Source organism: Pithys albifrons, chromosome 18, assembly GCF_047495875.1.
Source record: "Pithys albifrons albifrons isolate INPA30051 chromosome 18, PitAlb_v1, whole genome shotgun sequence".
Taxonomy (NCBI): domain Eukaryota; kingdom Metazoa; phylum Chordata; class Aves; order Passeriformes; family Thamnophilidae; genus Pithys; species Pithys albifrons.
In genome coordinates this window covers 3,157,151-3,208,921 of record NC_092475.1, presented here as the reverse complement: position 1 = coordinate 3,208,921, position 51,771 = coordinate 3,157,151, and the positions used below count along the sequence as shown (strand labels likewise).

The 51,771-nt window shown below is 45.7% G+C and overlaps 1 protein-coding gene across 2 annotated transcripts; it reads right to left on the bottom strand.

The window, feature by feature from the left end:
• Positions 1-399: 399 nt before the first annotated feature.
• Positions 400-50,155, bottom strand: NKAIN4 (sodium/potassium transporting ATPase interacting 4). 2 transcript variants are annotated; one of them, XR_011699354.1, is made up of 8 exons: positions 49,780-50,155; positions 26,467-26,604; positions 25,889-25,969; positions 18,631-18,828; positions 10,739-10,799; positions 7,632-7,716; positions 3,139-3,226; positions 400-2,678 (listed from the first exon to the last, which is right to left on the bottom strand). XR_011699354.1 is itself a non-coding variant. In XM_071573113.1 (7 exons), exons 1-7 carry the CDS (start codon positions 49,831-49,833, stop codon positions 2,669-2,671), a joined length of 627 nt encoding a protein of 208 aa, XP_071429214.1. In that variant the 5' UTR covers positions 49,834-50,154; the 3' UTR covers positions 401-2,668. The 2 variants fall into 2 exon arrangements, 1 of the variants encoding a protein (XP_071429214.1); XM_071573113.1 differs by lacking the exon at positions 3,139-3,226 and having other exon boundaries at positions 401-2,678; positions 49,780-50,154.
• Positions 50,156-51,771: the final 1,616 nt, after the last annotated feature.

Here is a 51,771-nt window from a genome sequence, read left to right as displayed (position 1 = left end):
TGGCTCTGAGAGCTCTCTGGGGGTGGAACCAACTGTCAGTTCCTGCTCTCACCACTGCGGGGACCGTGTGCTACTTAAAATGGGTCCAGCAACGTAGGAGAGGAGGGTTTTCAGAGGATGAAGGATGAATGGCTCTGCTAATAAAAACTGGAGGAGGTAATTAAGTGTGGAATACAGCCCTTGGTAGCTTGACTTAGTTTCTTCACAGACAGTGGTTTGGGTTTTTTTTCCTTTTTATGACTTATTGCAGTCAATAATCCTGCATATTACAGACTTACCTGAATACAGGCTTTGTGTTTATTTTTCCTCTATTAATTGATGCTTTTGCTGCAATGAACACAGGTAATTCAGTGGTAGATATGAAGCTACTCATTCATCACACTTTTATTTAATTAATCTTTACCAGTGTGTATCCAAGCCAAGAGGCAATGCTGTGAAATGCACAGTTTGATGCTTAGTCTCTTTAGAGTACTTGGCAAGTGGTTTTGATCAGTTTGATTAGTAAATATGGCATCAGGGCTTGGAGAACTGTGGTGTTAAAACATGCAGACCTCAAAACAATTCCAGGAGTTCCTTCATACTATCACCTGGAAGATTTTTTCCCTGAAACTATTCAAAGCTGAACGTGTGCTTTCTCCACCATCTGGTTGCTCTCAAACAAGGCCAATAAAGACTGCTGGTATCTGATGGACAACATTTCTCTGAGGAAAAGAAATCATAGTTGACCAAAAAAAGTGTGAAGTTGGTGTTTTCTGATGCAAAAAGGAGAGACTGGTTTGGTTTTTTTAACAAGCCCCAAATAAATGAAATATTTCATGGAATAATCTCATTGACTAGACAATAATATGTATTCTAACATTCCTCTTTTTTTCTGCTCTTCTAGGGAACATCAGGACAGGTAGGAATAAGTGTAATGCACAAATTAATTGGATTAAAGGAGAGATGGAGAAAGTGCCAACAGACAGTGTGTGCACTTTGGTGTGTAGGGTGTTGAAATGGGGATTTATCTGCTGTTCCACTGGGCTGTTTTAACTTGGTGGTCACACCACCTTGACTAATAAAGGGAGTAGTTTTGTTCTGTCAGGCATAGCTGTTTGAACAAGGCTTGAGCTTTTTCTTAAGTCATGACACTAACATCAAACCAGTTGTGTGTTTGGCTCTGTCACAAGCTGTGGCTTTTGGTGGCTAGAAGGGGAGAAATGCTACAGAAAACAGCATTTTTACTTGCAGCTGCACTCAGAACTCAGAATGTTCACTTGGACTGGGTATCTGGAATAGAAGGCTCACAGAAATAAAAAAATGCCCTCTTGGTGCTTATGCATTTGGGTTCATAGAAGAGGACTTTGCTTTCTGGGCTCTGTGAAACAGGACACAAAAGCTGCACTGTTCTGTCTTTGATTTAGCACTTAATGTTCTTATTTCTTTTAATTCTTTCACCCTTCTCCCTAGCATGGCTTCCAGCTTGACTCTTCTGGAAAGCATTTCTCAAACTGCCAAGTAATCCCAAACAGATTAGGTAAGAAAACAACTACTTAGAACAGCATTTGCAAGGTCCCAGCCACAGAAGCCCATGGCTTGCTGGCAAGTGCTCTTTCTCTGCTTGATACTCAATGTGCTGGGAGACACAGCTAACAAAACTGACACTGTTTTTGTAGGTTTTGTTTTTTTAATTAATTGCTGGAGCTCATTAATGCAACTTAATTACACTTACATTCCCCCTTCAGCCCTTTCCCTCCCCTCAAAAAAAAACTGTCACAAAAAAAAATGTTCCATGGGGATGTTGCCCAGTGGAAAAGGCAGGGACAATCCCACCTGTGATCCATGAAGAACTAGACCTTTTTCAGTGTCCTGCAGGGATTCAGCTGTGTATGTGGTTACACCAGTGTTAATTCAACGTAGCTGAGCAAACCCAGAGCAAGCTGCAGCTGCTCTGAGAAGGGCTTGCATGTGGAAAAGGGCAAAGCTCAATGCTGAGTAAAGATCTGGGGCTTGTAGTAGTTTTTAGCTGTTCAGTGTTACAGGAGTTAAGTCACAGGACACTGAAATCCAGGACAAATGCCTATTGCCATGTCTACAGAGAAGGAGAAAGGGAGTCCTGGATGGGCAGGGAGGAAGAAGGGAGGAGTTCTCAACTATAACTTAGAAACCAAAAAAGCCTAAGTAACAGAAATGTAAAGAGCCCCCACCTTGTTCTATACAGGCAGGGAGAAGATGAAGTCGTGTTAGGGGATTTAGGCTCTTTTCAGGACAAGGGAAAGGAACAGATATTAACTACAGAACGTAGGAGGTGTCCCAGGGTGTTATGCAGTGCTTCCTTCTTGATGGATCCAAGGCGCAAGGAAGCAGCTCCCACTTCAACTGCATCTCCTGGGAGAGGCTCTGGGTGAACTTGTTCTGCCAGAGGTCTTCAGCCTGTGTCGTTTCTGGGCTGGTACCAGCAGGCTCTGGTAGGAAAGGTTCATAGGGCACTTGGAGAGTTAAAACCAACTGTGTGGCCATTCTTTGATGTACATTCATTGCATTTGAAAAGAAGACAAGGAACAAAAAATGGAATGGAGTTCACCATCCTGCATTTCCTCTGCCAAAGATCCAGGCCACAGGAGGCTGTTTCCTGCAGCACCTTTGATGGTGGAGTGCAAGGTTTGTCCATCCTCTGGCTCCTCTTCACTTACGCAGGCCTGTAAGGGGGGGGAAAGGGTTAATGTGGGACACCAGAGTGGAGCAACTGCTCCATTGCTTACTTAAGAGAACAGAAATGGTGTGGAAATAATTAGAACATTTTTTTTCCTTTTCTGGGCTTTTAAACATTATTTATCACAGATGAGGAATAGGACTGAGAGCTCAGAGGTAACATGGTTAAGTTGCCTTCAAGCCTGGAAAGGACACTATGCCAATGTCAGACCTGAATATGCTGCAGTTAGGCCAAGGAACAGGTATGAGCCAAAGTGTTAGATCTATGGATCCTCAGCATTTGGAGGTGCATAATGTTTGGTTAGGGATTTAAGAAGCTAAGGGTCATCTCTAGAATAAAGTAGCTGCTTGAAATTGCAGTGATGTGCTTTTTGTGCAGCAGTGTGAGCAGATCTACTTTTGGAGCCAGCAGTAAAGATGAGTGATTGGTTTTGGCTGAAACATCACCTCTTACATATGCAGCTTCAGGCTGATCAAAAGAGTTTGCAAATTCATGTTGATATTCAGCAAACTGTTTGTTTGGTAAAAAGTCTACCTAGAAAGAGAAGCAGAAGCATTTTGTTTTGTGGGTTTTTTTCTCTCCTCAAAACAACGTGGGATTTTTTTTTCCTGTTTAAGTAAAAGTTTCCTTTGTAAAGTATTCTGGTAATCATTAATTAAAGAATGTTATTTATGTACTTGTACCTATCAGTTATCTATTGAAGATCCCACTTTCAGCCAATAAGGGATGACTGTTGTGTGGGGTCTAGTCCTTTAATGCTCATTCTCACAGCTGCTTCATGCCCAGGGCCAGCAGCCACTGCACCACAACAGAATGATCAGAGAGTACTAAAGTGAGAAATTGCCAACTGGAGCCTTAGATCACTCAATTAACCAATACCTCCTGTTGCTGCCCTGTCAATACTGAGGTCTCCATCTGATAAAAGTCACACCCTCTCGTGTCATATGACCCTTTCCACTGGTAGATCTGAGGAAAGGCAAGGCAGTCAAATGTGGCCACACAGCTTAAATTAAAGCTCCTAAACCATTAGTGTGATGTAGTACTTGGGGAGCCAGATCACAGTGAGTGTTATGGGCTGGAGTCTCACAACTGTGCAATTCACTGCTTGGCCTTATAAATACAGTCTTAAAAAGGCAGGAACATCTATTGCTCATCTCTGCACCTTTCAAATAAATAGAGGCTACTCCTGTCACCCAGTAGGTTCTTGATTTAGCACTGAACTGGGTACAAAATCATGCTTTGAGCCTACTCTGCTTTATAACTGAGATTGCACAGTGCTGCTTTCCAAAACACAGTGGGAGAATGATGACAAGAGACCCAATGGCTGGAGTGGGAGGGAAGTGCTGACACAGGATCAGGAGCTCTGGGCCTGCTCCTGCTGTGGCAGGGAATGCTTGGAGATAAAGAGTTTTAGTGGGGAATGTCACAGCTGGCTCAGTTAACCAGTTATAGGTGTAAAAATGCTTCTTTGCCTCAGAGGATAAAAATTCTGTTACTACAAGTGAAGAAGAACAAAAGCACCCTGGAGCTGAGGTCCTGTGCTGTGCACCCAAGGGGTGCCAGCAGGCACAGCCTGAACTTGAGGGTCAGCTAAAGGAGGGGAAAAGGCTCAGCCCTTCCTGAAATCCCTGGAAAGATTCTCTTGGCCTCAGGAGAATAACTTTGGCTTTCAATAAGTGATTTATTTCCTTTGTCTTTGACATGGAAATTAAGGCACTGAAGACTTCAACATGTCTTCTATCAAAAGTCTTGGTATATTAATACAAAATAATTAGTGTAGTGCCTTGATTGGTAATCAGCAGAGAGATTAAGGGTAACTGCTACACAGTAAAACTTTCAGAGCAATTTTTTCTTGATAACTTGAGCCTCTTTTACTTAAGGTTGTGACTTGAAATAGTAACTATCACAACCAAACTCCCCTGGAGTCAATGAAATATAGAGCAGAAACAGCTGAGAAACCTAAATAGAAGTAACTGTATTTTTAGAAACCCAATTTTGCTGTGCAAGTGTTGGAGCTAGGAATTAAGATGAAGCACACTTGACTCTTGCCTTTGTAAGCAACAGTACAAAATAATGGTTGATTTTTTTTGTTGGATTTTTTTTAAAGAGAAAAATAACAAGTGACTGGATAATTTTGAGGTTTTCCACTGACTGGGGACTTGCAGCTGAGGTCAGGGAGAGTAGGAGATCACCATGATAAAGCTGGGGTTGGGTCTGGTCAGAAACAGTTTGGGGAGATGTTTTTTTCCTCCTAGTAGGAGGCAAAGGTATTTAAGAACTTCTTGCAGTGCAGTGGATGGAAGCTGAAGGGCAGAAATGGGGTGCACAGTTTGAATACTGAATTTAGCAGCTGATCTAGGAGGCTGCCAAGGAACTCTGCAGCTTCCCTTTAGTATCTTTGAACTGTGGCAGCACATTTAAAAGTGCTCTAAAACTTGGGCTGTGTGTTCAGTGCAGAGATTGTGAGGGTTAGTCTTGGATATAAACTGTGCTCATCAGTCGAGGTCATGGCATTGTTCTTGAGGGCCTTGGATCTCTGAAAACTCATAAATTTGAAGAGGTGAAGAAAAGAGATTAGGGAAGAATACAAGCCAGGACAAGGGAAAGGGCACACAGAGAGGAAAGAGTGTGATCTCATCAGAAAAGGATAAATAAAACTGCAGTGAACAGGATAATTCCATTAGGGAATGAAGGAAAGTGATCCTGTTAGAGAGTTGTGCCAGCCCAGCAAGAGCATTACCAGGAGTGCAGCTGGCAAGGGGGTGATGCCACCCTGAAATGAAACTTTCTGGTTGCAGTCAGTAGTTGTGCAGAATACATTTGGGTTTGTTCAGCATTTCCATTGAATAAAAGGAGTTAAAAGCAGAAAGCCCATGTTCCTGATCCCCAGCTCTTCTCTAAATTTACACTTCAAAGAAGTTGGATGTATTTGTTGCTTTGCATCTTCCAGAACAGGATATATATATAAAAAAAAAAAAAAAAGAAAATGCCTTAAAGTTATCACTAAATGATTTTCACAGAAGGACAAGGGCATCTGGCCCTCAGTGCCCCAGACTGGAACACTCCATGGCATCATTAGCTGAGAATCAATTATCCCCTCACTCCCATTCATACATGTGGAAGAAGGGCAGTAGTAGGGCTGAAAAAAATAAGCAAAATTTGCTATTTGGTGAAATTTGAAGAGGGTCACTTTATCTACTGCTCAGCAGTTGTTTTCACCTCCCATTAGCCAGAAAGAAACTTTATGTTGTGGTGGCAGCAGCTGCTGATACAGAAGTGATGGGCTGAAGAACAGGAGTGAAGAACAACGAAATTATCCGTGGACTTCAGTAGCAGCTTCCCATCCTCCTGAGGGCCTGGAAGGAAGTCTTACATTTCTAAGTTCTGTCCCTATTACAGTCTCCCCATATAGCAAACTTAATTTATAAGTGATAGGCTCCTTCACAAGCAGAACTGGTCATTTTGAGAAAAAAGCAGCCCAAATCCTGTGCTGTGGAATGTGATGTTCCTTCAGCAACTGCAGCATCAAGGGAGTAAATCAGGGAGCTGCTTAAGCCTCCACAGCTTCTGCAGACTCTGAAAAATTCCACCCCACTGGGACAAAATGAGAGAGAAATCAATATTTAATCTCCTGTAGCATCCCTTGTAATAACAATATAGAACCCCAAAGTTACAGGGAATTCAACAGCTTTGCAAAAATTACTTGTTCTCCTGATCTTGTGCTGCAGTGACAAAATGGGCAGTAAGTCCTTGGGAAATTAGAAGGGCACATCTACCAATCTATTTAGGGGGAGTTTTTCTTCCCTCAGCCCCATTCTCCTGTCCCCTCCTCACATCTTTCTTTTTGGTAGGACTCTCTGGTAACAATGTTCCCCCAAAACAACCTCCCTTAGCATCTGCTTTAAAAATTTTCTACATGTAGAACTGCCTCGTGCAGATCAATTTAAAAAATATTAAAAAATCATATCTCCCTGCTGCTTTATGCAGACAATACTGGCCTTTATGTCTGAGAATCTTATTAAGAACCAGCTTCTAAGTGGGCAGAGTGAAATTGTGATCTTGGGCCTTCAGCAGTGGGATGGGATTATTGGAGGACAGAAATGGGAATTCAGCAATGGATCTCTATTACTGGTATGAAAGAAGCTGCTGTGGAAAACTCCCCTTTCTGCTCCCTGCTCTCAGCTGAACTCTTGGGCTGCCCCATACATGGAATAGAATTTAAAATAAATAAATGAAAAAACCCCAAACTTTAAGAGCAAACCTGTGCCATCCTGCATACAAACCATCTAATGCTCACTTGAATTTAATTCCCTGGAGTGTTACCTTTGTACCCTCCAGGTTCCCCAGAAGTGTCAGAAGGGACAGGCAGATCCTGTTCCCAAGAAAAAGTCAAATTTTGTGGTGCTATTGTGAGAAGATTATTGGAAGAGCACAAAGTCAGTGGTTATAATTACATGGATGTGTGGGTCAGAGCTCAGTTATGACTGTCCACAGAGCTAAATACCACTTAGACCATAATTTAACCTTGAGAGTGAGGACTGTATTCTGCTACTGCTGTGGCTGACACTTCCTTCCTCCCAGCTTCTACCTTTACCTGCTTGGGAACCAACCACGGCTGAAAAAACCTCCTTTTGCTTTCTTCAAGGAAAAAGGCATCCAGTAGTTTGTGTACAGTAACATCCTGTAGCTGATCCCACTGTTTCCTACCAAACAGCACTGCCACAAACCAAGCACAGCAAGAGCAGCTTCACCCTGGCAACCTGGGGCTGAGCAGGGGCTGCTTCACCCCTTCTGGTGTCCATTCATTCATTCCTTCCATGCCTGGAAAGCCTGTTGGAGGAATCAATCTGCAAGGAGGAAAAACCCCAAACCTGGGGTACCCTTGAGCCATCAAACCAAGAGACAGGGGGAGCCTCTTAGCCCAGGAGATGATACTTACAGGTATGTCTGCTTGAACAAAAGGTTGGTGGGTTTTTCATTGACATGGTAGAGAGGGAATGGATCAAATCCACCAATGAAATCAACTGAAAAGAAATCAAAACTCAAATAAACAAACAAACATGGCCAGAAAATTGAAAGGAAATGAAATAAATGGTGCATGTCGTGGCATAACAGAACAGTGACAGAACAGAAAAATGGTTTTACAGGTATGGATTTCTGGGATCTCCTGGGATGGGCAAGCACACCAAAGAGCTAACACAAGACTTAAAGCAGAGCTAACAAAAGACTCCAGAAAAACCTCCTTGGATGTTGCCACTACACTGTGACTCCACATGAGAGTGACTAACAAAGCCTCAGCCCTTCCACACTGTGCCCAGGGGTGGAACTGGGGAATGGCTCCTGAGGGAATGCCAGGGAGAAGTTGGCAGCACAGCAATCCCCCTGAACGTTATACAGTGAAGTGGGGATTCTCTTGCCCCACTTGTCTTTCCTGTAAGACAACAGCAGCTTTGGAAAAGTGCAAACACCTCATTATCTTCAGCTCTGATATTTTTCACGTCCCCCCTGCCAACTCAATTCCTTTTAATTGTGTACAAACAGGAACAATGCTCCCCTTCTGCAGTGCTCACACAAGGGCAGCGCAACTCAGCAGGGACAGTTGGAAGTGACAATTCCCTTAGTAACCAGAGAAGAATTTTCCAAGCCTGTCTCAGTTCCCCTGCCATCAGGCCAAGCCTGTATCACCGAGCTGGCAGCACAGCCAGGGCAGGAGGGCTGTGATGTGCTGTGATTTGTGACTGACCTTGCAAAACCCTTTAAAAGAGATCCAGCTTAGACCACGTTTTGGTGCCAAGTCAGTGCATTTTGTTTGGAAGTGTGAAAGTCATCCTGTCCAAGTGCCATTTCCAAATAACAGGACAGTCTTATTAACTATCTGAATGCCTGTTTACTTTTCTTTCCTGAAGGTGGCACTATTATTTTAAGTTTTAGCTGAACAGTTTTGGTATTTTTTAGTGATCAAACAATAGGAAAAAATATTTACTAATACACTGAATGAGAAAAAAAAACCCTCTTAAAAATATATTAAGAAACCCAAGGGCACTGAATTCTGAGAAATTCCATTCGATGGAAAACTTAATGCCAATAGTGTGATTTTGGAACAACTGTCAGTTAATGGGTGAAATCTCTAAAGGTTCTAAGTTAATTGTGGGGATAATTCCTCAATCTTTTCTCGACCCCTTTTTAAAACATTTGAGTATCTTAAAATCAAAAAAGGCTACAATTTTAAAAAACAGATACTCACTTCATTACCTCAACTGTGGAATGTCTAAATTAGGAAACCTTAAAGAACTGCAATTCCGAGTAACTATCCAGTACATGGAGCAAACACAAGTCCTATCATTGGAGCACCTCTGGGAGAATGGTTGAGTGCATTCCAAATCCAAGCCACTTAAAAAATAAATCTTAAGTGTGTTTCATTGTTGCAATACATTACAGTGCATTAGCACATCTGAAATATTCTTGCCCACAAATCTGCATTAGTAGATCCCTGCTGCTGTGTTTTCTCATGAAAATCACGTTAGCATGAGCTTCCTGATTAATGTGCCTCAGCACTTATAATTACTTCATGCTGCATATCAAAGCAACATTTAAAGGAAACCACAAATGGAAGAGAAAATTAAAACGCAGCTCAAATTTATTCAGGTCACTGGAAGGATCTACCCCTGTGAGTGTGAAATATTGATGGTTTGTCATTGTTAATTATTCAAGCTGGCATTTTAACTCCAAGCTGGGAAACTGGGAGGGAAAGTGAATTTGTTAGTGAAAAAAAAATAAGTATCCTGAAATTAACAGCTCTGTGTTTCTAGATAAAGCTTCTTCCATGTGGTTGCCTTTCCTAAGAGATCCCCCCTATAAAAATGAGCTCTGTCAAGTTACTGCTTTACAATATTCAGCAGGGGCTCAGAACTGGAGCTATTTAGCTAATAGAAGAGCTATAGGGTAATTTAAAAAATATTACTATAATGTAGCACCTTCTCTAAGTGCACTGCCAAGTGCTAAAAAAATGATCAATAAAGCCACTAGAATGAGTTCAGGCACACAGGAAGGAAGGAAAAAATCATGAGGACAAGTCAGATAAGTAATGCATCTTCTCTCACTCCTATGAAAACATATTCTTCACATACTTTCAGATACTCAGTTCAAAGCTGTTGTTTTTCAGCTCTCATCCATGCCAGCTGCTCTTTCAAACAACAAAGCTCCTTGTACAAAACTAATCAATGTCTTAAAGAATCAGTACTTGGGTATGTAAAACCTTTGGATCAGGTTCTTTGCTGGAGGACACTGGCCGAGACCAAACACATTGCCAAAGAAATCAAACTTCATGTTTCTTTTAACTTTATGCATGCATTCTTCTGTTTGTAAAATTATTGGTCTCAAAGTGAGTTTTAGAAGGGCAAAGCAACCCAGGATGAGGTTATGGATACCTGCATGGATCCCACAGTCCCAGATGATGCCTCTGAGCCTTCACTCTGACACACCCCACAGTGACTGCACGGCACAGCAGAGATTTGTATACCAGACACGGGGGAGCTGGCTGCTTTCTCCTCCTTGTAATTCAAATACAGTGCTTCCTCTGCTCTTAAATTAAGTGGTCAGATTGGTCCTTGGCAAGAAATCTCATGTTCTGTTTCATCCTCAGCCTGTGGCACATGAGACTCAGCAGGTCCCCTACTGGAGCCCCGGGCTGAACACTTTGTTGTAGGTGCTCTTAATCACAGCAGTAATATCTCAGTGGCATTACTCTTAGACTATACAAGCTTGAGAACAGAAACAGCTGCCCAGTTCCTCTAAAGCTCAGCCTAGCTGAGAAGCCAGAACTAAGCTCTTCTATGGTGCAAGTGTAGCAGAATTACAGCATCTAACACGTAGTGAAAAGCCCTCACAGTAAGAAGAGCTGATCCTTGAGAGGTGGGTAGTGCCACATCCCATAGAGGCAGAGATGGAAAGAAGTCTGATGGCAACTCAGGCCTGACAGAAAAACATCTGAGAGAGAAATAGAATTTACTATAACCTTTGCCAAGGGATCTGTTGATAAATACTTACAGCTGTCTTCTTCTTCTGTAAAAACACTAACAACGTAACAGGCGTAGACAAAGCCCACCAGCTGGAAAACAGAGAGAATAAATCATTTTAGAATCAGTCACATGAGCTTGCTCAGAACCAGCTCAGCACCACTTCAACAGCCAGGATTTACACTCCTCTTGGCATTACTGTGATGGTGGAGCCAAGTCATATTTGCTGCAGGCAAGGGGTGCAGATACAGGAGTCAGAGAAGACACTCAAAGCTGGAAAATACAAACTTGTAAGACCCATCCTCACCTTCAGAGTAGCAGCATGTAATTGCTTGAATGATTGGCAAGAACACAGGTTGGCTTTGCTGAGTCTCTGTAAGAAGGGATGGGGATGCAGGAGAGGGCCTTGTGTAACATTTTAGAGAGATGGCTACATACAGAGACATCAGGGGTAGGTTTTATTAACAGAAGTCCAGGGACAAGAATTCAGCAGCTCTGCATTCCTGTCACCTGAGGTATGCAAGGGAAGAGAAATGACTTTGGTGCAGGAGCCACCAACAAGGTGTGAGTAGATTTTAGGCAGATGAGAAGGTAGTTAACCATAAAATGGTGATGTACTGGCAGAAAAGCTCAGAGACACTGAAATCTTTAGTAATTCAGTTGGTAGCCTGCAGAAGCTCTAACACATCAGAACTGCCTCGTTCAGCCTCATTAGCAAGTTGTAATTCAGCCTGAACAGAGAAACAAACTTCTGGTACTATGGGAGTTAAGCATTCTACATCCAAAAGGGTCTTATTTTGCTTTGCCTTCTCCCTGTTAATCAAATATCCTCTCCATCCTTCATTTTACATCTTTACATAACACCCCACTTAGAGAGATCTTGGTTGACAGTAACTGTGTTAGTAAAGTTATTGTGAGGCATAATTGTTTTCCACTGTGAACTCAATTCTTTCAAGCAAGAGTCAGCCTGTAACACACAGTGACTCACTCCAAGGGGAGACAGAATGATGCATGGTAGGGCTTGAAAAGTAGAGTCCATTCATTTTTAATATGACAGAAAAATACATCACACTAGAAAACAAAAGGCAAGATAATGAGATTTCTGCTGGGGAGTTATACAACATTTGTGGTTTCTCCAGCTCTCCCAGACAAAACACGCCTTGTTGGAAGGAACTGGAATGTTTTTGTAGCATCACTAAACCCTGTTTTCCCTTTACATTTTTCTACAATCATCTGAAAGACAAGCCAGCTCCCTCCCTTCCTTCTGGGGGAGCCTTATGGAAGCACACCCCAGTACCTTGGTGTAAGAGGGGGAGCTCTGGGGACTCCCTCATTCCCCTGCTGTGCATTTCTGCTTCAGGCTAAGGTTCTATGAGTGACAGGAAAAAATAAATCCTCTGGGTGTGATGCTAACCACAAAACCACGTGCAGTGGCCAATCTAATTGTACCTGCTGACTTTTAGAATTGCCTCTGAGTAGAATTGCTTTCTAAAGGCAGACAAAACTAAACAAAACAATCAGAATATCAGAGATTTCTCCTCTCTATTATTGCTTGTACTGTGCTAATGTAAATTAAAAACAAACAATAACTTCAGGTTTTAAGGTTTGTGGTAGTTTAGGGGAAGGTCTGAGCAACCATGCTGGGGAAGGATCTGGAGCACAGGTCTGATGAGGAGCAGTGAGGGATCTGGGGGGACTCATCTTGGAGAAAAGGAGGCTCAGGGGGAACATTCTTGCTCTCATGACAGGAGGGTAGAGCTGGGAGGGAGTCAGGCTTTTCTCCCAGGTAACAAGCTGACAATAGGAAGTGGCCTCAAGTTATGCCATGGGAAGTTCAGACTGGATATTCGGGGCTATTCCTTGGCTCAAAGGGTTGTCCATCCCTGGCACAGACTGCCCAGGGCAGTGGTGGAGTCACCATCGCTGGAGAGATTTCAAACACACGTAGATGTGCCACCTGGGGACATGGCTTAGTGTCTGGGCTTGGCAGTGCTGGGCTAACAGGTGAACTTGGTGATCCTGGAGGGCTTTCCCAACCCAAGGGATCGCAGGGCTCCGGTCCCGGCGGCCCCGGCTCTGGCCGTGGTGCTGAAGCCCCGAGGGCGCTCCCGGAGCCCTGAGAGGCGCAGCGAGCGCTCAGCTCCCCCCTGGGCTGCGGGACCTGACCCCGCTAACACTTGAGCGATGCTCCTGGAAAACACAGTGCTTTCCGCACTCCACAAGATGTGCAGCCACCCCTCTGCACACTCTGGGCTCCAGCATAAAGGCATTTACACAAGCAACACATCAGCAGTGTGGTCACACCACCTCTGTACTCACTCTGGCATTTTTAGAGTTTGAAGATTCAGCCTTTTACATAAGGTCAAACCACACAATTTACATACACATAAATGCAGGAACGATGCATCTGGAATGTGTACCCTGAGTCCAAGGGAACTCCGGGACAGCCTTCTCCCTCCCCCCCTTTCCCATCACACCTCAGAGCAGGAACTTTGGGTTAATAGCCATGCAAAGTGCATCCCTAAATCCATTCACTATTACACTCCATACCATGTAGACACAAATCTTACATGATAGCTGTGTCAGGAAACTCCTGATAGAATTAACAATGAAAATGATTTACCTGCCCAGTTTCTGGGCAGAGTGGGTGAGCGATTATCAGCTGCACTGTCACAGCAAACCTGATAAACCTCTGAACATTTTTCATGGTTCAGAAGCACCAAGAAATAGGAGTGACTTGGGAAGTTTGTTTTGCACAGAAATTGATGCCTCATAACCCTCAACCATCATTCCACTCACCCCATACGTTTTTCCTTTTATGACTAAGGTGACTTTTTGCATTCAGAAAAACAAACCAACCAACCAAAACTAGTAAATTAAGTGAATGTCCCTAAGTCTTTAATTCCAGCTCCATTGGTGTGGAGGGGTTTTTTTCGTTTCTTTCATCTCTTGCCATTGCTTCAAAATTATTTGCTTTGTGCTTAAAATCTACTTTTTATTGACTTTATAATCCATTTCTTCTTTACATGAGCTTCATCAATAAAAAAATCTTTTTATTTAGTGGCAGGTTTTATTCAAAGAAGTTTTGCTAGTCTTGTGATCTGACCAGAACAGGAGAATTTCAGTGGCAAAGAGTGGAAGACACGTACAGAAAAAACATGAATTGCATTTTAACATGGGCTGACCTAAACTGTGATTAGACATACAATCTCAGGGATTAACTGAACTCACAGGAATCCCTAAATCCTTCAGAATGAATTCTGAATGAAATACAGATACAGGGGAGAAATACCACTCAGACTGTGCAGTCCCTTCCACTGGAAGACACTGCTGAAGTCTGGGATGAGCAGCAGTTCTCTTCTGACTTCATCCCTGACAAAGATGTGGCAAGTCCTCAAACAGCACCCAGGTGAGGAGCAATTAACACAGAAGAGAAAGCTTCACAGAGGGCAAGAGTTTGGAAGTAATTTCACCCTTGCTCAAGGTGCCACGTTGGTGATTTCAATGCAGAGGATGGGTTTAATCTCTACTGGCCAGAGAAATGGCAAAAATTCTTAGATTCTTGAAAATTACATAGTGGAGGTGAAAGAGGAGGGAAAACGCCAGCAATGTAAAATGACACTAAGCTACTGCTCTAATTCCCCAAAGAATGTTCTAGGGCTTTAGCCTCTGCTGCTGTTTCTCTGCTGTTTGTGCATGTTCAGTACCAGCTTTCTCCAAGCTGCAGAAGTATCCGATTAAGGTTTTTATTAGGAACACATGTTGGAGGCAGGTGTGCTCCGTCAGCCTGTCACACAGCCTGGGAATGCACTCACTGAGGGACAAAAGGGGATGGAGCTGGGCTGTCCCAAGCATTCTGCAGGCAAATAAACAGAGAGGAAAGACAGGAAGAGACAAGTATACCCAAAGGGAGTGAGGAAAACATATGGCTGAACATCCCTCAGCACTTTGAAGTTAACTTTGTAATAGCGAGTTGAAAAGTGTTCATGAAACAGCAGCGTTGAACTAAGGAAAAGCTGAATTAGAGCAAGAGCTACAGAAAGGGTGCAGCTGGATGCAAGTGTGCAAAACACACGAAGGATGGGAAGGCAAATTTTAGGAGGTGTTACTGTTGCGTGTGTAAGATCTTAACTTTAGCTTACCTCTGTCCTAGAGAACAGTCCAGACTCTCCAACTCTTCTATCAATAGACAAAACTGGCTATTGCTTTTTCCACCACAAAGAGTAGGTGCAGACTCTTCTCCTTTCAGAGGAGATGCATTCTAGGTTTCACTTCTAATCAGAGCTAATAAAGTGTGTGCACTCTCATCAGTGCAAGAGAGGGGAAAATGAAGAGATCTCTGCTATGAGAAAGCAAAAATTCATCTTATGAAAGGACTATTGTGGCCAGATTTCCAAAGAGAGGCAATCAAAATCCTTTGATTCCTTGACCTTCTTTACTCTCTGGATGCAATATGACCACTGAAAATCTATCTTCTGCCAAGAGCAAAGCATCTCTTGTGCCTTGGTTCTCACATAACATCTGCTGTCAAGGCTTGCATTTCTGCTTTCCTGGGAACCTTCCAACCTGTCAGTCTGACTGAAAACAGCAGACAGGCAGGCAGTGAGACATTTCCAACTTCTACTGAATTCAATGAAGCCTCAAGAAAAGCCTAACCCCCTCCCCACTCCCAGAACTGCCATATGGACAGCCCAAAGCTATGCCAGGTATTTCAGAACTGGGAATCACTCCTCTCCCTGCTGGCTGACAGGCTGGGGACAGGCAAGATGAATCCCTGCTAAGACAAAAACAAACCAGATTTCTTTCCTGGACAAAGTAGTTGCTGTTCCATTCCCTAACTGGGTTGGTAGGATAGTTTTACAGAGGTATTTCTAAACCAGCACAGACTTCTAGATGTTGTTACAAGAAGCTTTTTCCTCCAATGTGTTCTGTGCTAAAGCTTTGAGAAAGATTTTCATATTGGGCCCTACAGCTGCTTGTATCATGTGTGGTGATTAATATGCCCAAGTTTGATTGCATTCCAGATTAAAGGAATTGCTTTTGCCTTCGAGGAGTACAGACAAGCTCTGAGCAGAAGCAGACTGAGACCTTATGTATCCTCAAATGTATGCCCAGGAGCAGGATGATAGTCAGCAGGAGTCAAGGCAGCCAACACTGTGCTCACCAGATGGGTTCAGGTTTGCTTTCCCTCTCCTATGCCGTGAATTACTGAACTCAGTGAGCCTTGCCCCAAACACACAACGCTGTGCTGTACAGTTCCTCAATGGTCTCAAGGAATTTGTATTTCCAGAAAACAACCCAAACACCCCCAGCTGGGTTCTGCATAGTTAAAGAGTAAGGATTTACAGTCCTGTATCTGGGATAGGAAACAAGCAAAGCCGAACACACAGCCACAGCTCACAACTTGTGAAAACCATGAGGCAAAGCATAAACAAACCAGAGAAAGCACAGTTTTGTCTGTCCCTTGTCCTTCTGAACAGGGAACTTACTATTCTGGTCTCAGACAAAGAGGGAACTAGGTCATGTCTCTTGCTGCATCCCCTGAGCCATCAAGTTCCTGGTGGTATTTTTGTGCTATCGATCTGGTGTCCCTGCCTGTCTGCAGAACTGTACCTGCCATGCCCTGGGGAGAGCTGCCTGTAATAAAACCTGCCTCAAAGTGAGAGAAAAAGAGCAGAAAAAGATACTGGCAGGGATCAAAGAGTTTGACCCTCAGAGAGTGAAAATAAAGAGAACTGGCTGACTGCTTTCAGGCAAGGTCTGAGGCAGAGAGAGAGATTTGCCTTCTGCCTGACCTCAAAGAAGAGGGGGAAAGCTCTATTTCTCCCACTACATGACAAAATTATAAGAGCTTTTCAAAGCCAGCAGCTCTGAAAGCTGTTGAAAGCTTAGTTACAGGCCAGGGGCTTCAAATACTCTACTTTTATTACAGGACAAGTGGAAATTCAGTTCACTGCATAGCTCAGCCCACATGGGTTTCTTGCCTACAAGTATTTTAGCCTCATTTCCAGGGTTTAGGATTCAAAAATCCATTTCACCTAAAGTCTCTGGGACAAGTAGAGGGAAAATATTTGCCTAAATCCTATTTTATCTTTTATTTCCCTCCTGTCTCCCCATCTGGCCCTTAGTGGTGTTTTGCAGATGCACAGAGAAATATTGTCATGTGCCTTTGGGAAGAAGCAAAGGAAAACCCACTGCCAGAGACAGAGTTCTTTATATCAGTGTGATCACTTAGCCCAGGGCCATGTGCCTAAGTCATTAAGCTGCCAAAACCCAAAGATCTACTCCAAACAGGCCCATTTGTTGGCTCAAGTTGTAGCCCAGGGCACAGGGGCTGTGCCAGCTCAGGGGTTCAGAGAGGATGCAAACAGTGACAAACTTCTGTGCTTTAAAAAGGGATTTTCTGATTTCAAAGTCTATCCATTGTTTCAAAGTCAGGCTCAGCATCAGCTCAGCACCATCAATGCTGCTGCAGCCCTTTCTAAAAGACAGCAGCTCTGTTCTCCTGGAGGCACAGGTTGCCCTTTCTCACACACGTGCATGGAAGCAACTCAGACAGTTTCCTGCAGATCATTTTCCCTGAAGGAGAACCAACGGAATATTAACAGCCAGCACACACCAGGGAGTCCATCCAGCTCAGGAAACAGGAGCTTCTCCATCTGCCTCTTCCCTGTGACATGGCAAGAAAGGGCTCTGAGCCTTCCCCCCTCCCTGCAGTTCACTGGGTCACACAGATCATCCCAGCTAAGAGGAAATGCAGGATCAGGACAATGGAAAGTAGCACCAAAAACGTGCAGAGAAGTACTTGGCACTCCAGAACCTTGGAATATCTCTGTTTGTTATCCTTTAACATTTAAACAGGGCAAGTTACTTTTTCAAGCCAAAACTGAAAGGCCAAATGTGAACATTTCACCAGTCCACGTTAATACTTAGAGCCATTAACCCCGAAGTGACAACACAAAGCAGATTAGAGATGTGGCTGCTGACTCTAATGCAGCTACAAAATGAAGGAGCAGCCACAAAGCAAGGGGACAAGAGACATTTTGTTTCACTTCACAGACAAGTGAGAAACAATTAACAATGAACATTAAGGAGACTGCATTGCTACAGAGTACTTTAAAACTCCTCTGGAAGACTGATGAGGAAAGTGTCGATGAAAACATTTAGTTGTGTATTCTGGGGGTCAGTAGAAGGGAAATATGGTGCTAACTGCTTCTTTAGAAGTTTCTTTGATTTTTCTGAAGATAAGGATCTTCTCCCTGTTATTTCCTCACAACAAATCTGCAGGTATGTGCTCTGCCACCCACCACTGAGTCATGGGGAATAAGAACAATCCTCCATAAAATCAGAATCGTTAAGGGTGGAGGAGACCTTTAACATCATGCCCAATCATTAACCCAGCCCCACCACCACATTCATCACTAAACCACATCCTTGGGTGCCATAGACACATATTTTTGACCACTTCCAGGAATGGTGGACTCCACCACTTTCCTGGGCAATTTGTTACAGTGCTTTACAACCCTTTCTGTGAAGTAATTGTCCCCAAGATCTAAACCAAACCTCACCAGGAGCAGCTTAAGACCATTTCCTCTCATCCTATAAAAAGTCTTGTCTTCTTTACCCTTCTCCAGGAAGGTCTCTGTCCTTGTCAAAACATGAATTTCCACACCCCAGTGGGGATACAGAATGACTTGTTACTGTATGGTTGGATGGATCCACTACTTCAGGTATTGCTGGTTTCCATTTCCAATTCTTTCAAGGAGTATTTTTCATGAGAGAGAACAATCAAACAAAGCACATTTACAGAGGCCTTTTCAATCAGATCATACAAAATGTGGTGGAAAATACGGGCCAACCTGGAAAAAAACCAAAACCAAACAGCATCTCCTCGACAACTGCTCCCCCCAGTGATGTACTCACCGCGATGAGGATCTGGAAGGAGCTGTGCATGACCTCGATGTAACGATACTCCAGGGCACAGCCTATGACAGAGACGTAGGAGTGGTTATCCAGCCCCTTGATGCCAGACATTGACGCCTCCTTCCTTACACACCCAGGACCATTTTCACTCCACCATGATTGGTGTCGGGAGATGTTGAACGTCAGGAGTTCACTGTCCTAAAGAGAAAAATCACAAAGAGATCTCCATTTGCTCTAAGAGTGTTAGACACGCTGGCAGATGGAGGTCACCTTAAATCCACAGAAAACCTAAAGTTTCTGAGATCCCCAGTCTCAAGGAATGCTAGCACAGATCAAAGTACGTTGGCTTTATATTTCTTCATAGAATTATGGAATGGTTTGAGTTGGAAGGGACCTTAAGGATCATCTTGTCCCAATCTCCTGCCATGTGATGCACAGAATCTGTGTCTCTGCAAAGTAGAGGTGGGTACTGGATATACACACCCCACCTACCCTCTACTGAAAATTTGAGTACCTATCCATGAACTGCTTCATGCCAGGGTCCTACACAGTCCCTGGAGGGATGCAGTGGCTCCCAGAACAGAAGCAGGCAGAGCCTGGGGTAGTCACACTTCCCAGCATGGGAAACCTCCTGTGGCAGGTCCTGTGTGGCAGCTCCCCACAGAGCCAAGAGATTCACATCAGCTTAACCAAGCTCCTGCTCCAAACAGCCCTCCTGAGAGAGGGCTTGTCTCCACAGTCAACACAGAAGCCTAAGCAGGCAGTCCTGAAAACACAAGCAAGGACACAGAAAAGCATTTCCAGGGACAAACTCAAGTTGCAAGGGCAGAAATCTGAATTCCAGCCAAATAACCTGTGAACAGAAACCAACTGCCCCATTCTGCACGTTGTGTGGGTCCCCTCCATCCACCACAGAGACTCAAAACCAGTTTGCAGAGCCATTATTAAAATATGCTGCAGGAAGCACATGTTAAGAAATGTGGACAATTAAGTGAGAAGGCATCTGCCAAAGCTCCTGACATAATCACCACAGCAGATGGCATGTGCTCTACAGGAGATGGAGGAGGGCATGGAGGTGGAGCGGGGCACCAGTGCAAAAGCAGCCTGAACAGCAAAGACAATTGGGAAAACCCCACTAACAGTTGGGAGTTCAGAGGGAGCTTTCTGCATTTTAAAGGCTATGGGGAATCATTTTTGGATGGGCAGTTACAGGGTAATGCACACAGTGCAAGGTGCTGTGTTAACTCCCTTTCTAGAGTCAGTTTTCTCCTCCAGCTCCTCGCAATTTTGGCAGATGTCTTTGGCTTGCTCCCTCTGCTGGGCTTCACTCTTCGGTGGCCCACAGATACCTCATTTCCATCAAATCACATCTTTTCTGTGAAGCTTGTTCTTTTTCTCCCAAGTTTGCATGTTCTGAGACACATGGATCTCTCCCAGCAAAAGCTTTTCCTCCTGGAGACAGCCAGCCCTGGAAGCTGCTGGGTTCTTCTCCCTCTTCACAACTCACTCACTGCTTTGGTTGGGGGAGGAGAGAGTTACCTTCTTCATATTAAAAAAAACAAACACCAAAAACAAAACCACCAAGAAAACCCCCAACCAAACAAAAAACAAAACCAAACCCACCCCCACACAAAAAAATTACTAAATTCCTGTTCCTTTGCCTGGGGCTTCCCCCAGTTAGCACAGAACCAAAGCTGTTCCCCAGGGCACCACAGGATCTGCTCTTAACTTCAGTCTCCAGGGCTTCCCTGTGCCAGCTCACAGATGGTGTCTTCCCAAACCTTCTGCCTTGCTGATGCAGACAGACCCTTCAGTGCCTTTCCTTCTCCTTACAGAGGTCTGGAAACAGGCAAAGTAAGAAACAGGCTGTTTTCCTTCCAGAATCTCCCTTTTTTCAGCCCTTACAGATTTGACTCTGGCTTAACTTTGCTTCAAAAGCTGAACTTGCTTTTGATTTAAGCATGAAAAAGCAAAAGGTTGGAGGTCAGCAGGTGGAGAGGTGGAGGGACAGGAGGCCCTAACCAGCACTCACTGATTTTGCCTCCAATTACACCCCAGACCTGTGCAAAAAAAAAAAAAAAATTAAACATTATACATCAGTGAAGAACAGATTGGAAAAACTGAGCACATTTGGATTCTGAAAGCACCACAATGACTCGCACTCACAAGCCATCCATCTCACAGATGTAAAATGAATACTGATTGCACACTGGGATCATGGATGTCTTTGTTTTTCAGAGGCACCTTTCTGAACCAGCATCTGTCTGGAGCACAGCAGGGCAGCACAAACGGGAGGGTCTCAACATGCAAAGCAGAGCTGTTCCCTTGCTCGTGTCCCTGGCTGGATGCCCTGAGAGGTACCTGCCTGATGGGGCACAACAGAAAAGCACTCAGGAAAATCCCTTAATTCACCTCCAGTTGTTCGGTGCTTGCTGGGACACTGGGCAAACAATCCCAGGATGTCTCCTGTGGTTTGCCAGCTTTGTTTGTGAGAAGATGGTTGGAGAGAAGTGAAACTATGGAATAGAACAGCACACCAAAATCAGGAGAAAGGAACCAGTTGTAAGAAAATCCAGGGAACAGCTGTTTGCCCAAACCTTTCTGCATCCCACTTGAAATCCAAACACACTGGAATACTCCCAGAAGTGCTTGTGGGTTGGAAGAGGTTAATCAGTCCCAGCAGTGAGCAAGCCCTGCAGCAGAGAGGGATCTGTGTGTGAGTGCACTCCCCCTCATTTCTTTCAGGGCTATCACTGCCTCTTTAACCTTCAGCCCAAAGAGAAATATGAGCCAAGAGTGATACAAACTCCTTCTCGGGAGCCTGTTGAAGGCCAGCCAAAAAATCCCATCTCCCTCTGAACTGTTGTAGCACCTGGGTGCCATCCGTTTGCCATCAGCCTGAGAGGGAACACAACAGCACTAAAGCAGCACTAAAACAGCAATACCTACATTTTACAGAGTCTATTTTCTGCTCTCAGCCTCACCCCACTGTGTCCCACGGGAAACTCACACCTACCTCCAACACCCCCAGAGCCAGCTGCGTTTCTTTGCTAAAATAGCTTTCTGAAAGCTGTTCTGAAATTATTTTCTAAGGGGCACTATCAGAGATGGTTTTATTTCTTGTTGTTAACAGCCTTCTGAACCACCTCCCCCAAATTTCCTTAATTATCAAGCAAGACAGCACTGCAACAGCTCTGGAACAAACTGAACCTCATATGGGAGCCCCAGAGCTTGACAGCACAATCATTTTAAACCTTTTTAGATGGAAACATTTCTTATTAAAATAGGAAATATGATGTTCATCTTTCAGTCCTGTGTGCCAAGTAGCTGTATCACCCTGAGACACAGAAGCACTTCCAGCGTCTCTCAGGAGGCTTGTTGACAATGTCACAGCATTTAAAGGCCAAATCCCAGGCTTCAAGGTTCTAAATTCAGAAGGAGTTGAGGGACAGTTTTAAGTACTCCTGCATTCATCCATCCTCCCCAGGTACAAAGTCATCCCAAGATGCTGTCCAGATTCTCTGGAATACAAATAACTCCCATTTCACTAATAAGGGTTGCTTCCATTCCAAGAGGAGATTTAGACCACCATGGCTCTGGATTCAGATCAAAGCACTGCGTAGACTACAGAGAATATAAAGGAAGGATAAGAAATAAATTAAAAATCACCATTCAAGATGAATAATTCCAGAGGGGAAAGACAAAGGGATACATTGAAATACACAACACCAGTTCCTCAAAGCTCTCTGAACATTTCTCAAGTACATGACGAAGAGCCAGTCAGCATGGCAGCTGGACAGACAGATGCTCATATGTCTTAACAGCAGGATTTTAATAATTAACTCAGACTGAGGGGTTGCAGGAGGGATGTGTTTCACGCTTGGATAGACAGGGAGAAGCTTAAGGTATTATTTCAAGCACAGCCTAGAAACTTCAGAGGCATCTCCCAGCAATTCACCAAATCAAATGGCCAGATGGACAAAGAGAAGAGAGGGAGATGGAATAGAAGCAGAGCAGAGGAGGAGGAACAGCAATCTGGAAATTCAGCTGTGAGCCCCACCACAGAGCAGAGAGATGCTGCACTTGGAGATGCTGCATTTCCCCCCCATGCTGCAAGTGTGCTCAGAGGTATGAGCAGGGCAAGTCTGCATGGCAATGCTGCCAAAAGGTGCCTGGACACTCATCACCATCTCACTGCCAGTGCTGAGAAGCATCCCTTCAAACCCAGATTGCTCTGTCACTCGCCTGCTCATTGGCAAAGCACTTACAGGAAAGCTGGCACAGGCTGGGGGCTTAGGGAGGCCCCTGCAGCATCAGGGAAGTGCTTCCTTAGACCCTTGTGCTGATCCACTTGTGTCACTACCTAATGAAATTCTGCTGTGCCATATTTCGTATCTTATTCTTGCTAAGTAAAGATTGGAGGGAAAAAAATGGGAAAAAAAGAAAAAGACAGGATAGAAATATAGAAATCAGGCCAGTTTAGCTCTTCCAAAAAGTAGAGAATGGATTCACAGAGTAGGAAAAAGCATTTTCCTTTTCCATTAAAAAACTAGGATAGTATAACTAGTGATTTTAATTTGCAATATGTGCACATAACTATTTCCTCATCTTTTCAGTTCTCTGGACTTTTCCTAAACTTTTTATATCAGAAACACGTGTATCTTTTCTCACCCCACCTGAGTTATCACCTGTCTCAGTCGCACTGGGCTGTCATTACCAGCCACAAAGTTAACAGATTCCATCCTTTCCATCTCCCTGCCCTTTCTGCATCCTGTTGTTATAAATGAGCTGCTGACAGAGCCTGCCCTGGCAGGCTGCCCTTGGCAGGAGCACAGCGGGGTGAGGGCAGGACTGGCAGGAATGCTCCTCCCACTCCCCCGGGCACACCAGGAATCACAGAGGAAACAGCACCCTGAAGATCCTCCTCAGAGCTATCAGTCCCTGAAGGCACTTCCACGGGAGCACAACTCTGTCTGAAACACTCCCCAGTGTATTCAGGCTTAGTCTAGTAGTTAATGAGTTAGTGTTTATCAGAGCAGCTCCATCAGCCTCACTCCACCAAAGCTCTTTTTCCAATATTTGCAATTTCCCTGCTTACTGCCAGGCTAATCATGAGCTTTGACTTTGGCTTCTTATCAGGAACCAAAGGGCAGCTTCCTCCCGAGGGTGCTGAGGGCACACAGAGGAACCTGCTCCTTGCAGCACTGCTGCCATCACCCCCTGACTGCTCCTACCCTGCCCTTGCCCCTGTGAGTGCCCAACACTGGTACATGCAAGCCCAGACCTGGGGGCTGATCCCAAGACTGACATCAATAAGATGCCAGCTGGCTTTGGATCAGGTTTCCAAAGACGCAGCAAGAGAGCAACAGCACCCCAGGGCCCAGACTGTGAACCACCACTGTCCTACAGAAACCTCAGCTCCTGCTTCAGGTGCATTGTTTGGTCTCCTGGAAGAGAGGATTTGTTCTGCCACTAGAAAGACCCGAATTACATCCATTAAAGGGGAGAAGGAGGACAGAAAGCAGCATCATGAGTTTTTCTTGCAAAACAGCTTTTTAAAGTGAAAGTAACTCATTAAGAACAGAGGCAAGGCTGTCAAGTATTTCACTGCCAAACAAGCACAAATACTCTGTTGGTTTTGCCAGTCGCCACTAAATTAACTAATTTCACAGTGCAGCCCTAGAGGGAAATCCACTGAGTCAGTAACAACTTACACTGCAGCCCAATTCTATAAAAAAGGTTCCCAGTCCCAAGTGTCACCCTGTAGGCTAAATAAAGCCTCTCTGTGTGCTGGCTTGGCTAAAACAAGCCCCAGAACAGAGCAAGGTGACCAGGTGAAGCTCCTCTGGAGGGGACAAAGAGGAGTTTGTGGTGCTGTTTGAGTTGCAGAACAGCAGCTCAACGTGTCGCAGGGCAGGTTGGGATTAGCAAACACGAGTAAGCAGCTGGCTGGAAGCAAACACTCTCTGTCAGAGAAGCTCCCAGAGCAGTTTATCAAACCAATATTTCCTCCCTAGAAGGGAGAGTTTAAATAGTTACATAAAATTCTTTTTTTAGTTGGTTGCAGCCAACATCAAGATCATCTCAGGCTGAGATTTCAGACCATAAGTAATCATTATTTTGGGCAAGAACTCCCTCAAAGTTTCTGGGGATAATGGAGAGGGGAAATGAAGATGAATTGAGAAATTAGGAAGCTACATTTTCTTATCTGCAGAAGATTTGTGCTGCCACTCCTGACTTGCTGTAGGCCTGATAAAAACCACAGGGCAGTTCCAGTTAGACTACAAGCTCAGTGTATGGCCTGGGAATTCAGGCCAGATGTAGAGTGCTCTGAATTGAACCTGAATCCTACAATCAGTCTGCTGTGCTACAGTAACACTTCTTAATTCACTGCTCACAGCCCAGGCTTAATTTAGGAGCTGCCTCCCATTTTTATTATTTCTGACTCACCCCTCATTAAGCAGACAGCAATACTCAGCTAATCTAGTCTTCAAAGAGCTTTGCATATTAACTGGTAACACCCTGGCCAACAGCCATGAATAACTAGCACTGTATTTAAGACTGAAGAATTAAGGCAGGGAAGCCACATCCCAAGGGAGGGCTGTTCCCTGTTCAGCAGAGAGAAGAGCCTCTCCCAAAAGGTATAATAGGAAATATTTTGCCCGGATTGGCAATAGCAAGGTATTTCTCCCTGCAGCTGACGTGCACTAAGTCTTCAGCAGGACTGGAAGGCACAAAAATATCAAGAGCTGGTCAGGTACAGAGTTCCAGCAAAGTCCTTGGTCCAGGTCAGCCCAGTTCTCCCCTAGGACAGGCTGACAGAGACAGCACACTCGATGCTGCACGAGTCCATCAGACACCCTCTTCCCAAGCTGCTCTCAGATCACAGGAGGATCAGCTATAATCTCATTAGCTCATAACCCTCCCCAGACACCTCTGCATTGTGGCTGGGAATTAGCCTTCAAACCCCCTCTTTCCTCGGGACTGCCCTGCTGCCAGGCTTATTCTCACCTGTGGAAAGGTTTACACTCTACCTGATATGAAGGCAGAGTTTATTACAGTCACCACCTGCACCAACCAACGAAGAGCTCTAGAAATCAGCACTGGCTCCTCATTGTTCCACACAACAAGCAGCCCCCTCCACAGGCCAGAGGGCAGGGTGGACCCAGTCCCAGACAATCCCTGCCCCTTCCCTCTCCACCAAGCTCTCTCCCCTTCACTACAAACCCAGGAACTCACCCATTCAGCTCCTACTCACCTTTGAGAGCCCTCCCACTTCTAAGTAGAAGCAGATGATGAAGATGTTCCAGGTGACCCAAATTGCAGTCCAGATGGCATACTGGAAGGGAACAGGGTTGGGGGGAGAGAAGGAATAAATATTAGGAAGTCATTGGAATTAATGTATAAACACGTGCTCTAGCTGGGGGCAGTTGGATGCCCTGAGTCAGCACTGCAGTAGTTTTCCCTTCCTCTGTTTGTTTCCCATATGCAGATGGGTTCTTGCTTGATAAGAGACACAGAAGCAGGAGTTTGAAAGGATGGAAGAGCTTCTGACATGCATCTGTCCAGCACCTCACTCTTCCTCTTTACTGTGCACTGTCTGGGTGTTACTTTAGTACCAGTAACAATTATCTGAAATCTTCCACATCTGGCACAAGCACAGCACACTGAACAGTGTGTTCCTAAGCACAGCCAGGCACCTCCTGCTAAAATAGTTTGCAGGGCTTGTGCCTGATTTCCCAAGAGCTTTACTCAGATCCTCATCCCGTGCCTTGTCCCACCAGAGCAAAGGCTGTGAAAGGCTTGGAATGCTCAGAATAGAAGGGCCTTACTTACCACCACTATGTAGCGAGGTCTGTACTGAATGGTGCCAAACAGGCCCAGGATGACGATGATGATGTGGAGGAAGTTGGCCAGGATAGGGGCCCACTGGTATCCCAGAAAGTCAAACACCTGCCTCTCTAATGCAGCAAGCTGGAAGGGAGAAGGAAAAGGAGAGTTACAGTCTCTGGATCCACAGTGTTTATTCTCATGGTTTTGACAGTCCCTGAGCAAATCCCTGAAGGTGGGACTCTGCTCCCAAACCAACTTACTGTCAATGAACCAGGTCAGTAGGACCTATGCATCTCCTTCTTTGTACTCATCCCAACTCCTCTGATGGCCAAACCAATGCAGACCAGTGAGCTCCAGCACTGTGTGGGGCATTCCTGTGTTGTCTGCACTTTGGGGAGGTGCCCCTGGCAGAGGACAGAGGTGAGGAGCAGGATGGTAACATCTTAAATGTGAAATATTCACATTAAAAAAAGGTGAAAATAAGTTGCAAGAGCTTGTTTGTCAGAGCCTTCAGCATCAGTCCATCATTCCTGACACCTCTCATGTTTCTGCTTTCCAGCACACATCCATCAAAGTGAGAGAGAGGAAGAAGCTCTCTCTTACACCTTCACCTTTCAGAAAATGCTTCCACCAGTAAAGAAATTCTGCAGACACATCAGTTTTCCAGGACAGGCTGTGTTCCTCTCCAGCACTAATAGCATGGTTCAAGGCCAGTACTATGCTCTAGAAATAAAACACCATCACTGTTCAAAGTGCTGGGGCTGATTTTCAAACCATATTTACATAAAGATGCACTTTTATCTGTAGCCATCACCGGTGTATCAGGCAACACTTGGTGCCCTGTCTCTGAGCTGCTGTGCTGCACATGTGGCCTGAGCTGGCCTGTACATCCCCACACCCTTTAAACACAGTATCTACAACAGAAACAACGAGTGCAGGGGGCAACTCTGTTCCTGCAGGTTTTTCCCCAGTGAGACCCTTCCACAGAGAGATCTTCTCTTTGCTTGTCTTCACTAACACAGTCTAAGCCCCTCTGTGGATCTGTCTTTGCTAGTGCCAAGGCACAGCTGGAGATTTTCCTGTCAGGATAGGATTTCAAAGTGTGTTTAATTATCACACTAGTACACTGGGATTGCATTATGACATGTCATATTTATTTTCCCCTAAATAAATCATTACAATTTTCTATCGATGGTCAATATTCATTTAACTACCAATTAGACATTAACCCTGGGTAATCCTAGTCTGCTGTGTGTAATCAGCTATGTGACACCTTTTCCTGGCTGGGAACTAGGCACCAGAGCCTGTGTGATGGCTTAAAGCATTTAAGGATGTGAGTGGTTGCAGGTGCCACTCACGCCAGATGATGAGAGAAGCCACATCTATTAAATGGTCATTATTTGTCCTTCCTGGATCAGTGGGGAAATCACCTTCACACCTTTCTTGGGCTAGGAAGGTATTGCTATTCTCAACCCTGCCTTAGAAGTTCAATAAAAATCTGTATTTCTAAGAAATCTCTGGCAGGCTGGTTAGGGGTGATCAGTCAGGGCAGGGGTACCCCCTCCAAAACCTTCACAAGCAAAGAGGGACAGAGAATGGGGAGGGAATGGATTTGGCAGTTGCCAAATCTTCCTGTTCTGCCAAATAGTTTTCCCTTGGAAGCAACACACTCTGCCCTGCTGTGATCCATGCTGAACCCTCTGGAAGGTGCTGTGGCCTCACCCGGGGCTGCAGGGCTGGAGTGGGGCAAGTGCTGCTCCTCTCTGCACAGCAGGTCGCTGTGTGTCATCAGAAACGCCAGGAACAGGTTAAACACTGAATCCTTCAGGAGGGGATTAACGCACATACCTTAACGATATTTGCAAATTTGGAATCCGGACTGGCTGGCAATGGGCCATTTGACTGTGACCACTTCATCCAATCAGGCATTTAATTGGCTTTGTGCATTACAGGAGTGTGTGTCACAAGAGCCAGTGCTGTGGCCATCACTCAGCCCAGGGGGCACCATGGGGATGTTCCACTGAGATAACACCCTGCTCTGCTTTGTCTGTTGCCCTCAGGCTCTGAAAACCAGTGAAGCCAGATCCCTCTTACCCCTGCTTTCTGCCATGGGTTTTCTCGCTCCAGAATCAGGGCATCCACCTTTGGAGAAGAGTTTTCTTCTCACAAATGAACATTTGCAATTCGAGGTGTATAAAAAAGGGGAAAGTTTGTCCTTCCACAGCTTCATGATGTTTTCTGGTTGTTTGGACCAGGGAAGACATCGGGCTGTGAAGACAGAGGTATCCAACTGCCCTGGAAATGGACCAGATAGTTTACATGACTTCAGATTAAGGCACAGGTCCTTGAGAAGTCTCCCAACTCTGGATTGTCCCCCATGATCCAAGAAATTATCTTCATGCCATAGTTCCTTTTCCCTTACTGCAACTGCTCCTGCCTCCAGTTTCTTTCCATCCTGATGTACATTCTTTTGCCACTTTCACTGCATTTATAAGATATTTTTTGTACTTGGGAGTGCAGGAGTGACTCAGCCAGTCCAGAGAGGGGCTGTGCCCATCTGCTGCTTCAGCAAAGGAGAGGGGAGCCTTTGTGGGATGTCTGAGCTCACACAAGCTGTTTCCTCATTTATAAAAATAAAAGCAATTTTCTGTAAAATGTGTTGATTTCAAGCAAACGCTGCTGCTGAAACTCCAGTGCTGTATCACTGTCAGGCAGGCAGTGATTCCCTGCTGTAATGGAGCTGTCAGAAAGGCAGCCTGAAGTTACCTTGGGTTTGTCCCTGTTCCCTCAGGAATTTAGCATAATTAAGGAAATATTTGCTAAAAACAAACTGATAAACAACCATTTCACTCCTTACACTACAGGGCTGTGTGCAGAGCTTACCCAATAAATGCTGCCGAGATTTGAGGGTAAACAGCACTGATGTTTGGGCTAAGCTGGCCTTGATTTGGGGTTGGGATGTGAAGAATGTCAGGGTACCCGTCAGTCCTGGTCCTGCTAGTCCTGCTCAGAGATGGCAAGGTCAGGGTTTGCCCTGATTTATCTTTCCCCAAATACTGAAGCTCTCTGGATCCCTCTTGCTGAGCAGGGCAATGCCATCTTTCTGTGTGCTGCCAAGTTTCTGCAGAGCAATATCCTTGCTGTGGCACTCCTTATGATTCACACTATTCTACTGAGAAAGCCTATTACATTCCAGAGATATTGGTTGTAAAGAGAAGTTCACAGATTGTGGCACAGGTTTCAACCCATTCAAAGCTGACAGGACCTTTCCATCAGAGAGGACAAATTTTTCTTCTTTATGACTATTTGTATTAAAACCAGGATTCCTTCTGCTCCTTTTGCTTTTCTAGCCCATAGAACATTTTTACCTTTCGTTCTTAAAATTAAATGATTTATTGTGGTACTAAAATCAGAAGAGTTGTGACAGAATTTTTTCTCCTGAAATAAACCACATTTCTGCTGATCTGAGGAAAACTGGAATAGCAAATAACCATGTGAAGGAATTGTTAGCCAGGCAAACAACACAGGCCAAAGCTTTCTGTTGGGCCATCGTTCATTTATACAGCTGGGAAAGATAAGAAGGGCAGAGAGGATGTTCCTCAGCTCTCAGAGCTCTATCACAGCTCACACACAGGGAGCAAAGAGAGGCTTGGACATGCTCAGGGTCATTACAGGACTAAAACTTCAGCAGAGAGGGAAGCTATACCTGAGTTGGAGTGGAACATTGCCTGATGGAGCCCATTGCAGAACAGGAAAATGGTCTTAGAAAACATCTCAAAGTGTGGAACAGTTTCTTCCTGGGGGGTTCAAACCATCCATTTGCATTTCAATGGCTCTGGCAGGACAGTGTCACCGGCAGGTGTCGATGCCAGCAGGACACTCTGAACTGATTCAACAGGGGCTGGGGGGGCTTGTTTAAATTCTAGGACCTCAAATCTTCTCTATCCCCTCAACTTTGTCTTCTGTTTCTCCTGTCCTGCTGCTGAGCTGCAGAGTCCAACCTGTTCCCTCGTGCCCCCAGAGCGCTGAGGAGGAAGGGCTGCTGATGAACAGTCACTTACCTGTAATTCCTTAACTCCCTGTCCTTTATAGCCTGCTATCAAAGCCATGTTACCAGCTAGATTTGCTCTTCTTAATTTATTAAGCTTTTAAAGCCTTTAATCTTATTTGGTTTGGACTTGTGTCTTTCACTGCATTTCTGAAATCAATTGGGACACAAAAGGAAAAATATCACTTTCAAGATGTTGATGACACATCAGGGAAAACACTCAGAGAACCCAGTGCCAGGTACAGCCCTCCCCATGCACACACACATCTACTTGTTCCTGCAAGCAAACCTGCCTTTAACCTTTCCAAGTTCAGCTTTAATAAGAGAGTTATTTTTTAAAATGAAACAATAGAAATAAATATACAGGCATGCAATAAAGGGAACAAATGGGAAAGGCTGATCCTACTGAGGCAGCCACGGCTTAAGGAAGATACTCCTGCAAAAAAAGGAAAACAAAATGTTTTCCCCAGAAACCCAGCCCATTTTACACTTGGCCTATGAAAAAACAACCCAAAAACTCTTCTTTTTCTCCTTGTCTCCCACCAGTGTAAGGACACAGCCTCACACACTGTTTCAGATCCTGCCCTGTTCCTGTTCAGGGGTGTATTCAGCAGCCTTGGACCCCTGTGTGCTTATACACAGCTTCAACTCGGACAACATTTGCAACTTAACCTGCTGTATTTACTCCCTCTCCAGCCTGAACTGAACAAGAGCCTCAGCTGCAGCCTCAGTCCCCACCACGCTGCTGGGATGCTCCTGGCTGACTCCCCATGCCTTGATTCAGCATCTGACTCCTGCCAACCAGCTTTGCTTTTTAAGAAGATGCTCTTTCTTTGTCTGCAATGCAAACACCACTGGAGCGGCCAAGACTTTCACTGAAAAGGTCATGGGTCTTTTCTTGAGGAAAAACTTGCATTGATTTCCTGAGATATTCTGGCCATGCAATGGGATGGTTTGAGCTCAGGACAAAGCCCCAGTGCTGCTGTTCCCATGAGACATCATACAAGGATCAACATTTAAGCCCTCGTAGCTGAAAGGGCAGGAAGAAATTAAAAAGTCTCCAATGGGATAATTTGAAAAATGTCTCTATTTTAAGTTTTGAACACAAATCCCTGTATTTTTGGTTCTTCCACACATTTAAAGTCTGGCAATACTAACCACCTGTCTGCTTTTTCTAATTATTAGTAATGTTTTGGTATTATTATGATATATTGTACAAATATGCATATCTTTCTACACAACTGCTTTCCCTTTTTAAGTGGTGGAACAATGCTAGTTCTGAAGAATCCAAAACTCAAGCTGCAGTGGGCTGAAACTATCAGCAGTGAGCAGAAAACTCTCTTCTGTGACAGTGCTTGTTCAAAGTGGAGAAGATTTTGTGGGTAGAAAAATAATCAAACAGTAAGTCTGGTTCTACCACGGTGGCTGCATTTCTAAATAAATATGAATGGCTGTAATAGCTGTTTAATTAAGTTTATCTGAAAAAGCAGATCACTGAGCCACTACTTCACATCCCCAAATGGAGGGATTCATTCTGCAAGGTGCCACGTCCTTGTCTCTCCCAAAGTCAGCCCCTCACGTGTTAACATCCACTGCATTCAGGAAATCTCATTTTTCTTCAGTAAGTGTTGTCAAGGAAACGTTCCTTGGGGCCTTGTGATCCACAGCTCCTTTCCCAGCATCCCTCACCCGACCACAGAGGTCAAGAGACTAATTGCACAGGAGGTCTCTGTTTGTCACTTTGTCTCTCCGGCATCTCTGGTCACTCTGGCCACTGGATACAATACATCCTATTCTCTGCTTCTTTGCTCTGTTTTCTCCCCAGAAGCTGCTGAAACTCCTATTCACACAGACATTAGAGAGGCCTCCAGCAGCAGAGCTGATACCTTTAAATCTTTTCTACAGAAGAAAACTGGTCACTGTGCTGGCCTGGAAGACTGACCCCTGCAAAGAGCTCCATGAGGCAGCAGGAAAAGTTCCCATCACTGGTATGACCCCACACCAGGTCACTCCCTGGCTGCTCCTGGGGCATCCCACTCCAGGAAACACACCTTTCAGACTGCCCCTTGCCACAGCTGAGGATAAGGGCTTCTCCCAGCCCAGTCCACTTCTCCTAGCCCCGTCCCACCCTGTGCAGAGCCTGGGAAGGAGTGACCCTCTGAAGTGGTTCAGCACCACCTCCCTGCTGAAGCCCAGAGCGTCCTGCTGTCAAACCCCCCAGTGCTGAGCCCTCACCTCTCCATTCCCCCTGGCCTGGCACCTTTGAGCTCTGCATTCTCCTCCCCCTCAGCATCCTTTTGTGTCTTGGTAATGATGCTCTCAGGAGTTCCACTGCTGTGGCCTTGATCCCTGAGCTTTCTGCTGCCAAAGCCTTTCAGAAACATCCTGGCTGCAAAGATATGTCATTATTCAGTCCCACATGTCCAAATGCTGCTTAGCATTCTAGGAAAGGCACAGTCCTGCTAAACAGAAGGGATGAGCCTGGCACTGAGCAGTGCAGAAGCCTGTTTGTTCATGTCTGGAGTTGAGTCTGTGGCTTCAGAAGGGCTGAGGTTTCCTAAGTACATCACAGAGAGCCACCAGCCCTGCTCAGCTGAAGACATGGGCCATGCACAAACATTCATGGAGTCATGGAATCACTTATGTTGGAAAAGGCCTCCAAGATCATCGAGTCCAACTGCTCCCTCAACACTGCCAAGCCCACCTCTAAACCACACCCCCACATGCCATATGTACACATCTTTTAAATTCCTTCAGAAATGGGGACTCCACCACTGCCCTGGGCAGCCTGTTCCAATGCTTGACAACTCTTTTGGTGAAGAAAATTGTTCCTCACATCCAGTCTAAACCTTCTCCCCTGGAACAACTTGGGGCACAAATCCAGACAAACCTCCTAAGCCTTTTTACTCCAAGTGTCGGGTTGTGTCACAGAATTGGCAAAACAGCAGGAGCTGGCAGTACTTTTTCTAGCAAAACACTACGATCCCTGGTCCCTGCCAGATGGCACAGCCACAGGTGCTCTCTCCTACTCCATAACCTTCTCAGCAGGGTGGTCAGCAGGACAGTGAATTGCAGCTTGCACATACCGTTGCAGAGGGGAGAAGAGGTTGCCCAGCACCGATGTTCTGAATGGTGCTCAGAATGCAGCTCCCAGGAAAAAGACTGCTTCCTAGGAGGAATGTTTCAGTCAAATGATTGCCCTGTATTGCCTAAACTTCTCCCAAATCAGGGTCAGTCATATGCCTGGTGAGGCTTGTGCTCTGTATGCCCCACAGAGCCTCTGACCCATTTGGTTTCCCTGGATCCCACCTGCCCCTGGGGCTCAGATCCCAGGGATGCAATGCAGGCAGGTGCCTGTGTCTCCTGATGGCCCCTCAGCACTGCAAGCTGCTGTGATTGCTGATTATGGAGATTTAGCAATCAGGCTAAATTAAGAAGCAGGTGCCTTTGTGATTCAGGCAAAAAAGGACTTTGATAAGAATGACAAATACGTTTTATTTGTAACTTGTGTCAACATTCAAACCTAAGTTACCCAAACATAATTAAATTAATCTGTTGTGCCCACAATGTTCCCCTCCAACCCTGTCAGAGTTTTTCTCCTCCCTCACTTTTATGGCTCAGCTCTGGAGCTTCTGCTTTGTGATGGAGAGAGGGGGCAGTGGGATGACGGGGATGTATTTGCAACAGATGTCAAAAATAATGAGTTTCTTCAACAAGTGCCTGATGTTTTTGTCACCTAAATGCTCCTAAGGCACAGCCTTATCTCAGGCTAAGGCTCCACACTCATGGCAGTCCTGCCTTTCCCTCACTTTTTGAAGGACTTGCCATCGTGTCGTAGTCCATCTCATACACCTAATCATGGGCAAACATCCTTGCTGCTCCCCCAAACAGCATCCTGGTGTGGCAGAGCTTCAGCACTGGGGGGGAACTTCTCCCACCAGCAGCACAGATTTCCCCACTGAGTGAAGTAATTCATATTGAAGACATGCCATTAACTCCCCAGTCATTTCCCTCTGGAGATCTGCTACCAGTTATGAACCCATCCAAACACCAGAAAGGCTGTGAGGCAGAGCAGTGTTGGAGATCAGCAGGAATTTAATTTTGTAATAGAGAGATTTATTCCCTACCAAGGGGGCATTACATTCTGTGCTCCCTTCTTCTGCTCAGCCATGAAGCCTATCTGAAGTTTGGACTCATTCACACCACAGAGATGCAGGGAAAGAAGTGAAATACTTGAAAAGTAATCAAGTGGTTGTTTGGTTTAGGGAATATACTCTATACCCTCTGAATCTGCTATCCTAAGTGTCATCTGCTTGGCTCACAGAGCCAGCTCTGCTGCTGGAGGGGTCTGGCACAGAAGGCACAAGGCTGTCCTGATGCACTGCTTGGCCAGGACTGCCCAGCCTGTTTTGTCCTGATGGAGCTCTCTGGAGTCTCCTGGATGTGGGAGCAGCAGCATGGGAACAGCTCACAGATTTCCATGAACTCTCAAGTGTACTAGAAAGTCTTAAAATTATTCAGGGCTTGGACAAAAACTCACAGTGTGTATAAAGCTTGTGAGATACCAGCTGGACTCCCCCAGTTTAGACAAAATTCTGGCTATCTTTGCACTTTTACAGGCACTTGCTGCAAACTGCAACTTTATTTTGCTGCAGGTACCAAAGTTGAATTGTGGCCTTAAATATACCATTGGCACTTTTCCAAGGGGAGCAGTAACTCTGGCTTCAGACTCAAAGAGTGAAGGTCAGTTTTTCCTCTGTCCTGTCCACTCACAGCCCAAAAAGACTTGCTGTGTCTCAGTGACACTGAGAACATGCCCTGCTTTTGGCTTTATAAACAAATTCATTGGTATCCCCTGCCAGTCTAATTCATGGCTGGCACCTGCAACAGTTTTTCTTCAGGAAGGGTCAGGTGTGGCTTGAGTTACAGAAATGCCTCTCTGAAGGCAAAATAGCTTCAGAAAGCCACCTGAAGATGTTTTTCTCATCCAGCAGAAGATGAGGATGGGAGTTGCTTGGTGACCACACAGCATGCCAGCAAAGTCCCACTCCCTGCACAGCCCTCACCCCACAGGATCCACCCCAGCATATGGGACAAATGGGCTCTGTGCTGCTGGACCCTTATGGAAACCCCCCAGGCCTTGCTGGCCAAAGCTCCCTGCTCTCCTTTGCCTGATGGTCCCACCTCCTTCACCAACACCTCCCTGTGCCACTCCAGCCAGCTCAGTGCCAGCTCTCCCCCAGCTCCCTCCTGCACATGGCACTGGGAGCTCAGCAGCTGATCCCCTTAATTAGGGCACAAATAGATCACGTGTAAAACACTTGCACCAGCCAGATCCTCTGAAGGAAAAACATGCAAGCCCTGCAACTGGGCTAAAAGCTCGGGAGAGGAAGGATGCCAAAGCTGAAATAACTCTTCAAAACTTTGTCTGCAGGAACTCTGCTTCAGTTCCTGCCTGACAGCTGGGTCCCTGCTCCCTGACACTGGAGCTAAGTGGTAGCATTGCTTTCATCTCCTCTTGCTTCTGCTGCAATGCCAGATTGCTTGAATATTCGTAAACAGAAGGAGTTTAATGAAAATTATAATTAGAGCCCTGCGGTGCTCTTGCAGGCTGGTGTCACTGCAGAGTCTACAGCAAGAGAGGAGAATTCATTATAAGGGAAGCTCAGGGTGGTTGAGAAAGAGGGGAGAGAGAAAATGATATTGTTATTATTAATAATCTAGGAAATTGGGATCTGCCATGGTCTGGCTGCAACTTTGCTCCTTGAAGGAAAGCCCACTGTAATCAGCCTGAAGCAGAAGGGGAGAGAGCACAGCCATCCAGAAAGTTCCACTGGTAATTACTGTACAAATGGACCCTTTTTCATACAGCAAGGCTTTCTCACCCCCACCAGGACACAGAGAAGTGCTCTTAGCACTTCTACTTCCTAATGCCTAGCTGTGAAGTTGGGGGGGATTCAGGGAGAGACCACATGTGAAGCCTAAGCAATGCCTTTCCCATTATTTTCCAGCTTTTCCTCTCCACCTGCCAGCAGCTCCATGGGATGCTTTCTGCCCCCCTGTAATGCCATGAACAGCAGCTCCTTGGGAGAGACACATGCCCTCACTGACTCAAGCTCTGGAGCATCTGCTGGCTTGAGGCACAGCTGCAGAGCCAAAGGGCTCTGGAAAATCTGGGTGTGACAGAGCAGGAGTAAAGAGCCCATGGGAACAACAGGGAGGCATCTGGGAATCGATGCCCTGACAGCCTCTCACACATGGCAGCACAAACCAGTGTTATCCCAAACGTGGATGAGACTCCTGGAGTTGACTCTGCTCCTGCTCCTTTGGCCAAAGCCCTTCAGCACAGTCATTAACTGTCTGTCTTCCCATCTATACAGTGAAATTAGGAATAACACTCATTTTACAGAGGATAGCTGGAGATCTGGGTTGCATTTGTAAAAAACTTCTGTAATATTATTTCACACTAACAATCCTGCATTGTCACAAACCACATCTTTCCTGCAACAGTGTTTTTTCTGGATGCCCACCTGCCCTGTGGTGGCAAAAAGAGGTGGCATTTTAGGTTGAGAACCTCCTGTGATGATTACAGCATCAGCCCAAAGCCCTCACCTTTCCCACCACTGTCACATTCTCAACACAGAGAGGTGACCTCACTCAGCTCCTGTGCCATCATCCCTCCAAAACCATCCCTAGTGATGCCCTGACCAACTCCCTGCAATGCCCAGCACAGGATGCTGTGCCAGACCCCACTGCTGCCCAACTCCACTGCCAATCCCACCTCACCCTCCATGGCCAGAGCATGTAACTTGGGTCTGATAAGCAGCTGAGAACTCAGGACAGAGCAGATGAATACTGTGAATATTTGGTTTATGCAGCAAAACCACCCCAGGAGACTTTTGCAAGACATGGCAAAATGCAGAAAGTTTTCAGGCAAATGAGAAGCTGGAGGTATTTTAGTAGTTGGGCTGCAAACAGGCCGTGTGGTTTGCTTGCATTTCATCCATGCTATCATTGTATAAAGGGACCCATCCTGTGACAGCTGAGTTTTAATCCCCACTAGTAACACTGATATTTGTTCTTTGCCAAAAAAAAACCAAATAAAAAAAGGAAAATGTGCTTATTTCAGTTTAAAAAAAAGACAAAAGAAAAACTTCCCTTGAAAAGCCATAGTTGAAAAAAACATTCAGCGATTTTTTTCAGCTGAAAAATAAATATCAGTGAAGAAATACTGCCCAGCTCTGCCCTAATGAATGTACCAGCAAACTTCAGGCCTGTCATCAGAGCATGAAGTGAAAAAGAACCATGAAGAAAATAGTATTTTGGACAAGAAAAACATTTAGCAGTTCAGCTTCTGGTTCCAGGGAAATGCTTCTGACAGGAAGAGTTTTAAATTGGAACAAACAGGAAAACAACAATTTTGGTCAAAACAGGGACTGTCAGAGGCTTTTGGGGCATTGCAGGAATTTTTCAATAACCACAATCCCCACAAACAAACTCGCTCTATGAAGTGGGTAGAAAATAAATCAATCACTATTGATTTTCATCTTCTGATTGCTTCACTGGAAGAAAATCAGTACTACTTAAGTAATTGGATAATTACCTCAGTAATTACAGGTAAAAAACCTCTCTTCCCTTGCCTCCCCCAAGACGTGTAAGCTGGGGATATTCCAGTCTTCCAGCCATTTTAGTAGGCAAAGCCAATTTTATATGATCAAGGATGATTTCTGAGCTGTCCCCCACATCTCAGGAGTCAGCAGCAATCCCAGCACAGCCCCAGCACTGCAGTCCCTGCTGCCTGCAGGGGTGAGGAAGGCTGACCATCTCTTGGTCTTCCTCAGCTGCAGCCTCCCCACAGGTGGAGAGCAGGGATCCAGCTCTGTTTTCTTAAGTCAATAAAAGCAAGAAAACAGAGAGACACAAAGTGCTCAAATAGATTAATCAAGGAAATATCTAAGGGTGGAGGTGGCAGAAAACTTAGGCACAATTTGAGGCTGAAGATCAACCTCTGTTTCTCACGGGGTGAGTAAGGAGCTTGGGAACTGCAGTCTGCTCTGGGCAGCCATGGAAAGGTAAGAGCACAGCTCTGCTACAAACGGGTCTGAGTGCTGGAACAGGGTTCTAAGGGGAGAATTTGGGACTCACAATGTGAAAGTAGCTGTGGGAGAAGTCACTAAGCCCGGGGTGTTCTCATGCTCACCCTCCCCTGGCACTGCTGTGTTTTCTGCTGTACTTGAGTTTGGTGAAACTAAAGATTCTCATCAGGGATTTATCAGCAATACAGAATCATGCTAAAAAAATGCTAAGGTTTAACAAGTTCTCCCACTTCTATTGATGGCATTGACCATCTCTCTTTTGGTGCAAAAACCTTTGGTTTTGCTCTTTAGTCCAAGTAGATGATGAAATGAGACCCATGACGTTCACTTTGATAGAGGAGAGCCACTGGTTTCCAACAGGGTAAGGAAGGATTCAGTGCCTTTTAAAAGGCATTATTTTTAAAGGAAAGCCCTTTTGAGTGAGGGCTAGAATGGGGTTATTTTCCACATGACCAAGCACCAAAAGGAAAGCAGCAGCCCAGTCCATGCTCTTATCACCCTCCCTGAGTCACCCACTGGATAGATTTGTCACAAGGTGAACTAAGAGCAAGTCCTCAATTTATTATCATTTTCTACTTGTCCTCCTTGATGCAGTTCCTGCCAGGATGAGTTTGCTGTGGGAAAGTGGAATGAAACCAGGTCTTTCAGTCTGCTGCTAAATGGGACTGGGGGAGGCTTCCAGGGGGGAGGGAAACTCTTCCTCATTAAGAGGGGAAAATGTGCAAGGCAGAGTTTTGCTCGGATGCTGCCCAGCCTCCCAATTAGGGTGGCTGTGACCAACAGTGCTGTTATTATATGTAACTGTTTAGCCAGTGCTGCTCAGCCATTGTTTATTTTATGAGCATAATTTATCTCCTCCGTTGTGCTGCCCAATTTGTTTGCATTTTCAGTCTAGTTGAGTGTCTCTCTCTCATTGTATACATCTTTTGGCCTCCCACCAACCAACTCTCCAAGTAAGTCTCCAGGAGTGTCACACAATGGCCAGGCCCCTCCTGCGCTTCATTTTTCGCATGACATTCGTGTTCCCTCATTTCTGGGCCGCCCCTGCCCCTCCCCTGCTGACTCGGAGCTCCTCAATAGCTCATGGTTTATTCAACAGCAAAGCTGAGTTTCTCTTTCCCTTCTCCCCCTTTTAAAAAAGTGGCTGGTCAATAGGTGCCACTTTGGCAGCTCTGGAGAACAAAGTTCACTCGCAGCAAAACTTCAGTGGTTGTGTCTCTGCAGGGTAAGAGTTTGGTGACCCTGCAGAGGCTGAACTCCAACCAGAGGGAGCAGCTCACTCATTGGGAACTCACAGATTCTTGCAGCTTTTCCAGCCACAGGAGGAGACAAAAACTTGCCCTGTATGGGCCTGTGTCCCCACAGCTTCATGCACACAACTCCCTGCCTCCCTACTGCTATCAGCCCTTGGAGGTGTGAGATGATTCCTCATCCCAGGAAACACGGCATCTTTGGCTTGTTCCTACTCTAAACTTTCTGACCATGTGTTTTTCAAGTCTTTTGATCTTCTTGCTTGTGGGTCTGACTGCAAGGATTAGCTAAAATAGAAAAGTGCTAATCCCCATTATGGAAATTCAAACCCTTGCCACTACAGTAAGTAATTTCAAGAAGTTTGATCTGGTAAGACTCTGAAGTGACTCCAGACAGCAATAACAGTATTTGTGCATCACCTCTGCCACCAACATGGTGACACTGCAGCAGGAAGAAGCAGCACTTTCCTCCTTATTGTAACAGGCTCATTCCTATTTCTGATGGGGTCCAGCAAAACCCCACTGAGCTCTCAGCCCTGGGTTACAGAAGAACATGGTTTTTATTGCTCCATCCTTTTGAGTCTGCCAGGATTGAGTTTCCAGGATTTCTGCTAGAAAAAAAGCAGTGTCTCACCAGCAAACCATGGAGCTCCAGCTGAAATGTAGACTGAAATTTGTTTGCAGGTTAATGTCCAAAACAGTGAGCGAGGAACTTTACATGGCCAAGGGAGCCTCCATGAGAAAAGCTTGGCAGACATGAAACCTGGGATACTCCTCATGCAAGGAAAACATCCTCTGGCTGAGTGATCTGCAAAGGAGTTTACTGCCCCTCCACCTCCTGTCACCATGAGCTGCTTCAGAAATTCATCGTACTTTAAATGATTCACTCAAGTATCCATTCAGTCCCAGTTCATAGATTGCAGAGCCTTTATTACACAGCCATATATTTAGCACTGGGATAGTTCTCAGCAGTTCTAACAGCCCTGTCATCTAAGGAATAAAACAAAGAGCCATTATTCATCAGAAGGGAGACACAGTCTTTATTGTCTGAAGCCATAGCAGAGTTTTTATACCACACTCTCTGTTCTTTCACGCTGTCACACAACTCAGCTTTAAGCTGTTTCAGTGGCAGCCCTGGAAGCCCAAATGCTCTGCAGCTTCTCCCAGCTGAGTGCCCAGCTAATGTTGTGTTGGACTGACAACAGGGCTGATCCCAAGCTCATCGGAGCAGGAAGGTGAACCCTTCCAGAAAAGCTTGAGGTTTCTGGCTAGGTCAGGAATAAAAGCCAGGCAGGGTTATTTGAAGACACAAGGAAGCCTGGTTACAAGGAGCAATGGATGAATGTGTGCTTTGGGCACTGATTACATCCAGAAGACCTGGGGTTTGGCTCTGGTCTGATGGCAGAGCTGTGTAAAGTGTAGGACCCAAGGACACACTGAGCTGTGCACACCCTCACTCTGGCCCAGCCTCCCTGCAGCCCTCCCAAACACCATCAGGGTTTGCTTGGTGGATCTGTGTCCAGTCTGGCTCTCTGGATCTGGACATCTGGAAAGTAACACCTTGAGTTTGACTCAGCATGAACCCCTCTCCATCCTCCTTAGCATCTGCATGACTTCCTCTGTACCTCTGGGATAAGCAGGTTGAATTTTGGGCCAGGAGATCTCTTCTGTGGTGCAAATAAGTCTATTAAATGAAAATAAAGCAGCACCAAACACAGAACCAACTTCATCATGGTCTCCTCAGGCTTCAAGAGCATTTGAGACTCTGTCTGTGTCAGCACAAGGCAGGATAAGGAGCAGAACAGATCCCTCTGAGAAGATGCTGTGCAGGGGATCTCACCAGCTGTTTGCTGAGAGCAGACCCATCTTCCCCTTGGATGTCTCTGCTCAAAATAATGAGATGGGAAATCCAAAGACCCAGAACCCTAAAAAGTGTCAGACATTTGAAAAAGAATTGCCCTTTCCCAGCTTTTAAATTTAAGGCTGGCAATCACATCTCCAAGCACTCATGTTCACTTCTCTCCACATGCTCAGACAGCAAGGGGCACATAACAGCCTGTGAACACCCATCACACTTCTCCCAACACCCACTCTGCTCCCTGCTGAACAGCCAGCAATCTCCCAGGCTAATTATCCAAACGGTATTCTGCACATATTTAGCATTTCTGAGTAATTAGGATAATCAGATTTCTCCCCTAATTCTGTACATATACAATATAAGCAAGTGTACTGCCTTTCCCACAGTGATATCACAGAGTTCTGAACATCAGGGCCTGGGTGGACATCCACGTGGTTGCTGCACTGATGCAGAAAAATGTGATGATGATCCTGGTTTTCCTAACTTTTAAGCATTGAAGGATAAAAAAAAGATGGAGTTAAAAAAATAAAAGAGGGAAGCAAGCAGATATTTTCCTGGTCTGAGAGAGCTGAGGGAGGTGGTGGAAAGCTGCCTTCAGGGCTGGCCAGTCGCTGAAAGGTGGCAAAGAAAGCTGGCACAGCAGCTCCTGATGTCTGCCTTCCTGGAGCAGGTGATGAAGACAAGCTGCTGCCTCGATTCCCACAGTATATTTTCATTAAGCCCAGGCAGATGGCGGCGGAGGTCAACGCTTCCACACCATCATCCTTTCAGCCAAGAGGTGTCAGGGAATCTGACATCTCAATTACTAAACCTAGATTGGCCCAAACAACACCCAGGATGATGGGGGAAGGGGCAACAGAAAAGCTGCTCTCCTAATTTCCATGAATCTTCACCTCTGAGAGAAAATGTGGGACGTGAGTTTCCCTGATAAACAACATATTTGTGTCTAACGTCCTGACACAGAAGCAGCTGGGCTGAGAACGAGCCACAGAGACCAGGAAAATGGCAATTAAGTCCTTGTGGAAAATAGACCAAAAAGCAAGCCTTGGAAAAGACAGTTGATGTTAATGAGCTACAGCAAAGTCAAGGGAGGAGATATTGATCTTGTCCCAGCAGAAAACTGCTGCTTGCTCTTCTCTAGTCTGTGAAGCCTCAGAACACAGAGCTAAATAAAACTTCTCTTCTTCACAAGGACTCTCAGATGTGGGCCCAGGACTTTGCTAAGCCAGGAGGAGTCAGAGCAACACCAACGTTGACTTCTCTGTGTTCAATGTGAGACCCAGTTCCAACCTGCTGGTGAGATGCAGCACTTCTGAAATGCCATCTCAGAGATTCCTGCCAGATATTTTAATCAGTTCTGGTTTTCTCTTCCCTACTATTACTATCTAGTTTCCTATTATTACTTTACTACTACTGATTCCCTACTTTTTACTGCTCTTAATCCTTGCTTTTGCAATCCCTACTATTATCTGTGGCAAGAAGATGAAATAGATTCTGACACTGATCAATAAAAATGCAAAGCAGAAGCTGTTTATTATTATTCTGAAATCTCATGCACTTTAAGGTAATATTATGACTCTGGAATGATTATGAAATATCCCAGATTCACATTTCCACAGGGTGTTTATTCACTGAGTTTCCTTGTACAACAAAAATACCCAAAACCACCAGCCCAGGAGCATATGAGTCACCATAACACAGCACCACCCTGGAGGAACACCCAAACCTGTGCTTGCTTTCTGAGCACTTCTCCCCTTACATCTCACCATGAGCTGGGTTTGGGGGAGACATCACGATGTCAGAGGTATCTGGAAGACAAGAATGTCCAGAGTGCACAACTCCAATGAAAAAAATAACAACAAACCAACTTTGTTTTAGGGAGACTTAACTTTTTTCAGAAGTGTTTTCAAGCTTCTGTAAAAGTTCAGAATATTTGGGGTTTGGCACAACGAACACCCCCATCATTTTCAACACACATTGCCAAACGCCAGAGTAGTTTCTTTTTTTTTTTTTTTGTCCAGAAATGTGATTTTTTTCCTTTCCTGTGCTCTGGACATAGAGAATGGGAGAAGACTGTGCTGTTTTTGACACAAAAGTTTCCACTTGGCTGAAAACTCTCTTTCTACAAAACTTAAACACAGAGATACAACCTGTGCAAACTGAGGGTGCTCATCACATCTACTGCAGCCCAAGAGGAGGAGGGACAAAGGCAACCCCACAAGCATAAGGATATTAAATCACAAATTATTCCTGGTTTTGGGGTGTTTTTTGAGTAAGAAAAGTTCAGTTCTACTGACTTCAGACCCAATGTTTTGTAAAAGGGAAAGGGAATGCTACAGCTGGGGTACTTTCTGCTCACGAGATCATACGCATATTCTTAAGTGCTCAAAAGGCAATGGGCTAGTCCAGGGTTTTCCTGGAGGAAAAGCGATCACAATCTGGCCTTTGTTATCCAGTTTATTCTCCAAGAGTTCATGCTTTTGGGCCCCTGGCACAGATTCTTGGAAGAGCTCCATTTTGCACCCCAGCTAAAATGATCCCAGCTTCCATATATTATTAGCACACAATGGAGCAGCGTCAGCTCCCTTAACCCCACACCAACCAGGGGAGAGGGTCTCCATCTGGGAAAAGCAGCTCCTTCTCTTCTTGTATAGCCCTGGTGCTCAGAGAGAGGAAAAAGGGGAAGGCAAAAGAGCAGAGAGTGGCCAAGAGAAATCAGACAGTGGTCAACAAACATCCTGTGTCAGCCGAAATAAAGCCCCAGTTCTCCAAGAAGAGTTCACTTCACCACCACCCTGCCCTCAGCTGCTTTCTGGCTTGGCTTTGGCCAAATTTCAGTCCTGGTCTGAATGGGTTTGGTTAGAGGACAGTTCCTGTGAGTCATCTGCAATCTCCACCACTCGATGGGCAGCCCGGATGTGGGCAGCCAGGGATCTGCAACGGGGCACAGCTGAAATATGTCTGAAACACAGACCCCAAGCTGAATCTCCCTTGTGCTGCAACCTACTGACTCCAGCTGCTCAAGAAAAAAGTGGAAAAAAAAAGAAAAAACTCAGGGAAAAATTCATCTTTTTGTAAGAAAATCTCCACCACTCTAGAACTAAAAATGTTTGCCAGCAGAGCAAACATTTGCCAGCACATTTTTGATTTTTTGCCAAAATATTCTGGCCAAAACTTGGGAGAAAAACTCAGGATTGTCTATGGAAAGCAGATACTTCTCATGAAAATATTCATTTAGTCAAATCCCCAGGTTTCTACTGAAAGTCAGCTTCAGTGGAAAATGCTGACGAGCTCTATTATTGGCACAGCTTTAATTTTCCTTTGTCTGGAACAGACACGGAGAAGACAGCATCTGTCAAACGTAGTCTTCAGCCTTACGTTATTATTTAGCCTGGAGTATTGTTAAAGGACTTCAGGAAAGGTTCACAGTGCTGGGTGCTGTGCATATCCATGAAAGACAGCCCCTTCCCTAGAGGGATTATAATTTAAGCACAAACCACGGAGAAGATAAACAGCTGGGGAGAGCACAAGGTAATTTTGGAGGGGTCTTGAGCAGCGTGATGAGCAAAGGGATGCTGTGCTTCCCCCTGCACCTGCTCTTCCCTCCAAGGCTTTGTGCTCAGCCAAACCGCAGCTGTGCAGGCTCACAGCTCCCCCAGGAGAGGCAGACTGTGCCCCAGCTCTGAGGCAGCTGCAGAAGAGGGCATAGATGGGCCCTGCTCTCCTCAGCCAGACTTTGGTTCAAAGCATCCCTGGGGTGGAGAGGAGAAAGCCAAGCAAGTCATCTCTTCATCTCCACAGCTCCCAGACACCAGTTCTGGCTACTCCTTACCTTGGGTAGAACAATGCTCTGCCACCCTCCCCCTTGCAGCCCACATGTGCTGATCGATCAAGTCATAGAATGGTTTGGGTTGAAAGGGACCTTAAAGCCCATCTCATCCCACCATGGGCAGGGACACCTTCCACTAGACAGACTGCTCCAGTCCCATCCAACCTGGCCTTGGACACTTTCAGGGATGGGGCAGCCACAGCTTCTCTGGACAACCCATGCCAGTGCCACACCACTCTCACAGGGAAGAATTTCTTACAAGTATCCAATCTAAACCTACTCTCTTTCAAATTAAAACCATCCCCTCTTATCACCACATGCTCTTGCAAAACCTCTCTCTATTCCACCTATTTTAACTAGTCCATCTATTTTAAGTCACACTTTGGTTTTGCCCAGATCCACCTTCTGCACCTCCCATGTTTTGCCTTGCTTTACATCTTAATCAAACACACACAATCACTTTAAGTGCAAGAGAGAAGGTAGAGAAGGATCTGTGCTAGTTTCAAATAGCTTTCAAAACTGGTCACCCCCTTTTGTAAGAGATTAAAAAGGAATCACTGAGAAAGGAGTGAGGCAGAAAGAGAGCGCAAGAAAATAAATAAATAAAGGTATATAGTTACTTTTGGTCAGTCTCAATGTGCAGTCCTGTCCCAGGGCGCCTTGTTCTGCACTCATTTGAAGTATTAGTCACTTTTTCCATTAGAAGCTGTTATTCTAGGGGGGATTTATAATGTATCTGTAAAATTGTCTTCAGGCCTTGCTTGGCATCTGAGCTCTCAATCCACGGACAGAATGTAAAGAAACTACACTTGTTTGATTTATTGGGACAGGGCATGGTGAGGGAGGGAATTCTTCCATGCTCAGTGGAAATAAATTCACATAGTGCCTCCAGTGCACAATCACTTACTGCTCCAGAAAATACACAGTTTGGGTGCAATCTCACTCTGCCAGAGAGGAAAGAAGCAAATCAATGACTATTTAATATCTCCTTGCCTGAGACTCAGCCCTGGTTTGTAGTTTCCCACCACGACCCACCCAGTCCACAGTCCTGTTGGGTGCACAGTCTGTCATACCACTTGGGTTTGGAAATCCTGCCCTTGGCAAACCTTTTTCAACCTTAATTTCTACAACTGACATTTTTCAATTCACTACAGAGGCTCCTTGATGGAGTCACGATTTTTTCCTGGGGAGACCCATGGCTCATTTAAGCTTTGCTCTTAATATGCATCTGCCCAAATGCTGAGGGATGAGAAAGGGCTGGGGATCTGCTGTAGGTAACACCAGCACCAAGATGGCAGAAATATTCAGGCAAAGTGAGAATGGGGATGTAACAAACCCCTTGGAATTCACAAACTGTGGGAAAACACACCATCACCTTGATGCCTCCATGCCATCCATGGCTGAGGATAACCCCATTTCCAGGGTGGCCCTGACCTGGGCCAACTTCCACCCAAACTTTTGTAGGAGGTAGGGCTGGAGTGGGAGAAAGGGAAAGATTAGAGACAACGATGCACACCAGGAGCAGTAGGAGGGAGAGCCAGAACCTTCTTGCAGCTTCCTTGCAGCACTGATCGCCAAAGCACCAGCCCAACGTGGACACTTGAAGGAAACAATAATCTAAAATTGGAACACGGCAAATTATTTATTCAAACTACAGCTTTCCCTCCCCCCTTGATTAGCAAACCGCTGGGGAGTCAGCCCTGATTTGCTTCAGACAGATGCAGACACTCTCCTCCTCTCTCTGTGCCACGAGGCTCAGCCCGTGGGGGGCTGAGGATCTCGTTGGTATTCGCATTGTGTAACAGCTCCTTGAATTCACACGTTGTTCTGGTCTCCCGCTGGATCACAAACTTTTTCTTTGGGAACACACACTGCAATGATGAATATGTTTGTTTTCTGTCTTTTTTTTCCCAGGGAAACATTTAGACTGCAGTGTGCAAACACTTCCCCACACACTCACTCAACTACTTGCAGCTAATAATAAAACCATCTCTATGAAGAATTGCAACTCAAATCTCTAATCTGAGCTTTTGGAGGGGTTGTTCCATGTTTCCATCAGCAATTATAAAAAGCCCCAGTGAAGTTCTGAGGAACAGCCATGAGAACACGCAATGGAACCCAGGGGTGTGCTGCAGAACTCAAGTGGGAGATCCCAGCACTGAAATCCTCTCACCATTGAAGTCAGAGGCAAAAAGTCCACAAAAGAGCCAGGATTTCACCCCTGACACTTCAGCAGTGGGAGACACAGAGCTTAACAACAAACTGGGAAGACTGGGAGGGTTCGAAGTATCAAATTAAGCCAAGCAGAGACATGAGAGGAACAAAGGAAGTTCATGTCTTTATAATTTATTGATGATCTTGGCCTGATCACCTCAGTGTTTTGCCTCAGCAGAGCCCACCCTGAATAGCAGTGAGTCCTGCACGTCCCTCGGCTGTGCGGATGTGGAAGTGACGTGATGATGATTTACAGACAGAGTTTCTTAACAAAATAAGAAAGCAAGTAAAAAAGCACCACACTGGATCTCACCCTCACCCAGGCACTTGCTGGGAACTGGCCAGGATCTCCTGACCTCACCCCCACCAGAGTGCAGCTCCAGAAATTCCCTCACCATAGTTCACATTTTTCCAGCTCTACCAATTCACCCAGCAAGTGCCATGGGAAATTGCTAGGGCTGAGGCATCCAAACTTGCTTAAGAATGAGCCAAACTGATTCTTTTCTTCAAGGAGGAGGGTCTTAAGGAAAATAAAATGCTGGGGGTTCTTTGTCCCTGTATCTTGGATACAAGAAAACTCCCACGCTTGTCAGAAATCAGAACAGCACCAGCAGCTCATGGCTTTTTCTCTTTCTTATTCTTTTTTTTTATCCCAATGTGTATGAGTGCCTTAGAGCAGGATGACATAGTGATGGGTTTAAGAGACAGTGAGTGTTGAGATGCCAATTTCTAATGTAATACAGAGTACAGCTTCTTTCTTCTGTGATCACGGGTGAAAAATCAAAAGAAATAATCCAGGAGATTAAATACACTCCCCAGCCATTCAACTCGCTCATAAATATGCCGAGCAAGACACTTTGTGCAAGAAAACCCCACCACTTCTATTCTGCATTTTGTTTAACTGCAAATCAAATCTTCCACCCGCATCTTCTGACTGTGCTAGTCAAAGTTCAAGGCACTGCATTCCCACCCTCTTCCCCTTCAATTTCGGACTGATGGATATCGTTTCAAAACTAGCAGGATCCCAGTTTTCCTTTCCCACCTTCAGCCCAGTGCCCACTCTCCGTCCCTGTGCAGAAAACACTGCACTGTCACAGCACCCAACTCCAAAACAAAGAGTTTTAACCAGACTCACCCTTTGGCACCAGCAAACTATTCAACAGAACTTCACAGGAAGTCTGACCTTTCCTGCACGCTGCTTATGCTCCCAAATAAAGCAAATTCGGGAGAAGTAAATGAAATTAAATACCTAGCTGCTGTCATTTCCTTTTTAAGGCTGGAGGAGCCCTGGAGCCCATTAGCTATTGACAAGAAGGGGACCCTCCAGATCCAGGCTGGACGCGGAGATACTCAGGAAACAACCAGACCTTTGTTTATCATCTATGCAGATGTAATGAGAAGCAGGAACCCGTGCCCACCAGGCACCGGCCCGTGCCCACCAGGGACCGGTCCGTGCCCACCAGGGTCCACACTTTCCACACACTGGGAAGTTTGTTAATATACATAAATAAATGTATATTAATAAGCATATTTTATCCAAGCACTTCATCCTTGGTTGGTTTGAAATAATTCCTTCCAAGACAGCACAAACTCCAGCAGGGTGGGATACGGGTGGACCTTTTCTTGCAATTGGACATGAAAGAGACTGAGGGTACCGGTGGGTTTTGGCACGTATGAAGTTTGGTTTGGTTTGCAACATCGCCACCGAGCCGCCGGGACTCCTTTCACAGAGTGATTTTCTTTTATTTTTTTTTTCAGTTGTATTTTACAGGCACGAACTCATTTATTGAAAACTACTTTATTTTCTTTTTTCTTTTTCTCTGTTTGAGTTTTAAGCACCAGTAAATCACCCCGGAGCGCACCCCGACATCCCTTCCCCGAGCCGAAGTTGCGCAGGGAGCGCAGCTCTGCCCGGAGCAGCACCGAGGCGCTGGAGGGGCTTTTGTTCCCGGCTCCGTCCCGGAGAGCCAAACCCTTCGTTCTCCTCCGTGTCCCCTCCAACCCCGAGCGCTTCCACTTACCAGCTGCAAAGTGCAGAGGAAGATGAGGGTGCAGCGGCCAGTGCAGCATCCCATGGTTCCCGAGCGGCGGGGGCAGGGCAGGGGCAGCCCGGTGGCCGCGGCCCCGCCGCCGCCCTGGGGCTTTCGCCTGCCCGGTCCGCAGCCGCCGGCAGCGAGGGGGGCACGGAGGTCGATCTGTCGCTCGGTCCGTCGCTCGGTCGCTCGGTGTCGGCTGCCGGAGCCCCTCCGGGAGCCGGGGTGGAGGCAAGTGGGGCCACAGCTTAAAAGGGCAACGCTCCGGCGGCGCTGCCGTCCCGCAGGCTGGGCGGGCTGGCGGGGCGGGGGCTGCCGCCACCGCCGGGATGCGCCCCCCGCGCCCCCGCAGGCGCGCTGGGATGGATGCTCCGGCTCCGGCCCTGGCCCCGGCCCTCCTCCGGGAGGCGGGAGCAGCTCCTGCTCCCCGGACACAGCAGTCCCTCGTTTTCCCTTCGGCGGGACGCGGTGCCGGCGATGTCGCCGGCCGGTGGTCTGTGATGGCCAGGCAAGGTGTGTGTACAGGAGACACGGTATATAGAGCTCCTCTCACCACATATGCACATCACCTTCCTCCCCGCGCAGGTGCTGGTATGTTCACCCTGAACATTATGAAGACCCAAATTAACCTATTATAAAACGGTTCTTCTCATAAAATTTGTCAGCCAGAGTGCACGTGGAAGACAAACTCAGAAAGGGGATTAAGACAAGGAATTCCTCAAAATGCACATTTGTGGGTATTTTAAAGGTATATGCCGAGGCTTGAGAATGAATCCCAGCTGACTAGTAGCAAAGAGATGTAGGAGAGCATCTCCCTACTTCCAAGAGCTTCTACTTGAGCCCCATCTATGCAGCACTCACTGTACCCTGCATCTGCAGAAAAGCAAGTCAGTCCACTTTAACTGTGAACAGTAGAACAAATCCACCATCACACAACCACCTTCTTTACATGCCTGAGTTCTTCCCATTGTCTGCTCTCCTGAAGGAGATGGAGGATCCAGAAGACATGGATCATGCCAGCCCTCCCTGCCACGCACACACACATTCCTGGCTGGCCTGAGGAGAGGAGCAGGTCACACACCATACATTGTGATTGGGACAGACTTGTTGCTAAGCTCAACACAAGAGGATAAGAAGCTTTGGGAGAGCCTCATCCCATGACGAGGTCATATCTTTGCAATCTCTGGTGGCTCCAATGTCTGCAAGACAATTTGTTCTGTCACCTCTGGCTGTTCTTTCTTCCTCTGAAGCACGTCGGGTTTCGCTTCTGCCTCCAAAGCAGGGTGTGACTTCTCACCATCAGTGACAAGCTTCACTTTCCTTTTAAACAAGCACGGCCCACTGCTTAATTGCAGTGAGGTGAGAAGGAGATGGCAGCTGAAACCATAAAAGCTTTTATCATTTTACTCAGGGAGAGCATTGCCTATCCTGAGGAAGGAGGATTAGTCCTCAAGTGCTGGGAATCTTTAAAACCTTGTATTAACAGCATTATTGTTATTCACATCAGCCACAGGGAGAAACAGAACAAACAAACAAACATACTCTGAATACCTGAGATTAGGAAGCAGACTCTGAATTGATCACAAATCCTACTGATTTTAAATGGTAAAATACATTGATTATGTGACCTGTGCACTGTGCATAACCAAGGCATCATTAATGCAGTCAGATACAATAGAAAACATTTTATTATAGGTGAAAGGAGAACACTTGGAGAAAAAACAAATCTATTTCACACAGAAAACCATGGACTGAAGAAGCCTTGGCAGTATTTGTATTCCTGGGAAGGTGGGTTTGGAATGGAAAAGGCATAGAACAAAGATCAGTTTATTTTTTAATGAATGAAGATAAAACATTCCTTACAAACTGCACAGGGAGGTCTCACTCAGTACTGTAGGGTCAGACAACCTGACACCAGAATTAAAACAGGAGCTCAAGTTGGCCAAAACCAGGCTGGGGTTAGGCTGGTTTTGTTCTGTG

Bases quoted from the DNA above. Each gene is read 5' to 3' on its own strand.
- NKAIN4 (XM_071573113.1), bottom strand. From the start codon at position 49,833: ATGGGATGCTGCACTGGCCGCTGCACCCTCATCTTCCTCTGCACTTTG. The intron at 26,605-49,779 runs GTAAGTGGAAGC...TCTCCCTTCCAG, and splicing joins TCCTCTGCACTTTGCAGCTG to CTTGCTGCATTAGAGAGGCA. The intron at 18,829-25,888 runs GTGAGTAGGAGC...TTTTCTCTTTAG, and splicing joins AAGTGGGAGGGCTCTCAAAG to GACAGTGAACTCCTGACGTT.